This window comes from Mercenaria mercenaria, chromosome 1 (genome assembly GCF_021730395.1).
Source record: "Mercenaria mercenaria strain notata chromosome 1, MADL_Memer_1, whole genome shotgun sequence".
Lineage (NCBI taxonomy): Eukaryota > Metazoa > Mollusca > Bivalvia > Venerida > Veneridae > Mercenaria > Mercenaria mercenaria.
This window is the reverse complement of record NC_069361.1, coordinates 80,756,724-80,820,444: the sequence shown is the minus strand read 5'-3', so window position 1 is coordinate 80,820,444 and position 63,721 is coordinate 80,756,724. Positions and strand designations below refer to the sequence as shown.

Sequence of the window (63,721 nt, the reverse complement as noted above, 5' to 3'; positions counted from 1 at the left end):
ATAATTAAGGAGATGCATCGCAATGATGTGGTAAACACTTGTTTCACATCTGACGGTTATTGGTGCTAAACCTCGAAAAATTATTTCGTTACACCTTGACTATGAAAAGGCATAAAAATCGTGCATTGGTGCCAAGTTGTATTGAATCAGGTATAATAACTGGAACGTTTATTGAACTTGGCCTTGTTTATGAAGTTGTCTGGGAACAAAATATGAAAAACAATTACAAGGTGTTGCCCACATTGTTATTTTGTATATATATATATATTAAATCACGTTTGTCACAGGAATGCTACACTTTGCTGTAATATTCGCTGAACTTGACTGACGCAACGAATTTTGTATTTACATGATTTCAAAATACTGCAGACTGAGGAAATGTACGTAGTGATTTTATTTTCTCTAATATCCAAGAAACGCGCGATTCGCAGAATTTAAATGAACGTGTAACGTGTTCCGAGCGGTATATTATTTGAAAGGTTGCTTTATACAGCTTTACATATAAATGTATATATGAATTTTTCTTATGACTTCCTGCCTATTGATTCTGTACAAATGATTCGTAAATGATTAGGTGTTTCAAAAATAATCAGCTTAAATTATCTGTTATATCATATAAAACAAACACAAAACTATATCAACGGTAGCTTGACTTTTATAACTTAAGCTTTCAGCTTATTTTAACACTATGAACATATAAAAATATCTGATGCATCTACTTTTAACTGCAACCCGATACTTTCCTATAGTCAAATAACTATCCCAATAGCTATGACGCGAGGCGTCAGTTAGACTAATGAGATATGTTATTGGTAGGGATATATAACAAAGTTCCAGCTATTTGTATTTACAATGTCTTCAGCCTTATAATACTTATATCTATTTCAATTCAACTGCGACCTGGTTTTTTAACACTAATATGTTACCATATCTCTGAAAGCTAGCTTTCTAGAGATGATGGAGGTTTATTAATGCCCAGTCAACTTCAAAGTCCCAGTATCTTTCAGTGGTCTGACTCTGTCGAAATTCTGCAACTGATCAAAATATGGCGAATCTCTGTATTTATAGCAGCTGAGCGGATCACTCATGCATGACTTAAATTTCATTGGCTGATCAATTATTTCTGATTCTACTGAACGCTCCTTACTTAAAACATCAATCAAGCGCCCAGTGACCAAACGTACGTGAAACGTATTTCATAACCAAACTTTCATCAAATAATTGACATGGATCAAAATTACATCTCTAAGGTATTAGTTTAATCATATCTCAACTGATTTAGATAAATGGCATACTTACTTTAGGTTTAAGAAGACGATTATCGGCTTTCAAAGATGACGTTAATTTGTTTATTACTGACGTATAAATGGCGTTTGTAAAACAAAGGGGAGTAACTCATACTATTCTGATTCTACCGTTACACTACCCACGCCTCTGTTTACATGCGTCTCGCATGTTTTATAATAAAATAACCAATAAAAGAAACCTGTCAACAACTTTACTTCTCTCTACGTATTTCACAGCACGTTTAATTTGCAAAAATTTGTTCAAGATACTTTTCTTGATGTATTACCTATACATTACTTTGATATGTCATTTGTATTGTTTTACTTATATAATGTCTATACCGTTATCCTGTAGCATTTCATATAATCATATGTCCTCTATATTTATTTGTATGAAATGTTTAACTTTAGATCTTTTCCTTCTATCACGTACTCAATATCTTCTGCTCTAATCATAGTATCAGGTGTCATAAATTCTTTCAACTGAATTGTCATATTACCAACGCTTAAACCTTCTTTTACAACAGATTTTGATGAGATAACGGTATTTCCATCGTTAACTATTTCCACAGATCTATTAAGGGTCTCATTGTCAAAATGAATACCTATCTGAAATGTCTTTGTTTCTGTATCATCCTGACTTGTCTCGTTGTTTACCTGCTTTTCTTCAGCTGTTTCGTCCTGATCTATCTTGTTTGTAATTTTACTACCAAGAGGGGTTTTCTTTACAGGGCCTTTTCCTTTTGGCGCACATAACATCGGCTTTGTTGGTTTCCTGAACATACGCCCTGTTCTTATGTCATTTACATTCCTCTTATCAGTGTTACTTTTGTTATCACTATTGCCAAGGACGTCTGATTCAGATTCCTTGTTTTCTCTGTCATCATTAGTTTTGTCATGATTTTCATCGTTTTGTGTATTACTACATTTACCATCCAATGTATTATTGTTCTCATCTGAATCTTCATTATTTTCACTATGATGCAACTCTTCATCATCTGTCTGTTCTTCAATATGTATATCTGGATCTATATCCCAGTCACTCTCTTCTCCACTATCAGTCTCTTTGGATGTTCCTGGGACAACAACGGTTTCTAGGGGTGTCTTATCCCCAGTTTCACTTACTGTTTCTTTAACACTCTTCTGTGTCCTATTTACTTCGTCAGATTTCTTAAAGGCATGCATTCTTTTACAGTGCAGTCGAACGTAAGCTGCCTTTTTGAATGATTTCCCACAAACACGGCATAGCACCCTTTTATCATTCTCGGACTCTTCTTTCCGCTTCGTGGTCTTTGTTCTTGCCATACTGAAAATAGAAGAAACATAGTCTTGTAAGTATTTAGGTTTTCTTATTTCTCTTTCAAATCTGTTTGTTACTATTTCTTCCTCTGGCGTAGCTTCAGTTTCTGTGTTATCCGAATGTGGATCTGAAATGAAAGTATTTTCATCATTCAAAAATAATGTGTTATCTTCTATATTTGTGTCTTCAAACATAAGTGTCTGTGATTTAGTCTTTCGCAATCTATTTACATGAATCATTTGAGGAGATTCAGATCTACCACAGTTAACTTTGTACAAAACATCAGAAAATTTTTCAATTATTTCATAGGGACCTTTCCAAAATGACGTGAATTTCGAAGAACATCCTACCTTTTTGACTGGAAAATAAACATAAACATTGTCACCAGGTTTAAAGTTTTCAGAAGAAAGTTTTGTATCATGATATCTTTTCTGTCTACGTATCGAATTTCCAGTATATTCTCTAACAACTGAGTGAGCTTCTTCTAATTTTTCTTGTAGTTCCCATACCCATTGTGATTGCGGAATTTTCTTTATACTATTGGGCATTTCAAAAGCAATGTCTAATGGTGTAGAAGTTTCTCTACCAAGCATAAGTAAGTTGGGAGTCATTCCTGTAAGTTCATGTTCGGCTGATCTATATGCCATCATAACATATTGAAGGTATTCATCCCAGTCGCGATGGTGATCTTTTACAAACATGCTAAGCATTGTTGTAAGTGTTTTATTAAATCTTTCAACCATTCCGTCTGACTGTGGATGGTATGGTGTTGTCCTAGTTTTATGAATTTGTAATAGGTCACACATTTCCATGAAAAGTTTACTTTCAAACTGTTTGCCTTGATCTGAATGAATAATGTTCGGTATGCCAAATCTACTTATAACTTCTTCGACTACTATTTTAGCAACTGTTCTTGCCTCCATATTAGGCATTGCAAAACTTTCTGTCCACTTCGTAAAGTAATCTGCAATGACAAGTATGTACTTATTTCTTTTTTCTGTTTGAGGTAATTCTCCTAAAATGTCAATAGCTATCCTTTCCATTGGATATCCTGATCTTACAATTTGCATAGGTGCTTTCTTTGTTTGTAATGGCCCTTTTCTTTTCATACAGGGTTCACAACCGGATACATAATTTCTAACATCATTTTGCAAACCTGGCCAATAATATCTTTGTCTTATTTTGCCTAATGTTTTCTTTATTCCCAGATGTCCTGAGGCTTTTATGTCATGAGAATATTTGAGAACTTGACGCCTAAATTTAATTGGTACTATTGCTTGCCAATTAATTATTTCTGTATTAAGTATATCCCACTTTCTTACCAGCAATCCGTCATGGATTTCAAGTCTTTTCCATTGACTCCACAGTGATTTTAGGTAATAGCTTTCACTACCTATCTCTTTAAAATCTGGTCTTGTATCATTTTCAATCCGAAGCTTTACTTTTTGCACATCACTGTCATTTTCCTGAGCTTCTGCCAATGACTCTGATTCCTCTGATTCATTTTCTGTTACTGGATGTAATCGTGAAATGTAAGGTCTGTTTCTTTCTATTTCGGGATGACCTCTTTTTCCGCATTGTCTGCACGGAATTCTACTGACAGCATCTGCATTTTTATGAAGCCTTCCTGGTCTGTGTTTAATAGTCATATTGTATGATGATAGAATTTCTAACCATCTAGCTATTTGTCCTTCAGGATTTTTAAATTTCATAAGCCATTTCAAAGAGGAATGGTCTGTTCTTACTGTAAAAGGTTTACCATATAAATAATGCCTAAAGTATTTGACAAAATGAACTAAGGCCAACAGTTCTTCAATCACAATCAAGAATAAATGGGTTTGAAAAGTCAGGGTGTGCTAAAATAGGAGCATTAGTAAGTTTTTCTTTTAATATTGAAAAGGCTTTTGAACATACATCTGTCCATTGAAATTGTTTATTTTTTTCTGTAAGTACATGTAAAGGCTTGGCTATCTCCGAAAATCTAAATATGAATTTTCTATAATAACTACAAAGACCTAAAAAGGATCGTATTTCTCGGACATTTTTAGGTTCAGGCCAGTTTTTGATACATTCAGTTTTCTTAGGGTCGGTCGTTACGCCTTCTTCGGATATAATATGTCCTAGAAACTCTACTCTTTTTGAAAATAAATGACATTTCCTGGGTTTTAACTTCAAACTGGCTTCTTCTAATCGATGGAAAACTGTGTCAAGATTTTTTATCATATCTTCGAAAGATTTGCCTGTGACAATTATGTCATCTAAGTAAATTAAGCAAATTTGCCAATGTAGCCCTGCTAGTACAGTTTCTATCAAACGTTCGAAAGTCGCAGGAGCATTACATAGACCGAAAGGCATGACCTGAAACTCGAATAAACCGTTCCTAGTTCCAAAAGCAGTTTTTGGTCTATCTTCTGGCTCAACTTCAACTTGCCAGAAACCTGCGTTAAGATCAAGACAAGAAAACCATGTAGAACCTGCTAGCTGATCAAGGGACTCGTCAATTCTTGGTAACGGATATGCGTCTTTCATCGTTGCCTCATTGACCTTTCTGTAATCTATACAAAATCTGTGTGTACCGTCCTTCTTTTTAACCATAACAAGGCCGCTTGACCATGGGCTAGAAGATGGTTGTATTATACCTTTGTCTAACATATCTTTTACTTGTATTGAAACTTCGTCTGACATGTGTTGTGGTAACCTTCGTAATGGCTGTTTAATAGGTCTGGCATCACCTGTCGGAATTTGATGGCGTATAATGCCTGTCCTACCTATATCTGATTCTGAAAATATGTGAGCATATTTCTTAAGAAGCTTTGCTACTTCTTGTATTTGTGATTTATCCATATCCTCAGTACTACGTTCGTAAAGGTCTTGTATGTGAGAAGGAATATGAAAAGATTGTTTGCTTTTGTTTTTACCTGACTTAACGTTCTGAACAGGACTTAATGTGGATATATTTGTGCCAGGATATATTACTTGTTTCTCAACTAGGGGGTTCAAAATTCTTATAGGTACTTTTTCCTTTACATTGACTAAAGCCCTTGCTATAAAATCTTTATTATTGGACACAAAATTTTCATTTGGTTCCGTAACATATAGGCCTTTATCAGTTATAGGATCTATGATTTTTCCCTGAATGATTACTTCAAACCTTGCCGGAATTTCAACCTTTTCAGCAACTACTACTCGATAGCAACCGATAGGTCCTGAACAGTTTAACTTTATAATTGTTCCATTTACTGATATCTCGTTGTTGACTATGTCTACAACAATATTTCGGGCTTTCATAAAATCTAACCCTAGAATAGCATCTCCCTCTATCTTAGATACTACTACAGACATTGATGAAGTTTCCCCATTAATTTCAATATTTACCTTTGTTTTTCCATTGATTTCTAACGGTGACCCAGAGGCAGTTACAATGTCTTTTTCAAAATTTTCTAAATCAACCGTACAAGAATTATTGTCTAGAAAACTGGACGATATTACAGAAAGGGTAGCTCCCGTATCAATTAAACAATTGGCTTTGAAGCCATTAATTTTTGCTTCAACATATAACCCAGAGCCTACGTTATTTGAAGATTTAATATTGTGCTTTTTCGAAATATTTAAATTTGTTTTAGATTCATTGCCAGGATTTGGGCAGTTATATTTCAAATGCCCACTTTGCCCACATTCATAACAAATAACACCTTGTCTTGTAGTATCTTTCTTAGACCTGTCATTCATGCGATTTTTGAATGTTCTTGAATAAGTTTTATCATTCTGATATGAGTGTGTATCATCTCGTTTCCTTGCAAAGTTATTTTGTGAAGTATTTGAACGTTGTAGCATTGATAGAGTTTTCTTCATTTCTTCAAAGGATTTCTTTAAAGACTGTAACTCGTAATCGTGCTTCTTTGAACTGCTATGTTCATCGGCATTTACTGTCCTCATGTAGCCTTGTGATTCGCTTGTTTTCCGCTCAGCTCGGTTAAATGCCTCAAGCTCAACAGCGTGCCTTACTGCATCATTTAAGCTAGTTGGGCGAGCCTGTTTAATTCTGAGTCTCATATCTGAGCTTACTAGAGAATCTATGAATTGTTCTTTGGCTAAAGTTTCTCTTACATCCGACGGTGCTGACGGATATGCTAGATTTGTCAACCTCCGTATGTCCTGTCCCATTTCTGATAAACATTCTGTTGCTTTTTGTTTACGTTCCCGTAATTGAGCTCTATATAACTCTGTTTGATTGGGTGGCGAAAATCTCTCCTGTAGGGCGGATACCAGCTCCTCATAATTTGGAGTTTTGTTTGTCAAGTTGCCAAAAACGCCTTGTGCTTGGCCTCTAAGCGAAACTGATAAATAAAGTCCTTTTTCTTTTTCTGTCCATTTATTTATCTCTGAACATGCCTCAAAATGTGCTTTATAATCTATCCAAGAGTTAGTTCCATCATATGTACCTGGCTTCATCATCACAGTTCTTTTTGATGTTGAGCCATATTCACCATTTATACTTTCTGTCTCGCATTGATTTTCTGTAGTTACATTTTCCGTTTTAGTCGTATTTTGCCCAGACGGCTGCTTAGGCTTTCGATCTCGGAATGTAACGAATTTGTCTCGGGGACTCATATTTGTATTGAAAATTGATGGTGATGCATATTTAGTATTTCTACCTTCTGATGTTTTGAATACCTTTGTCTTAACATCTTTTAAACCTGTATTTAATACAGGTGTTGGGGGGAGAAACCTACGTCGTCTCTCATCAAGTGGTGTTGCCAATTTTCTCTTCATGATTTTAGGTGTTGAAGATAGAGGTGCTTGGTCATCCTCAAAGGCTTTCAAGTCTGGAGGCTGGTGTTGCAGTGACATCTGCATAGAATCAATCTGTCTTTCTAACAATGATATTTCGTTCTGCAACTTAAGAGCTTCATTCTGTCGCTGCAATTCTCTAAATTGCTCATGCAATAATGATAGCTCATCGTCATAGGTGTAGCTCATACCTTCAGCCATTGTATATCCTAATATAGTGTTGTGAGTCGAAGATAATGGTGATTTTATCTATCTTATCCCACCGCTGCCACCAATTTTGTAACGTGTTCCGAGCGGTATATTATTTGAAAGGTTGCTTTATACAGCTTTACATATAAATGTATATATGAATTTTTCTTATGACTTCCTGCCTATTGATTCTGTACAAATGATTCGTAAATGATTAGGTGTTTCAAAAATAATCAGCTTAAATTATCTGTTATATCATATAAAACAAACACAAAACTATATCAACGGTAGCTTGACTTTTATAACTTAAGCTTTCAGCTTATTTTAACACTATGAACATATAAAAATATCTGATGCATCTACTTTTAACTGCAACCCGATACTTGCCTATAGTCAAATAACTATCCCAATAGCTATGACGCGAGGTGTCAGTTAGACTAATGAGATATGTTATTGGTAGGGATATATAACAAAGTTCCAGCTATTTGTATTTACAATGTCTTCAGCCTTATAATACTTATATCTATTTCAATTCAACTGCGACCTGGATTTTTAACACTAATATGTTACTATATCTCTGAAAGCTAGCTTTCTAGAGATGATGGAGGTTTATTAATGCCCAGTCAACTTCAAAGTCCCAGTATCTTTCAGTGGTCTGACTCTGTCGAAATTCTGCAACGATCTGATCAAAATATGGCGAATCTCTGTATTTATAGCAGCTGAGCGGATCACTCATGCATGACTTAAATTTCATTGGCTGATCAATTATTTCTGATTCTACTGAACGCTCCTTACTTAAAACATCAATCAAGCGCCCAGTGACCAAACGTACGTGAAACGTATTTCATAACCAAACTTTCATCAAATAATTGACATGGATCAAAATTACATCTCTAAGGTATTAGTTTAATCATATCTCAACTGATTTAGATAAATGGCATACTTACTTTAGGTTTAAGAAGACGATTATCAGCTATCAAAGATGACGTTAATTTGTTTATTACTGACGTATAAATGGCGTTTGTAAAACAAAGGGGAGTAACTCATACTATTCTGATTCTACCGTTACAAACGTAAATCAAACCAAACGAAAACTGTAATAGGACAAAATATAATTTGTAGGGAAAATGCACAAACTACAATTTATGGTTTGGGTGGAGATATTTCAGACTTCTAGTTCTTGCATATACATTTAACTTTGTAGGTTGGGACCTCGATGGCCGAGTTGTTAAATCAGTCTTTGAATTACTTGTTCGTCGCTGTCACGTAGGTGCGAATCTAGAATGTTTCATATTAAAAGACTTCTTACGGATGGTCGTTAGTTCTAACCAAGTGCCAGTGTGTACCTGAAATTTTGCCGGTAGGGGCACATTAGGTCAACCATCAAAAGCTATAGAAAGAATTTTCTGTCTGATGAGATTGGGCGTGATCTTAACAATGATTTTTGGCAACGATATACGTTTAGTTTAAACTTTGATGTGACATATGTAAATAAAAAGTCTACTCACGCTTGTCTGTGTGTCCAGCTTATACGCGGACGTTCAATACAGAATTCGTATCTTGTTAAGATATCCGATCCACAAATAAGCAAGTTCTACTGTGGCGGCTGTAAAAAGCCTCCCCGCACTTGGATTCAGCGTTGTTATATTTTCTCGTCCTTTGGGATCATGGAGTCCATTCAACATATGTGTCATAGCCAGTGCTAGTGGGGCGTATTAGGTGTTGCACATTTTATTACCTCTCACGAACAGACTCAGTCAAACAGAGTCTGCTATTATTCTTCTTGGTTGCATTCTTTGCCTCCAAAGGATCTTTTTTACAGATTTTATTAACTATCACAAAAGCAATCTTTAAGTGCCGTGTGGCGGCTGTAAAAAGTCTCCCCCGTACTTGGATTCAGAATTGTTATATTTCTGGTCCTTTGGGATCATGGAGTCCATTCAACATATGTGTAATAGAGTTCCGCTTAAGCCGGTGCTAGGTTGCGTGAGAGGTGTTGCACATCTCATTACCTCTCACGAACAGACTCAGTCAAACCGAGTCTGCTATTATTCTTCTTGGTTGCATTCTTTGCTTCCAAAGGATCTTTTTTACAGATTTTATTGACTATCACAACAGCAATCTTTAAGTGCCGTGTGGCGGCTGTAAAAAGTCTCCCCGTACTTGGATTCAGAATTATTATATTTCTGGTCCTTATGGATCATAAGGTCCATTCAACATATGTGTAATAGAGTTCCGCTTAAGCCGGTGCTAGGGGGCGTGGGAGGTGTTGTGTACATTTCATTACCTCTCACGAACAGACTCAATCAAACCGAGTCTGCTATTGTTCTTCTTTTAGTTACATTCTTTGCTTCCGAAGGATCTTTTTTACAGATTTTATTAACTATCACAACAGCAATCGTTAAGTGCCAAATAAATTGTTAAATACTTGACAAAAATATGTTACAATTTATTTTTTATTATCTTTTTTTACTGTGTAGTCGTTTATGATACCTCAACATAAACCAAGTCATTACACTTTAAAGTTTATCATAGTGCAGTCAAAATATGTGATACCTAAAAACATGGAGTCACTAGGCATCGAAATGTTACCTATTTGTGGATCGGATACCTTCTGGAACATGCAAAGATTCAATGATTTTGATATCATTCGCCCAGATCTGTAAATAAAATCTGAAAAGTAAATCCCTCACAAGCACCGAAAACAAGACAAACAGTGAAAATTGCAGATTCGGTTTAATTGAGTCTGTTCATGAGCAGTAATGGAAAATTCAACACTGCCCACGCCCCCTAGCACCGGCTTAAGCAGTATTTAATCTTCGAATCTAAATGAATTAAAATCAATGATCCCGAAGGACCATAAAAACAGTTCAAGCAAATCTTGTGTGCGATTTTGATTCATTAGCAATTGTCGATTTGGCTTGGGAAAATACGTCGGAGAAGTGTATTGAAGATATATTATGCCCAAATGTCATATTTGAAAATATGAACACTTATTACACCGTATATCCGTGTAAATATAAATTAAGCATCTTTCTGTGTCATACTAATAAATATATACATGTACAATTATAATGCCACTAAAATACCGGAAGTTATTTTTTTTAAAAAAAGAGAATGTTTTAATTTTAACAGAAAATGATATAAGTTGTGACATATACAAAGTTTGTTATATATTAAGCAAAGTAATCAAAGAAAGATGAATAAAGTGCATCTTTGGTATCTAACAAAGATCTCATACGCAGTGGTCGTCATTGTAGAATAAAATGTACCTCCAGTGGAGGAAACCGTTGTGGGTTTTCAAGAACCTTGCTTATTCTCTATACCTGAAGTAAAAGACCCCGCGCATGCCTCCATCAGTATAATAATGTTATACAATATAATTAAAGTTACTCTGATGCGTATGCTATTGATATTAGAGAAAATAAATCAATATCTTAAAACTGAAATGTCATAGTGATATGATGCCTCTCCGTTGAATAAAAAATTATATCTAAATGTTTAAAGAATACGGTACCTGAGGACACTTAATCAAATTTAACAATAATATGCCTTTCTCAATTATAATAAAACTCATTTATGAATAAAGCTAGAATTTCAATTAACCATGGCTAGATAAAACAATTCTTTTATACATTAATTATCTGTGACGCATTTGAGAGACGTCAATTCCCTTGAACTTTTCATAACAATAGTGGTGGTTCTATATACGTAACATATACCTAAAGCATTGAATAGTTGTAAAACGTAGCTAATCGTAGCAGACACCTAGTAAATCCTATCTAAACGTAAGCGTAACACTTAGACGGCGCTCTTTTAACAGGCCCGTGGTAATACATCGTAAACACTTAGTGGAACCCTACTAGACACCTTGGTAAAACCTGATACCCCTAAAACGGGGCAAACATTTGGCACTCCGTTGATGTAGAAAACGTGGTAATACCTTGCCCTAATTATAAAGAACTGACTGTGTGCCTGGGTCTTGAAGGGCAGAAAACTAGGTAATACCTAGTCCTAAAGACCTGACAGTGTGACGGGGGCTTGAAGTGTAGGAAACGTGGTAGTACCTAGCCTAAAGACCTGACAGTGTTACTGGGGCTTGAAGGGTAGAAATGTGGTAATACCTAGCCCTAAAGACCTGACAGTGTGACTGGGACTTTAAGTGTAAGAAACGTGGTAATACCTAGCCCTAAAGACCTGACAGTGTAACTGGGACTTCAAGTGTAAGAAACGTGGTAATACCTAGCCCTAAAGACCTGACAGTGTGACTGGGGCTTTAAGTGTAGGAAACGTGGTAATACCTAGCCCTAAAGACCTCACAGTGTGACTGGGACTTGAAGGGTAGAAAACGGGTAGAAAACGTGGTAATACCTAGCCCTAAAGACCTGACAGTTAGACTGGGGATTGAAGGATATTAAAATGGATGGAATGTTCTACTTAGCATGATGAAGTACGGAACCAATGATCGAGTTTCATTTATCCAAGGTCAATGTCACATATATTCTAGTTTCACTGGTCCAACGTCAGTATCTACATTGTTCCAGTTTCATTGGTCCAGTGTAAAAGTCGCCAATGTTCGAATATTGCTGGTCAAATGTCAAGGTCTCTCGTTTTTAGTTTTGCTGGTCCGAGGCCAATGTCACCATCATTCCCGATTCGCTGGTCCAAGTTTAATGTAACCAGTGTTCTAGTTTCGCTGGCCCAAGGTCAAGGTCACCACTGAATGTTTTGAAATTTGTAGTCGGCCTATATCTTCTATATTTAATAAACTTTGGCTGAATGTTCCGCTCACAAAGAAGACATGCACAACCCATGTCAAATTGCACCAGTACAAAGTCAAGGTCAGGTCATCACACAGAAACTAAACTTTTAGCATGCTTCGTTACTAAAGAATTCATTATTACAGAATTTATTCTAGCTATTAGTACTGCATATTGGTTCTGCAAAGGACGGCACGTATTTTAAATACTTATGTACGTCATTCTGATTTCTGAAACATGCACTTTCGTAGTACCGCAGTTCTCACATTAGGTTTACATGCACTGCTTTAAAGCTTGACAATACTGAACTGATAAATACATATTTGACGGGGGATACCAACCAGACGACTTACCAAAACCAAAATATCTGAATGGGGAATATTCAATATTTGGCAATGTAGAAAGAGTTTAATGAAAAATATAGTGTCAAAAAATTATAAAAATCGTACTAAAGAAAAAATAAATGATACAGAAATTTAATTATTATCAACTGACTTAAACAGCAACCATTATGGGCACAGTGATGTCATCGTTCTTTCATTATATAGGCATTCCAAACATGGTATTTATTGCAAGAATGTGTTAAAAGCAATTGACCATGGAGCTTAAATTCAAGGTACACACATTTGCACATAAACTTAGGTTCATTCTAAAAATATGATTCTGATTTTTAATATTCACTGATTCGCCATATTTGGTAATGCCCATCTAAGAAAAGAATGATAATCTATATGTGTCACTGTGCCCAAAATGGTTGACGTTTCATTACATAGATGGTATTCAAATGGCTATATCTTTTTGTTTGTCGTCCGATTTTGATACATATTTTCGTAAGTGCTATTATTCCACCTACTCTAGTTCTTTTAATGGTGCGATTCATTGATTTTCCGGAAGTCCCAATTTGGTTTATACTCGTAAAAACGCACAAGAAATATCATTTAATTGAAGTCCCAGTTTTGGTTTATACCCATATTTAAACGCACAAAAGTCCTAATTTGGTTTACGTCCATAAACACATTCAAACCCTATTGAATATTATATCTTGTGCGGTGATTGAGTAATTAACCAAACTAGGATTTCAGGCAGGACCAATAATTAAAAAAAGCTTACCCTGTTAAATTGAAATCAGAATATCAGTGTTCAGATAAGGAAGTTAAGGTTGACCAGTGACTATAACTGTAAGGAGTATGCGTGGAACTATAAATTAAGGAGTATGGGCGGATACTTAAGGAGATGCATCACAATGATGTATGTGGTAAAACTCTTGTGTCACATTTGAAGAACATACGAAAACGGCTGTTGCCGCAAAATGCGGACTATTTATGCAGCCTCACGAAATAATTTCGCGACAAAAAATATGAAAAACAATTACAAGGTGTTGCTCACATTGTTATTTTGTATATATATTAATCATATTTGTCACAGGATTGCTGCGCTTAAATGAACGTGAATCAAACCGAATGAAAACTCTTATAGGATAAATCTGGCCATTAGATTGTCAAATATAATCGGTAGGGATTATGCAAAATCTACAGTTTATGGTAAGGGTGTAGATATATCAAAGACGTGTACTACATAGTTTCTCATATACGTTTAACTAAGCAAGTAGGAACCTCAATGACCCGAGTTGTTAGGTCACTGTCTTTGAATTACTTGTCCATCGCCGCTGTCTTGTGGGTGCGAAGACTGTAGAATATTTCATACAGATGATAGTTAGTTTTGCCCAAGTGCCAGTATGTACCTGAAATTTTGCCTGTAGGGACACATTAGGTGTTCATCAAACACGAAAAGCTATAGAAATACATCATGTATGATGGGACTTAAAACACAACAAACGGAAACATGATTTAGGTTGGACAGAATGATCTACTGTAATAATGGTCAATATTTTTCGAAATTCATAGATGGTTGCATATATGTTTGATTTCTCGGATTCGCTAATTCATTTCTAAAATACGACAAGAAAATCCGATTAAATGTTTAGGCATTGAACAGAACCGAACTGTATTGAATAAATAAGAAACATTTTGCAGCAACTAGTTTAACGGCTGTACAATTCATTCCTTCAGCGTAAGTAAATGTTCGTTAGATGAAGTCGTCTGTAAGAATATATATTTCTTCGTACTTAAGGTCCATTACTAAAACCCGAACGAGTATTATATGAAAACCAGAGTTTGTAGCTGAGACTTCCTATTTACTGAAAATATGGCCCACTGCATCGGATCTGACCAAATAGTCATGAATATGTTCAAGAATAACTAACAAATAAACAAAAAAATGTTGCCTATGTCAAACCGTATGTATGTTTTCCGACTGCTTACGAACCCGTCGAGCATCTTCGGATTTTTTCGGAAGAATCCTCCGAAACGAGGCTATAATTTATAAATAGATGCAAACAAATGATAACGTGATTTTTACAAACTTAGCACATGGAATTCAACAATTTTGTAACTCACAAAACCTTCATGAAAATCATTCTTATAATACAGGTAATAATTAACAGCTATACAACAAGTTTGCGGGAGGACAATTCAGACCCTTCCCGAATAAAAGTGTTTTTACAACTTCGTCTGCAAACTTTTTCAGTTAATCTCTTTTCAGTATAGTTTTAAGAATATAAATGAATAACTGTCTTACACTGCCGAAACAAAATGTGATTGAAATTTACCTAAATACACTGATTTATGTACATATGGCTACATTAATTTAATAAGACTTTAGACATTAAACGCATTGTCTTGGCCTAAAATATGTCACTGTCAATTTTAAACATAAATTTTGTACATTTCATATTTTTCGTGCAAGTCGTGTATAATTACCATCATGGAAATACAGTTATTTTGTCGCGCGTCTTTAAACGGATATTCGTTTGAAACAATTTTAAAATCACGTGATCCCGAAGAATTTCCGACCGATTACGGAAAAACGATAAACATGAAAGTAGGACAAAATGACCCCCATGTCAGGCTAAGAAAATACAGAAACAATCATTTGTTTCTCAGTTCTTGTGTTGATTTCAAGGGAATATTGCACGGCTATCATAATGTTTAATACTATATTACAAAATGTGTAGTCTTTTTTTAAGAATTATGTCTGTTCATTTGTCTTTATTTTGCACCTTTAATTTATTAGATACTGTAAATTAACAGGATGAATCAATGCAGAATACACGGGTAGGATTTATAATATAAAAATAGCAACACTTTCTTGGAGCCAAACATTCCATGATACAATGTACATAAAAATCTTCCGTTCTGTTCTGAAATAAATTCATGATATTTTAGTTGGCACACATGGCTATACTATTTTTTCAGAATATTCTGTAGTACAGTAAAGTTAAGCCTGTCCAATTATTATAACATGCCTCGGTTCATGAATTTCACGCACGGACAGTTCACAGGTATTTCATATTTAAAACCGTCGTTACATTTCGTTAGTACCCCAGCAGGAAACTAGATGCTTCGTGAACAAACATACCTGTCCTCCACTCCCTGATTCTGTTTTTAAATAGCTTGTGTCGCTGTATTTTTCAGCATCAACACACTTGGTCAAGTCAAATACTGCCATACCAATATGCGGTGTCGTTTTGGATAAAGGCATTCTAAAGTTTTTAATTATACCCAGGTACCTGCCATGTCTGAAATAATGCTCGGGTTGGGGTCTTCCTTTACATTAACAAGCTGAAAAAGTGGTGTTACGACCAATAATTGTGTCGGTTTGATGCAAAACCTGGAATAGCAGAAAAAGTAAGGTATTAAAACAGAAGTCAACACATTTTTAATGAAACCACCGATAGCGTCTTTAACTACGTCGTTTCTTATTTTTTCACGGTGAATTAACTTTTGATGAAGTAAATTCATAATTAAAGGAAATAATTATTCTCCCTTTTGTTTTATCTCGTCTTATTTTGGCTTTAAACCATAATTGGAAATTGAAACTACGTCAATCCTTTACGTTGCTGTTTTCTCCGGATAGACTTTATTCTTCTTTGGAAACTATTGATTTGCCTTTTATTCTGTATAACTATTAATTATGAAGGTAATTTTTCGACAATCCCGTTTTATGGAGAGTCCAAATAAAGTTAATTATGACAAAAGAAAGGGACAATGCACTTATTTGTCCACAATAATTATTCTTGTGGCGGCAATAAAGATTTACTTCTGCTTCTCGCTTTACGGCGGATCTTAATTATCAAAGAAGGAACGGCTAGATTGTTTCGTGTCACACGGCCCGTGATATATGATAATAACATAAAAAGTGTAAATAGCATGACAGAGCAGTTGTGATACATGTCTGTCCATTTTCTGTCTTGGTGATATCGGGCATGACCGTAACAATGACTTTTGGCAACGATATATATATGCTATACCTAGATTTAAGTTTAAGTGTGATGTGTCATAAGTAAATACAAACTCTAAACTCATGTGTGTTTGTCCGTCTGATCTAGTCAAACCACACGTTCAAAACAAAACAAGTGCTAGGCTCAAACATGCGAATATATATCAAGATCTTGAGTCAATTCACTCAGCTTGATAAGGGGAATTAAACAAAAGTTGATCCCCGTGCAAAGAGAATATTCTGTTATCGACTTGATTTAGGGAAAATACGTCGGATAAATGTATTAAAAATATGGTATGCTCAAATATAATGTTTGAAAATATGAACATTATCCAGGATATCTATGTAAGCATAAAATAAACATTTTGTATGTAGGTTTAAATACTGCATACTTATAAGTATATAGGTAAAATACAGTTTAAAAAATATGCTATGCCACTAAAATACTGGAAGCTATTATTTAAAAAGAAAGAATGCTTTTGTGTTATTAGAAAATGATAAAAGTTTGTTTATATATTTAGCAAAGTTTTCAACCTTAAGCTAATTAGCTTTCTGTCCAATTCTCTTATCACAGTTATTGTATATTATTCAGTGTAATGACTTGAACAAATAAAATATGTTTAAAATTGTTTTTTTAAGAAGCATGAATAGAGTACATCTTTGAAGTTATATCTAGCAAAGATCTCATACGCAGTGGTCCAAGGAAGGAAATCGTTGTGGGTTGTCAAGAACCTTGCTTAAGCTCTATACCTGAAGTAAAAGACCTGGCGCATTCCTCCATTAACATAGTAATATACAATATGATTGAAGTTACTTTGATATGTATGCTATTGGTATTCATAGAAAAGAATTTAACATCTTCAATTGATATGATGCCTCCCCGTTTAATCACAAAATCAAAGTTAAAGTCTTTCAAGAATAGTATTACACTTCTCCTGAGGGCACTTAATTAAATTTAACAGTAATATGCCTTTCTCAAATAATAAAACTCATTAATGAATAACGATAGTATTTTCTGTGAAAATTAATAGGACTTTGTCGAGGATTTATGACAACCAATCTCTCCTTAGATCTGCAATAAACCTAGAATTTCAATTAAGCACGGCTAGATAAAACAATTTCTTTACATATTAATTGTCTGTGACGCATTTGAGAGACGTCATTTCCCTTTAACTCTCGTGCACAAATGATCTCTGCAAATGTCAACATATGGTGTTGTCTTTATTTCTCATCGTGGGATTATGTGTTACTGAAGGTCAAACAATATTTTCTAAAAACCCTAAGAGATATATATGACAATTGGAGTTAATCCTGCACTTGTTAGAATAAAATGCAAAACCCACATTTGAATTGCTTCGGTCAGGCCCAGGTCACAGCGAAATTCTTGTTTACCGTGTACAGATATTAAGGGCCAGGTATTGCTACGATTTTTCAAAACGTGATCAAAAGGCAATTTATGTAGAAAAACGTATTCGATACGGTTATACTATTAAACGTAAAGACAATTTCTACAGACATGCTTGTTTTAGACTCTTCATAGCAATCGTGATGGTTCTATATACCTAAAGCACTGAATCGTAGAAAACATAGCTAATCGCATTTAAACGGGTGGACGGATAGCTCAGTGGTTTGCACACTGGCTTTCCAATCCTGAGGTCGGGGGTTCGATCCCCGGCAGCTACTCGGGAATTTTCAGAAACGCTTTTCAGTGTTTCCCACCCAACTAGAGGTGTACTGGTCAGAAACCCAGGCAATCCTTGCGTGTATCAGTGCTATACACTGGGCACGTTAAAGAACCAGGCTGTCTATTCGCAACGAGCTATGCTAAGTTAGCCGGACAAGCCTGTATCTGATTTCTGATCTCTCTATGTCATGGGGGCTTTGTCTCACTCTGTCCCTCTGGTCAGATCACTCTGTGTCTGTACTAGTAGAGGATGAATTATGCGCCGTGTGTGGCTGCATTTGAACTATGTTAAGCGCCTTTGAACGTGAAATTGATCATGAAAAGGGCGCTATATAAATCTGGTATAATAAATAAATAAATAAATAAATAAATAAACGTAAGCATGACAATGAGGCGGCGATCTTTTAACGGCCCGTGACAATACAGTGTAAAACGTAGTGGAAACTTACTAGACACCTTGCAGTCCGTAGAGGTAGAAAATGTGGTAATACCTATCCCTAATAACCTGACAGTGTGACTGGGGCTTGAAGAATATTACTTAAAATGGATAGAGTGTTGAAGTACGGAACCAATGTTCAAGTTTCATTTATCCAAGGTCAATATCACATATATTCTAGTTTCACTGGTCCAACGTCAATATCTACAATGTTCCAGTTTCATTGATCCAATGTTAAAGTCACCAATGTTAGAATTTTGCTGGTCAAAGGTCAAGGTCTCCAGTTTTTAGTTCTGCTGGTATCCGATGTCAATGTCACCAAATATTCCCGATTCGCTGGTCAAAGTTCAATGTAACCAGTGTTCTAGTTTCGCTGGCCCAAGGTCAAGGTCACCACTGAATGTTTTGAAATTTGTAGTCGGCCTATATCTTCTATATTTATTAAACTTTGGCTGAATGTTCCGCTCACAAAGAAGACATGCACAACCTATGTCAAATTGCACCAGTACCAAGTCAAGGTCAGGTCATTATACAGAAACTAAACTTATAGCATGCTTCGTTACTAAAGAATTACAGAATTTATTCTAGCTATTAATACTGCATATATTGTTTCTGCAAAGGACGGCACGTTTTTCAAATACTTATGTACGTCATTCTGATTTCTGAAACATGAACTTTCGTAGTACCTCAGTTCTTACATTAGGTTTACATGTACTGCTTTAAAGCTTGACAATACGGAACTGATAAATACATATTTGACGGGGGATACCAACCAAACAATTTGTTAAAATGACTGCATTGCTTTATATTGTTAAAACGTTATCTTAGCTTTTCCAGTCTTTTCAAATCATGATGAACAAAGTTTTCGTACAATATGATGCAGAACGTATGTCTTTATTAAAGATCAAGATAGTTGGGTGAAATATTTGATAACCTTCAAACCCCTAGAAGAATACGTGGACAACAGTAAAGTGAGATAAGGTCATGCATGTAGCATTTCACGTCCTTTCAACACCTTTTAAACCATTTAGTAAAGTGAGATAAGGTCATGCATGTAGCATTTCACGTCCTCTCAGCACCTTTTAAACCATTTGAAGGGCTATGAGTATCAGAGAGCATGGTACAAATGTTCTTGACAGTGGAACGATATATAGAATACTACTTTTAGCCGTAAGTGCTTATGGTCAGAAACATATGAAAGGTCAAATATCTATTGCACAGTTTACACAGTGTCATAATTTTTTCTTGTTTAATGTATTCAGAACAACTACATGTTTTTATTTAAATGTATTAAAGAAATTAGATGAACAGCAAAACCAAAATAGCTGAAAGGGGAATATACAATATTTGGCATGTACGATTTAGAAAGAGTTTAATGAAAAATATAAAAAGGGTAAAAAAGTATGAAAATCGTACTAAAGAATAAAAAGAACAAAAACAAAAATATGGAAATTTAAATATCATCAACTTACTTAAACGGCAGCCATTATGGGCACAGTGATGTCATCGTTCTTTCCTTTTATAGGCATTACCAAATATGGTATTTATTGCAAGACTGTGTTAAAAACAATTGACCAGATAGTATACACATTTGCACACAAACTTCGGTTCATTTTCAAAATATGAAAGCATTTGATGAGGAGTTGGACCTGATGATGGAGACTGTTCTGGTAGGGAAAGCCGACAATAAACTGCACATGATGTCTGAGATCATCTACACATTCGGAAAGGAACGGTTTGGGTTACAAAAGGCAAATAAAAAGAAGCAAGGAGTCAGCGGAAACAGAAGATTGCAGAAAATTTTCAAGCTCAGGGGATATCGCAGACGTTTGAAAGCCAGCTACACGTGTATAGAGGAAAGTAAAATGCAAGCTCTGGTTCAACTGAGAAATGACATACGTAAGGAGATACAGAATCTCCGGAGAGCCGAGAATCTGCGCAAAAAGAGGCACGAGAGACAGAGAAAGAGAGCCCAGTTCACCAAGAGTCCCTTTCAATTTGTGAAGCGCTTGCTAGGTGAAAAGAAGACAGGCAAGCTCCAGTGCACAAAGGAAGAGGCTGACAAATACATCAAAGACATGTACAGTGACAGCAATCGCCACGAGGAATTGGGCAGATGAGAGAAGTTGCTCACATCGGAGGAACCAGCGGGAAGCGTACGATTGTGCAGAACCGAGGTTGCAAAAAATCAGGGACATTGTGAAGAAAGCCAGAGCGTCTTCAGCACCATGGCTAAATGGAGTTCTGTACAGAGTGAGCAGGAACTGTCTCAAGATCTTGCTCCGGTTGTGGAAGCTGATAAAGACCATGTGGAGGAAAGGAGAATTTTGCAGAGAATGGTTGAAGGCGGAGGGTTGCGTTATTCCCAAAGAAGAGAATTCTTCAAGCCTTGGCCAATTCAGGACCATATCTTTACTCAACGTTGAAGGTAAGATTCTCCTTGCAGTCCTTGCTAGAAGAATGACTTCTTATCTGCTGAAGAACAAGTATATAGATACAGCTGTACAGAAGGGAAGAGTACCAGGTGTGTCAGGGTGCGTCGAGCACACCAGTGTCATCACCCAGATTATCAAGGAGGCACGAGTGAACAAGGGAGACATTGCTGTAATCTGGCTCGACCTAGCCAAATGCATATGGATCAGTTCCGCACCAGCTGATACAAAAGACTCTGCAGCTGTACCACATACCTGTGAGGTTTCAACAAATGCTACAGCATTACTTTGATGGCTTCACACTGTGATTCTCTACAAGAGACATGAACACTGATTGGCAGAGAATGGAAGTAGGCATCGCAACTGGGTGGACAATATCAGTGGTATTGTTAGCCGCGGCCATGAACCTGATTGTGAAGTCAGCAGAGAAGACCTCCAGAGGACCAAAGATGGTTTCAGGGACTATTCAGCCACCAACAAGGACATTTATGGACGATATGACCGTAACTGCAAAGTCCTATGTCGAAGGAAAGTGGATGCTGCAGGACATTTGAGAAATCATCCAGTGGGCCAGGATGCAGTTCAAACCTGAGAAATCGAGGAGCTTGGTCTTGAGGAAAGGGCAGATGCAGGAGAGCGCCAGATATAGAATCAAGGGTCAGCTCATACCTACTGTCAAGGAGCGTGCAGTAAAGTCTCTAGGAAAATGGTTCCGGGAGTCGCTTAATGATAAGCAGAGCATACAAGACCGCATGACTCAGATGGAAGACTGGCTGAAGCAAGTTGACAATTATTGATTGCCAGGAAAATTCAAAGCCTGGATCTACAAGCACGGCATCCTATCACGCTTACTGTGGTCACTTTTGGTCTACATTGTACCATCATCAACAGCGGAAGCAATGGAGAGGACCATAAATTCCATTCCTTTCTCAGAAGATGGATGGGCGTGCCCAAGAGCTTTACCAGTCTAGGACTGTATTGTACGGGGAGCAAGTTGCAGGTGCCATTAAAGTCCTTAACAGAGGAGTACAAGGCCACAAAGGCCCGCCAAGTTATTATGCTCCGGGACAGTGGGGATGAGACGGTTCAAGAGGCAGGTGTCCAGGTCAACACTGGAAGAAAATAAAAAGCTGACAAGGCAGTGAGTGAAGCGGAGGCCCGTCTTGGCACAGTGACATCGTTGGAAGTGTCGCACAAGGAAGACTGGGGTTTGGGTACATCACACGCTCACGTTGGAGCAAAGCCAGTGAAAAGGAACGACGTACCCTAGTGCAGGATGAAGTCCGCCGAATGGAACAAGAGGCCAGGCTCAACAAAGCTGTAACCCTGAAGAAGCAAGAGAAATGGATGAACTGGGAGGGAATACAGCAAAGGAAACTGACATGGAGTGACATCTGGACCCTGGAAGGCGACAGGCTTAGTTTTCTTCTTAAGTCTGTCTACGATGTGCTCTCTATCCCGGCAAACCTAAAGACTTGGGGCCTATCCGAGATTCCAGACTGTAATCTCTGTGGCAGACCAGCGAACCTGGAACACGTACTGAGTTCGTGTAGGACAGCCCTGTCAGATGGCAGATACAGAAGGCGCCACGACAAGGTTTTGTCATCCATAGCAGAGCACTTGGACCAGGTAAGGTGTGCACAGAAAACGGTTAATTAAGGCCCATCATTCATTTCCTTCGTCAGAGCTGGACAAGAGGGCAGAGGAGCCAACAGTGCTAGTGGGATCCTAGGAACTGCAAGTGACTGGAAACTGGAAGCAGACCTAAAGAAACAGCTCAAGTTCCCACAGGAGATCACCGTAACTCACCTGAGACCTGACGTGGTACTATGGTCAGCTTCAACGAAGCAAGTCGTCATGGTGGAACTGACAGTACCATGGGAAGAAAGGATTGAGGGGAGCTTTGAAAGAAAGCTCATAAAGTATCAGGCCCCACAGACAGCTGCATGGAGAGAGGTTGGAGGTCATGGTGTTTTCCTGTGGAGGTGGGCTGCCGAGGATTTCCGGCATAATCACTGTGGCGCACATTCAGTAGACTAGGGATAACCGGACAGTCACGAAAGAGAGCGCTATCGGCTATCGCCCGAGAGACTGAAGCTGCCTCTTTGTGGATCTGGCGGAAGAGGGAGGAACTGTGGATTGGTGGCCAAGCATAGACAAGAGACAGTCAGCCACCGAAACTTGGCAGATGAGACAGGGGTAGCAGAAGCTTACTATCTCCAGGCTGAAAACTGATCACTTCCGGTCGGCGCAACATAGGAGGACGTTGTGGGTAAGCGCCGAAACGTCCGATTAAAATGGAACCCACCTGATGATGGAGATGGTAGCAGCCATCAGTGCTGTATCTTATAATTCGTTTTTAATATTCACTGATACACCATATTTGGTAATGCCCATATAAGGAAACAATGATAAGCATTGTGTCACTGTGCCCAAAATGGATGACGTTTCATTACAAAGATGGTATTCAAATGGCTGTATCTTTTTGCTTGTCGTCCGATTTTGATACACTTTTTCGTAAGTGCTATCATTTCACCTACTCTAGAAATGTTACCAAATGTTGCATATTCCGCTTTAAATCTTGTATGAACTAAATAAACTTATTAACTAAAACGCACCGAATATTTTACGTATAACTCGCACGCTTAAGTCTTGCTCATCATGTTAAAAAAAAACATAAAGAGGTGTCATTCGAAAAGAGATTTATAGGTTTCAACTGCATGTCGAAAATTTTGGCATGGAGACATAATTATAAAAAGGAAGATGTGTTTAGTAATGACTTACATTTTTTGGCTAAATATCGCACAGGGAATATTAGGCTATCATATTATGAAACAGGTCGCTGTAGAAATATACCCCTCATTTAAAACAAGATGCTTATTCTGCGTGAATGATATTGGGGATGAATTTCAGTTTGTCACAAATTTTAGACATTTTTGTAATAACATGCAGCCGTATTTGAAACCTACGTGTTTTAGGCCACCTATCAATCTCTGCTATTATCTTGTCATCCAGCTGAACTAAAAAGTTCTGTTTATCTGTCGAAAAACGCTCAAATTTACAAAAAGCAGTTATTAGATTTTATTATAACTGTATTCTACACGAAATTCCCTAATATTAATGACGTTTGTCCTCGATTAAATGATGAAATAATTCAGATATTCAGTTTTGCTTGTTAATCCTGCCACGGTGTATGGTCATTCCTAAATCGGAGGAAAGTTCAAGAATTTAAACGTCAAATATTGGAAATATTTGGTAAAAAATATAGATTTAGAAGGAAAGATTGAACATGTGAAGATAAAAACACCAGAAAATTAATTAAATTGTATTGTCCACGGAGTGTCAGAGTGGTATAAGATTACGCTAACTGTGTTATTCAGTCATAAATCAGCGGTTATACGTCGATCGTAATAATTTCAAGAGAGTATAGCCTGTGTGAATTATTTAGGTACGACGTATAACCGCCCATCGTGTATAAATAGTGTCAAAACACGGTTTTGCTATAAATTATTTCGATTCTAATACGTATTTTATTGTGAAATTTATATCAAATATTATAGAACTGTTTCTTCGCGGATGTTTGGCGCCAAATGGTAGGTCGTCACGCTCCTTTGTTTATACACGCCTGGACCGGAAATGGTAATACGACTTGCGGAACAGTTCAATTAGAGCGCAAATGATGGCGAATTATTCTGCACAACCTACCATTTGGCGCCATACATCAGCGAAGAAACAGTTCTACCACATTTGATCTAAATTGTACTATAAAACACGCATTAGAACCGAAATGATTTATAGCAAAACCGTGTTTTAACACTATTTATACACTTAGGCGGTTATACGTCGTTAAATATTTGATCAAGTTTGGAAGCGCTGTTTCTCGATGCGTACATGGCGCTAAATATCACTTCAAAAAAACATCAAACATAATATTTCATGATTATTAAAGCATTGCCTATTGCTAGTCATATTAGAATATAAGATTCTTTCACTGGCTGTAGGTGTAGATGGGAATATCCGGCCTGGAGGGTAACTGTTCAAGGCGGTAACGAGGCTCCCGACGAGTTACCGCGTAAACAGTTACCCGAGAGCCGGATATTCCCATCTGCATCTACAACCAGTGATAGAATCTTTTTCTTGCATACCATATTCAAGAAATAATTTCAAAAATAAAACCAAACAATGACATTCTTTTTAGAACTATTTACTTACAGCACCGTATTTAAACAAAGCGCGGGAAATCAACGTAGCTAAACAGGAAAGACGTCATTACGTTTCAAAAACAAAATAACAATTTTGTTTTGTCACTTACAGCGTAACGTTATGTAGTTTTAACAAGTTATTGGATTTTTATTCCGTTTTATGAAATAAACTCTTAAATTACTAGATATCTACACAAATCATCTACATATATGTAGTTTGCAATACGTCATTTACATTACGAGCCCGGGGTGTAAGATGGAGTTTTTTAGCACCGGTGAAAATACCGGAAATCCCCGTCTGGTATGCAAGAATATTTACATTCGCCCTATTCTTTTCAATGGCAAAGAATGACGTTCATTTGTTTGAACAGCAAAAGGAAAGGCGCGAAAGTTACGTCAACGCTGCTTAGTGATAACGGGCCGCTGTTTTGACGACGTCCGCGTATAGTCAGTGAGAACGTTCCTTAGATGATGTCGAAGTTGTTCCGTCTGGTGAACAGAATGGTCAGGAAGCTGATTTTAATGTTAAATGCAACAAAATGTGTGCAACATAAAATCAAATCTTGTTTACAAATGGAAAGGAAATACAATGTAAATATAAGAAATGAAACTTTTTTTTCGGTGTTCATGTGAAATGAACGACAGAATAGGATCGGCAAATTAAGCGCGACTCATGGATTTGCCGATCCTATTCTGTCGTTCATTTCGCATGAACACCGAAAACAATATTTCATTTCTTAAATATCGCATACTTGTATGTTTGTTTGAAGTGTTTTTGAAAGTTTTATAATTGACAATAAATTTTGATTTTTTTTATACCACATATTTCTATTTTTTCTTAAAACTCAGCTTTTTTCCTTTAAAAAGTGTAAATATCACGTCTCCACTTGCAGCGTATCTATCTAATTTTCAGCTTGCACTGTGCTACGTATAGTACCGTTTTGAAAGGCACACAGATTTGTTCATACATAGGACAAAGGAGGTATCCCATTCGTTTTTTTTTTATGTAAATCGGTATTAGACAACGTTTTCCTCGTTTTAGGAATGCTTTATTGCACCATAAAGGATTATTAGAATACAAACAAAGTTGCTCAATTTCCTGTTAGATATTGATTCAGCGCAGATGTTTATTTATGTCATTAGTTTGCCTTTCGCAAATACACTTTCCTCTGTCTTGAACACTCCGCTAGCCTGATTTATCCTTATTGCTTGTGCCATTTTATTATTCTCTTGCTACTAAGGACTGACTAATCTCTGAAAATACTGCCAACTCTGTAAGGCAAGATACGCCTTACATAGAATGTTGTTTACCAATATCCAGTCTAGTTGCAATTAACAAGTTGTATTGTTGGAGAACTGGTAATTATAATACGCACGTGTCTCGTATGCACTTGTCTGTTTTAGGATGAAAACGAAAAGTGAATTAGATACCATTTTCGAAGAATTTGCTATGCTGAAAAGAAAATTTTTGATAGCTCTATCATTTTATCTAACTATAAGACGCTGCTCTTCCTATGTCCATATTCACACATGAAGCTACAATTATACTGTTCTCCTAAAATAAAATGTGCCGGTGACTATCGTGAATAAACGGGAAAAACGTATACTAATTGGAAGCTAAAAGCTTTGAACAAAGCGCAGCCAAAGAAACATCACGATAGCTTCGGACGCATTTACTTTGCAAAAGAAATATATGTGTGATACTAGCCTGGGAAGCTGGTGATAATTCGTGCCTTGTTAGAGGAAATCATACCTAATATCTATGCAATAAAGATCCAACTAAATTTGCGCTAATTAGTGTTAACTGGCATTCACTGAGTTCCTGCTATTGTCAATTTGCAGAAAGAAAAGGAAAAAGAAAAATTGTCAGACTGGATTCTCGTGTTGATACCGTAATAAGTCCTTTACAAGTTTCGTAAAATAAAAAAAGTACACAGGAATTGATCAAATTCGAAGTTTTTCGACAATGTTAATGTATAAAAATCTTTTTCGAAAACAACAAACCAAGTGACGTACTTTTTCCGTTACCTTCCGTCTGACTTTGGACGTATCTATACGACTTGCCTCAGACTGATATACTGCAGTGTGTACGTATCAAATGAAAGACAGCATGTTTAAAGGGACAACTTGCTGACCGCTCTTTTTCGAAACTTTTTATAAATAAAATTATGCGTGACTCATTTATATCATACTTTGTATAATTTATTACTTTGACAGCTTAAAAAGTAAATTAATTCGTAAATATTTTAACAAGGAGCTGCGTTTTCAAAAACGCAAAATCATGCCCTGGGTGAATGACCAAATATGTTGCTCTCTGAGGTTAAAGATCATATGAAGGTCACTGTCATCTATATATAGGTCAGCTTGTAGGACTTGCCACAAGGTTTGTTGAGCGTGAGTATGAACTAAATTGGATCTGGACTGTAGGATCAGAAATGTTGTTTATTAAGATTTTAAGTTTGTAGGTGAAGGTCATGTGCCTGGGGCATTAAAATGAACCTTATTAGCGGGACGAATGCTATCTTTTACGAGAGTCGTAACTTAAGTCTGTTACAATTTTTAATAAAACCTGGATGTAACGGCATTTTTAGTTAGCATATCTGGTTAATTATTTTCAGCGGCAGGTTTCTTTGACTGCATTGTGTTGTTTCAAAAAAACAAATCTATCCAAATAAAGATACAGTTATTTTATTCGAAACAGGTAGATATGGATGGTTAAGTTTCCGTTGGGAACAAATGTGAAGGTTTGAGCAAAGTACAAAAAATGTACATGTTTATGACAAAGGTATAAAATTGTGAATACTATCAATAACATTTATAACACAGTTTAGGTTTCTACATTTTCGCTCATCTGGTGTAACGACTTTCCCACTCTTAACCATACAACAGACCCTGTACATAGCGAAAAACAACTGGAAAAATACAGGTTGCCGCTAGACTAATACCTCAAAGTAGTCTTCAAATGTAATGTAACTGTACAAGCTTATAATGGCGAGCGTAGAGAATGGAGAAACAACGGCGGTGCTTACGTAGTATAGTTTGAACACAACGGGGTAGTTTCCGGTCCTTTAACTTGTCTTTGAAGTTAACGACTTAGCTATGTTAACAGTTCCTTTAATCTGAAAGGTTCTCCTCAAAAAGATCAATTTCATTTACTCGCTTGCTTAAGTCAATATCTTGGAATCCAAATGAGTCTATCGAAGGGGAATTTACAATGTCTTTTTCTACATCTGCTGGCCAGTGAAATACTTTCGGCTTTTCACTGCTAGTGTTTGGCGCCACTAAATAAATAGTTTCTGTTGGGCTGGATAATCCGCTTGGAAAAGATGGTTCATCGAGTGATTTTGAACGTTCAAACAGTAAGTGCTCCCCTGCTTCCGGTACATTAGGCTCTGGTGTCATTCTGTGAAACATATCCCCTAATGCAGAGTCGTTGCTGACGTTTGAATATATTGAAAACGCTGGTGTATTTAATGAATTGCGGCTATGGGCGAGTGACACAGCCTCACTCGTCATAGATTGGCGGCTGTGGGCGAGTGACATAGCCTCACTCATTATAGACTGACGGCTATGGGAGAGTGACGTTGCACCACTCTTCAAATTTGATCCATTTCTGTTAATAGATGAGACGATTCGCTCAATGCACTTGGTGTGATAAAGGTCATGGTAAACCAAAGCTGTGCCGTATTCTATTTCTATGATTTTATTTATGTCCACTTCTCGTCTGCCACAGGTGTCATGAGCTTCACCTACTGAATGTATGTGTCCGAAAGAGTTCACGTGTAGAGCAGGTGCTTCTTCTCTTGTTTCAGTGCTAACGACTGTGGAATTCAATAGCAGCTTGACCGGACTTTTTCCCAATATATTTGGATGTAAAAGGTTATTTGAATTCGATTCAGAATTCAGATGTTCTACATTGTTTTCTGTCTCTAAGTTTCCATGTGATACGGGTTTCCCGTTTTCTCCTTTCGTCAGTTCGAATCCTAAATCACGAACGTAAACAATATTTAAGTCTAACATAATTGCCAGTCGAAGTTGGTCTTTATACGGTGAAGCTCGCGCAGAGATTTCATCAATTAAAAAAACGAAAACATCTGTTTTTGGTAGCCATCGATTGCATTCTGGGTAATCCGAGGGCGAAGTACATCGGACCGAAAATTCTCTGCACAAATCAACAAGCATGCGATGCCACAATCCGTTATCCACGTGCCCGCAGACGAAAACATGTATGGGTTTATTCCATTGAATACAGTCTTCATCATTTTCGACATGTGAAATCAAAATTTCAGGGACAAAGACTAAATTGTCATCTATATCTGTGTCAGTAGAATGCGTTTTGTCGACTTCGTCATCGTCCTGACAAATGTCTGTTTTGGGTTTCAAATTGTTAACATCCCTTTTCATACCACTGCTGTCTTTAAATGACAGTCTAGAATCAATGTCATGAATTCTTTCACGCGACCTCCGCTTCAAAGGTTTTGAGTTTTGTTTATTAAGCTCGGTTGTTCTGTTAGTCGTCTGCTGACGTTCAGACATCCGTTCGCCGGCGTCGCGGTATATTGTCAGGGGCGATCTCTGAGGTTTGAAAATATGCGGTACCGTTGGTAATCTCCGATGTTGGGGCGTCAAACGGTCTGTTCGCTTTTCCATCATATTGCTGACATTATCGTCTGAAATAAAAACAAATATGTTTACAGCATTTGGTCTGAAAATAACCAGCACTATTTTGTTTCTATGGGTAAACATGATTACTGTCCTGACTTTAACTAGAAAAACATTTATATCACGCAGCCAAACGATACAAATATCATGTCTGAAGTTGTTAACTTTCATATTTTCGAAGAAAATATAGTATTGATTTAGCAAAACGAGGACGAAATTTATTTTAGAAAAACTTCATAATAATCTTGATTTGTAAGAAATCTAAAATTCTAAAAACATGATTATCTGAGAGCAAACTGAGAAGAACGACGATACTATATTTTTACACCTTACTATCGTATAGACCAGGCAATTATCCTTACCGAAAGATAGGAGAGTTCAGATTTAATTCTTGATATGTGTGTAATTTTATTCTTTATCACATGCCTTTGTACATTTAGCGTCATAATTGCTCAAGTTCACACAAAAAATATTTCCGTACGTGTTAAAATATACTTGTAAAACCTAGACCTGAATATCGAATACATTTTAGCAGGCTTTTTACCATTTTCAGTGATTCACTATCATTTTAATGACGGCCGAAAAACTTATGCATTAAATAAGCTGTTGTCGTAAGCACTAGACTATGCGATAAATGCGGACTGGCATTAGTACATTTGTAAAAACATAAACAAAAAAAAAGTGCAAACATTTCTACGTTTACATGTATTCTGAACTGGTATATCACATAAATATTCAATTAAAGCCAGCCAAACCAAATAACTTGCTCTTTTATGAATGAAATCAAATTTTACCTTCGGCAGTTTTCCTATCCCTTTTGTAACTAAACAGGTTTTGAATTTTCTTCCTCCAGTTTTTCATATTAGAGGATAAATATTCCAGTCCGCAAAATATTTATGTTATGCCTATTCATCAGAAAAACATTAAGTTTCCATCATCTAAATTATCCCAGAATAATGTATTAAAACATCCTTGCCCGTTATGTGAGACTTGTAATTTAGAAGTACTATTTATCCCTGCATTGCAGTGATATCGTTTTTCCCTGTTATTAGACTTGTGGCAATTGCCAGGAAACGGCTTAATGAGGTTTTATATCTCTTTTCATGCGCGTATTAGAATTCGCAGAAACCTAATCACGTCTGCCGACTGACGTCATCTTCACAGCATGCCATTAGGTGACCAGATTAAAAAAGAGCTGTTGTTGTTTTGCAGGACTTTGACGTTATTTGATTTGTCTTGTGAAATTTACATCAACTGTTTTCTGACTTAAGACGGCGACAGCTAAGACTAATTACATCCTGTGTCGTTACATTTTTTAAAAATTATTTACTGCTCTTGATCTGACGAAGCCGTATATGAATGGTATGACAGGAACCACTGCCTGAAGGTGCGGATCGAAATATCTTGCTCGAGGGTAACTGTTCAAGCGGCAACGAGGCTCTGTCGAGTTACCACAGAATCAGTTACCCTCGCCCGCCAGATATTTCTATCCACACACTCTACCAGTGATATATTTTTCTTCTTGCACACCATATTCTTCATATAATAGAAGAAATAAATTAAAAGGAAATGCTCATATTTTAAGCACTATATCTTATTATAGTAGCGTATGATTTTTTGCACACATTCAGTATAAATTAGAGCATTACATCATGTGAATCATCTTGAACCCCGGTCTGTAAGACGAGCTTTTCTAGCATCGGCAAACACGGGAATACCGGTAACCCGACTGGCATGTGCAAGAATATGTGCATATTAGCAATGGTCGTAGACTTCACAGACTCGGTGGTTGCAACGCCGCGTCAGTGTATGATTCGTCGCAGAAAAGATGGACAATTATGGCTTGATGGCGGTATTTCCGCCTTTTTATTTTATTTCTTTCATTTCCGAGTTTTACCTAATTTATTGCTTTTAACTTGAAACTGCAAGAGACAGAAACATTTGTTCTATGTACTATCTTCCAGCTGCAAGCAATCATATACAGTTTGACAAGGGAATGTCATTTTTTTGTAGAATTCCGAATACGAATGGTAGAAGTTTGTACAAGACGACCCCAGATTGTATTTGAATCATAGCGTAAGTATGACATATCCAAACAGCAACAATTTCTTCGTATTGCATGCATAAGAAAATGATTCCAGCGCAGAGAACTTCGGATACAATTACAAAGCGTTACGGTGTATCCGTTTTGAGCTTCTAGCTTAACTGAATATTGTTGTTTTTTTACTCGGGTTTCGACCATTTCATCACTTTAACATCAGACTCATCATACATAGTATCTTACAGCTTAATCTAATATATTTGATTACACAAACGAGTGTGCTAAATATCCCTGTTAACCGGACATTTAATAATAATTCTAACATGCTTGTCTTTATTAAAACACTCTTACGCTAGAATGACGTCACGTTAACGTGCTGTGACGTCAAAGTTTATGTTGCGACCAAGAAAGAGCGCTTCTATATTTTATCTACTGTTTTAGATTAAGGGCATATTAGAATCGAAATAATTTATAGCAAAAGAGTGTTTTAACACTATAAATTATACACTCGGGCGGTAATACGTCGAACAAATAATTTCACTCGGGCTGCGCCCTCGTGCAATTATTACGCCCGACGTATAACCGCCCATCGTGCATAAATAGTGTTAAAACACTCTTTTGCTATAAATTATTTCTTAATTAGTACAGTTTTTAAACAACGATAATAATAAAATAAAGTTTTAAAACGGGCGCTACTGCACTAATCTAAAAGGATGTAAATTGTTTAAACTTTGCTGATCAGAATAGATCATAACTATATAGAAGAGAATAAAGTAATAACAAATATCAAATCTCTGAGTATAGTATTGTAAAAGTAGACTGATATATCTAAAATGACTGAACGAATTGTAATATCTCGATAATTTGATTTTGTTGAAACAATAACCGCCAAAATCATAGAAATATGTGAAAGTGGTCAACTTTATGTTTAATCCTTACCCTGCCGCTTTTCTGTAATGAACGAGTCCATCTTTTAATTTGGACAGTACCATTGACTGTTTAAAGGGGTGCTTATCAAAAAGATACTGACTGAATGGCGAACTGATCGCAAAGACAGAATCAATCGGGTTCAGCATGATAAGGGTTAAATACATTAATATATTAATTTTATATAGGTACATCCGCTGATATTGGTGCATCAACTGATATTGGTGCATCCACTGATATAGGTGCACCAACTGATATTGCAAGATAACAATGGGATAACATCAGGTTATTGTGATTCTTTTATAATACCTCTTAGAACATCAGTATACGATAATATAAGTCATTTCAAGTTGTAATGAACAGGTTATGGTATAAAAATCACTGTTATAGTATCATGATTTTAATAAACGGCTTTTCTTCAGCGAGTGTTTATAAGGTAAAAACACTCATTTATTTATGCAGCAAATTAATGGTTAATTATACAATGCTAAACACGATATTATGTTAATTTTACGTAGCATGTGAAACAGATTGAGCCAATACTAAATTTAACTATGCCAATATTAGAAAATCAAGACCGAGAAAAGAGGTCCATTACGGGATTCAAGTATTTTGATTGGATAAATTGAGGAGCCTATGTAAAGTTAAAACACAGTATTATCATTAATCAAGAGATTTCGTATTGGCCTTATAAGTTGTCCTCTGGCAGTCTCACCCTTTGGCCTTGGGCCAATACAGCCATCCTCAGACACACAATAAAACCAATATAATCATTTCTAGTCTTCTAAAACCACTCAGAAGGTTTTGCAGAAGGTTTTGACAGTAACATGAACTATAATTGTTTATGTTGTAATTCTCGTGATATTGAAGACGAGTTTCATTTTATTTTTATCTGTCCTTGTTTTGCTGATCGTAGAAAAAAGTATATTAAGAAATATTATTACCATATACCATCTATGTTTAAGTTTATAGAATTAATGGAAAGTACAAATAAGACTATATTAAGAAATCTAGCAAGGTATCTTAACTACGCATCAGCTGTTAAATGTTGAAACATAATATGTTCTTCCTATGCATTTGATATTACTTGATATCATGTATAAATAATGTTACATGTATAATTTGTCATGTAACACGTGATTTGATTTTTACGTTATATTATCATTGTATACACTATCTGTATTTGATATGCATTATGTACAAGTCAAATAAAATATATGTTCTGTTCCGTTCTGTCCTGATCATTACAACTGACGTAACTGATATCATTAGTTTTCGTAGTGAATACATCTCTTTAGTCGTGATAGCAAAAGATGTATTCAGTTTTTAACTGACATTTATAAATTACATAAAAGGCAATCATTAAGAATTTCTTCTAGAATGTTTTCGTACCTTTCAGTTTATAATCTAAGGGAAACAACCAAACATCGGATACTATTTGACAGGTAAAGGTAATTTGAAATATCCGTAAACATGTTTGAACAATCTGTAGGTACGTAACCTGTCTCTTCCTCGAACAGAAGGGCCAGCTTCATTCTGGCTCCTATACATTAATAAAAACATTCATATTTTCTTAGATAATGTACTTGTACAAAAGTTGCAACATATTTATATTGGCTATAATTATTACTTGTAAGTTAAAATTGCCGATTCTTACATATAACAACAAAGCCTAAAATTCTTTCCATTATTTAAAAGGTCATCGATGCCACAGATGGACTACAAACATCCCTTGTGTCACATGATTGGGCTTCCAAGCAAACTTGCCATTAAGGACACCGTTTGCGCGTATATTTACCGTCGCAAAGAAAGAAACGCATTGCTTGCGACTGATTAGCATATATACACAAAATGGCTTTGTTCCCCAAATGACGTACAGTAAGCACCATCATTGATTCTAGGCCTATGCGTACTGCCATGAACATTTAATTTGCCCAGGTTCGATGTATTGTAGATGATAATACATGTACATTTATATTTGAATACCCAACTCAGCCACATTTAAGTTCTTCACCATATGATAAGTACATGTAAAAAAGTTCCAGCTAATTTCTTATGTACACATGCTATTGTTCGATCACTTTATTATACATAAACCTTAAAAACATTTCAAACTGGTCGTACACAACCCGTATACTATGGGGATTACAGTACTCACTGCGGAAAATTAAACAAAATTTTATAGAACTTGATTAAGATAGAATATACTGCAAAGATCAAAAAGCATAATGAATGTCTGATGACCGACCCATCTACAGTAAGTCGCTTTGATCGTGCTGTGACCACTCTAGAATGGGACTCCGTACAACCTACAAAGATGACGAAGCCCACGGTGAGTGGAGTTTTGCCTTATAGCTTGCATAGACGTGTCCTTAAAAATGAAACTCTTGTTGCTTTGATTCCAGACAAGTTATTGAGTACATGATGTTCTGATACCTCGGACTGACCCTATTTATAAATTATTCCAAGTGGCGTATAAGCTTTACACAATCTAGTATTTTGTCTCTTATGTTAGAGCTTTTCTAAGCGGGGACTTCTTTTATTTACATCGACTCGTCCAACTAGTTGCAAATAGGTTAAGTGTGAGGTTGGCATGTCCCGAATGCGTTTAAATCTTCCAGTTACATATGTTCCTGATCGTTCAAAGGCGGTGCCCCTTGTTGTCCGTTTCGTTTTACATGATTGTTATGTATATTGTTTTACAACGTGGCGGTGTAATTCCATTTACCCACCCTTTTATACTCCCCCTTTTTTAAACCCCTTTTACTCACCCGCCCCGCCCCCTCCCAACCTTTACCCCGTCCCCATTTTATGTATTCTTCAAAATTTACTTTTTGATTAGTATTTGAAACAACCCGTTTGATATAATTTATCATTCAACTACACTACTTGCAGGGAGAGAGTTTTTAAAAAAGCTTATAGCTTTCTACTCAATCCTATATGTTTGTACATTTAACAATTTACTGTAACAGATGTAATTATGTCAATAAAATACTGTTTAAACCAATTTCTACTTGCAGTTGACCTGCTTTGCTATATTTGCCTCAGTGCTTCAAGGGAGTTACTCTTATCATTGCTATTTTTTCCGGAAATATTAGACAATTACAGTGCGCTAAACGAAGCCAGCAGAGTTTGGTCGGACAAGGAACCGGTTTCATTGACAAGTGTTTTGAGTCTGCACAACTGCAGCATGTATGTTTTACAGCTATCTTAAAGCCCTAGGTCTTGGCAGTTAGCCAATGGGATTTCTGTCCCCAACTGTGCTACTGTCCTTAAAGTATAGTTCCAGTAAAGAATTAATGGCACGACACAACGCACCAGATATGAAATTCAGGCGTCATTGTATTGAAAAATATTGACGTTTCCGGTACCATTGTAACTTAACGGTAAATAGAAACGAGTATGTAGTAAACTATAATACTAATAAAAGTTCGGGTTCGGTTCCTGACTTTTGTTTATTTCACGTTTGTAAAAATTAGTTTAGAACAAAAATCTGCGTTCTAAAGGTCATAACGCGACAAAACTTCAATTATAAAGAAATATCATTTTGGCCAAAGTCTGGCAAACACCTATTTTTATTATACTGCTTTCTGAATACTATATTATACGAATCGTAAAGAAAACTTAAGATTGAAAACATCATGCACATTTTCACATTGTGATAAAATAACGCATGACAATGGTACAATTTATGCAACTTACCATAACAAAAAATCAATATAAATTAAACAGAATCATTTGATTTCATCCTTACACCCTTCATCTCTTACAATTCTAAAAACAAGTATTGCTTTATGATAAAATCATTTTACCATTTTTGTAAAAACTATTGTATATTGTTATAACTTTAACTGGCATTACCTTTTTCATTATTATGATATTGGCAGAGTTTTCGCTATACCTGTGATTTATTTTGATTCTTATAATAATAATAATAATAATAATAATAATAATAATAATAATAATGGCGGTGATGATGATGATTCTTATTATTATTGTTGCCATTGCTATTATTATTTTACTTTCAATAAAAGAAAATTATTTTGCTTACATAGTAGTAATTCTAGGCATTTGATAGTTTGTTCACTCTACCCTAATGTCAGCCTAGCCGGGAATCGAAATGGAGTCCCCTCATACCGTAGCATGTAACATAAATCTGGCTGACATGGCAAACGACAACATCTTCTGACTTTTAACCCCTGTGTGTTGGCTTTGTGTACTGATATTTGATTCGGGTCATTTGTAAACCTTTCGAGCATGTTCAAATTATTTGTGCAGCAAGATTTAGGCGGTCAAACAGCCGGATACGGACGAACGGAGGGACGAAATCTAACAACAACCAGTCCCTCTATAATGACATACATAATTATGAATACAGTATCTAATTTTTGAAAGAATCATCAATGATCAAATTTTATCTCATTTTGAGGGTATTTTCAATGACTTTCTCGTTGCATTCAGACCTAAATACGGATTTCAGACAACCCTACTGAACTTAATTGAGGATTGGAAGCAGGCGTTAGACGAAGGAGACCATATGTGGCGGCTGTTCTCATGGATTTGCCGAAGGCTTTTGACTGCCTGTCACATGATCTCATAGTCCTCAAATTGAGAGCATATGGGCTGTCTGAAAATGCCTGTTTATTTGTCCTGCAGGAAACAGCAGGTTAAACTAGGCCAAACCCACAGTTCATGGATGGATACTATCAAAGGTGTGCTTCAAGGCTCAATCATTGGTCCTCTTAGTCTTTATAAATGATACATTTTATCTCATAGAAGAATCACAATTATATAATTATGCAGATGACAATACTTCACCATTTAGAAACAAAAAGGTCACTCAGCTTAAACACACAATTGAAAAAGAATGTAATATCTTTATTGAATTGTTTAATTTCAACCAAATGCAGGCCAATCCTGATAAGTTTTAAGCCATCTCTGTGGGAAAGAAGTAAACAAATACAGAAAAGCTGGAAAATCTACAGCATCGGGCACGATTTCGCCTCGAGTTGATTTGCTAATATTATATTTATCCAGAATTAGAGGAATTGCAATTGAAACTTTTAAAATTATTCACAAATCATCACCACCATATTTGCATGACCTTGTACAAACTAAAAACTAAAAACACCCTTTCAGATACCAAAACATTCTACATGTACCAACAGTCCGAACTACAACATATGGTAAGCGTTCTTTCAGGGTTAAGGCCACTCGGGTATGGAACAGCCTCCCAAATGACCTCAGGGTGAATTTTAGGGAGTTTGTAAGGCTGGTGCGTACTTGGAGTGGCCCAACCTGTAACTGTTCTATATGCAAAAGCCTGTAGTTATAGTCTCATCCCGGTAATCTGTCTTGCTTTCATCTTCCATTGCATGGATATAAATGTGCATTTTGATTTAGTTTTGTTCTAGTTTCTGGCTATTTTTATTTTCATTTATTGTTTGCTTTTTCTTTGCTGTAGTTTTGCTCTGCTGACAAAACTCTTAACTTGCATGAGATTTTACCACCTGTTTTAGTCCATAACATGTAACTGCTTTTATGATTGTGTTCATATTTTATATTTTAATAAATGTGCCTCATGTGTTTTGTTGCTTGCTTGTAATTTCTTTGCGGTTATACTGTAATTTAGGCATGTTTTAATTATAAATATGTACTAGTACTCTATAGTGAATAGATTGTGATATCAGATTTAATATGTATTCAAAATTTTAATAATTATGGAACCATATCTTTTTACGGGTGTTTGTTTGTTTTGTTTCAGAACTTGTTTTTGTCGGCAAATAGCTTTATAGCTATTGTTGTACTGTTATACCGTATCCGAGATAAAGTAAAGCTTCTTGCATCTTGTATCTTGAATAGGTGAGACATTTCTCACACATGATGATTATACGTAAAATTCACGCTAAAGTTATAACCCAGCCACACCCCTTTCCCTCCTCCATCCCCATAAGGAAATGTCAGGCACAAGTGGTCCTATCCTACTGCAGAACGACTTATCTTGATCGATAAGTGATACAAGGTCATCAGCAACCTTATAACCTCTGTTCTGTTGTTATGGTATGCAATACAAAACATGTCGCTTTAATTAATTTGTGAATATAAACTGAAAAGGATGACGTCATTTGTCAGACCATCAATGCTTCGTGACTAACCTCTTATGGGAGCACGTATATATAGATGGACATTTTACCAGATATGATTAGCACTTTAAAGGCTGCTATAATACTTTGCTCAGCATGTAGTAACTGGACAACAAATACTGGCATTAGAGGTCCTTTGTAAATGTGTGTCAGACTCATTTATCAATACATGGATAACATTATCAATCTACTTGCGAATGACATATGTTCATCCTTAGAAATGTATGAAAGGATTTGAGAACTTATTTTCAAGTGAGGGAGTTTTTAAAAAATGACTATCATATTTTCATAGAATTCTGTAACAACTGAAATTTACGTTATAAATATTTGATAAGTGGTACAATAAATGTCTAATGGGATATCTTAGCTGTAAGTCGATTAACACTTCAGTTAAGTTCTATTACCGCAAAACCTAATTTCATTAAATTGTCAATAAATGCATATTTGAATATATTGGCGCTTCAATAATCAGCCCGCCCACTAAGTTCAATTCTTCGAATCACAGGGTCGTGAGTTTGATCTCCGTGCTACGCGTATGAGACATTGTGTGGAGAATGCGCAGTTTGTATTGATACAAAAATCCAGGCAACAAACTGAAATAGCCTACTGTTGATCTAAAACGGAGTCAAACCAAAAACAAACAAATTATTGAAGGTCGATTAATGCATGAGTGCATGCCACTATGTATTTAATATTGTTTCACTTCTACGTATATTTTATGATAAAATACGTTTGGTATATTGGTATATATTTTATGATAAAATACGTTTGGTATATATTTTATGATAAAATACGTATGATAAAATACGTTTGGTATATATTTTATGATGAAATACGTTTGGTATATTAGGAAATTAAAGCAAGAGGAGAGAACACGTGCAAGGAACTTTTGTACTGTTTTAAAAAATTGTATGTAGTATATTAATAAGAATTTCAATTATATTTTTATGTAAGCTCAAATATTTCTCTTGAAGTTTCTACTAAACGCGTGGAAAGTATAATCATTTTCGAGACAGAAAAGTATCGCATGGTATTATGGTATTTATAAAAAACATTAATTCGAAATGTAGACGAGGATGGTTGCGCATTTTATCGACACAGCATGTCATTAAAATACTACCGTTGTCGAATGGCTTCTTGGTCAGAAGGCAAAACCATTACCCGAAGTCTGAAAGACCGAAGACTGATAGGTATGACTACTGACCGGCGAGCCATTCAACAAATGTTTAATATCATGTCATCAGAAATTAATTTTTGCAGATTCATTTTTAAATTTTGCCCTTATTAACCCAAAGTACATGTGTTTAACATATACCAGTCACATAGTACAAACTATGAACTGGCGATTTGTAATATAAAGAGGCATGTAACAAACATAATCTTACCACATTCGCAGTTATTCCCAGGCATCTTCGCCTACCAATAAAATAAACTACATGTACCTTCACAATATAAAACATGCTGAATGTCGGTCATAATTTGATTTTAATTGTTCACGTAAAATCTCAATTCTTTCCTTTCATCAAATGGAGAGAATCTGCTACATAGCATGTATGATGTACATCAGCTCTGGTTTCTATGGTAACATGAACACAGATATGACACGTAATATGAAACACATCGGTTGTTGCAGTGGTCGTCATACGAAATTTGAACTGTATGTTTGCGACTAATGAAAAATATCGTATTTCTAACTAAATGTCAATTTTCTTATATAAATGAGCCCTCGCAGATTTCTGCAGATCTCGACTTATTCTCTTGAAGCATGTAGGTTAATTATTAATTTGATAGAGTTTCAAATCATCAAAAAATGTTCGACAGTGGTTTTGTGTCATTATTTCAATATATGTAAAAGACTGTTCGACCGGAAGGTGACTGGGCAACGGACGCAACTGGATACTGGATAAGCGTGAACTGACTACAATCTCAATACAGTGATCGTTTTAATCCCGACAATCTCTACAAGTACGCAACATTGCGTGGCATTTTTTTTTCAACAGCTGTTAGTTGATATTCTCAATGCCCGGGCATTGAATTCAGATTGTATAAATTTACAAGAGAAATCGTTCATAAGGCAAGAAAATAACTTAATACAAAGCTGTAAATCTTTAACGATTTTAGGATTACCATTTGTGAATCGGGTTCGTTACTTGTCAGGCGAAACAAGATTAATGAAACACGCAAATGAACCGCATTATGTCTCCGGTTCGAAGACATTTAGCTCTTCATTTCTTCTCAGATAAAAAATTGTTACTATATGGCTGAACTGAGTAAACTTTGGGTGAGTCTGACGTAAATATTTTCGAATTTTAGCCAGTCTTTAAGTCATTTTGAATTCGGCATTTGGTATTTAATTAATGGTTATAAGTTAACTTCGTAACGTAGACGTATAAGGGGTTTAATATTCTACATGGCTAACTTATTATACAGTTAAATTTCAGTTATTTACTGTTTCTAATAGCGCGACCTTCGGAAATGAAATTATCTACAAAAATGGCCATGAGGGTATTAACTTAATTTGAAAGCTTTTACCCAGGATTATTATAATTACTTTGATAGGGACGATTTTTATGAACCACAGGCGAATTATTTTCATTTGGAAAAATCTGTAATAAGCTGTATAGTATTACTATAATCCGTATAGATGTCGTTAAATACTTTGAGAAACGTATACCGATATTTGCCAACCTTCATGTTGCTTTTTTTTCCTTCATAGACTGGATTACGACCCAAGTCAAACAACTGGTCATTTTCGAAAACTAAGAATTGGAAAATTTTAATTTGTTAAATTGATTTTCAGTATGGCCTCTATAACTGCTTTCGCATCATGACAAAAATACCAAGATTTTAAGAATATACACTTCAACGAATTTTAATTAGCCACCCTATAAAATATGATATTATGCGACATATTTAATCAATAAATCTAAAGTGTGGTTATTTTTGTATTGTGCACATTAATCTATCGATTCACAGAAAGAAAAGACGTATTCATGTACAAAATCATCCATGCAGAACGGTAGGTACGAAAATAGTTCTTGTGCTCGCGGTCCTCGTGCACGGCATGGTAGGTTGTCGTATTTGGTACGAATGTATTCTTCGTGGATTGCCTTTTATGAAAAACATTAAATATGGCGAGAATGAGGAATGTAGAACGCGCTCAAGCCGTCGGAATGATTCGTGCCGGCACCCCCTTCAGACAAGTATGTTATGCGTCGTTATAAAAGTTGCAACATATTTTATTATTCGTTATTTAGTGCAAAATACTGACACATGATAACGCATCATGTCACGCGGCTAGAGGCACACAAGTAATGCTTGCAACAAGCAGCGTGCGAACACACCAATAGCCTGCAAAAAGTCCAGATTTAAATCTGATCTAGCACGGTGGGGATGGAGGGGGGGGGGGGGAGTGGCTGTTGAAATGCAAGGTGCGCGCCCAGCCGCTGCAACCGATCTCAGGGAGCTCACGCGTGTTATTCATCGGATGTGGGCGGCCATTCCACAGTTCCACAACAATATCTTCAAAGATACACTATATCAATGAGAACAAGGTGCCGTGCTGTATAATTGCCGCAGCAGGTGGACATACAAAGTATTGAAACAAAATCAAATACGACGTGATTTGATTTTGCAGTTTTTGTGTTTTTTTAGGGTGCCCATGTTAACCCTCTGATAAGTTTCTTTCCGTTATCGAATTTCAATGATTTTTGTTTTACATATTAGGAATAAATTGTTTTAAACTTATATTTGGTTATTTGTATTTTTCATAAAATATGATAAAAACTAGGTGGCCAATTAGAAATTCGTCGAAGTGTACATGCTTTCAAACAATGATTGCGGATGAATTCATTAAGCATTTTCGTCAAGAATTCAGATGTCACGAAAAGAGTTTTATCCTTATCCGACAAAACTCGTAGTAACTTATATTAAGAGCCAATAAATGCTGTAATTTAGATTCAACAGTTTTAAAAACACAGACATTTAATTTTCAGCGGCATCTAGTGTTTTTCCAAACATGAAATTTTGTCGACATTATATTGTTGTTTTTTTTTTACTTTTTTATTACATTTTGCAATATTATCTTTTAGATTATTTCTTAAATTATTTGCTGAATTTTGTCTAGTTTATGCGTTTTTTCTATGTTATTGTACACATTATATAGACGATTTTTTTTGTACTCTGGAGTTCCCGAATGAAAGAAATAACACAAAAAATATTTTCTTAATTTTTCAATGCTTTCCAATGGTTTTAACCAAATTTCATATTTTTTGTTTTTCAGTTCCTCTTAAGTGCATTTTAAGATTTTTCACTGTGAAATTATCAGATTCTCTTCACTCAAATATTTTAATGATACACTAAAATGTAAGACACGAATTACCATATATGTAGTTTACATTTCGTCCTTTAAAACGGTACACTTCTCCACAAAACCTGTGTAGTATCAGTAGTTAAACCAATCGATCTGATTTAATATATGCAATTCTAAATATTTGGAGAACATATAATATGTTGGATGTTTAAAGTTAGAGGCGAACTCAAAATATTTGGAATGTTATAAAATCTGCAAAATGAAAAGGTGAAATTTATGGAAAACTATAAATACAGCGGCACTTAAAAAGGTGAACTAGTTTACATGTTTTCTTTTATGATATTTTATGTTATATACAATTGCCCGATGAAACAAACTAACATTTTTTAAATTCTTAAAAATATAATTTCTCAGGTAACAGTGTAAAAGCAGAATATTTTCTTCCTCGATGTTTTATTTATATCTATAAATCATACTGATTTACGCAAGTTACAAATAGATACTTCAGTTCACATAAAATGATTTATATACATATTTAGAATTTGAACTTACAATACTTAACCATAAGCGCATTTCTAAAAAGTATATATTATATAAACAGATTCTTTTACAAAGACAGAGTTGCAAATATCTCTGCAACTTGTTATAGGATTAAATCATTGCAGTTTTTTTTTTTTGCGAACGTATAATGGCATCATTAAAGTATCTTATATCACAATATATGTGTCATATATATACCACCGCTGTATGTTCTGTTTGCTACATGTAATAATATATCATATGCACCACTGATGTAAGTTCTGTTTGTAAATACATGTATCATATACACCGTTGTTGCATGCTCTATTTGCTAAGAATGTACCATATACACCTTTGTTGTAAGTTCTATTTGTAAAATACACTACACTACGCCATTGCTGCATGCTCTATTACAAAAACATTTGATCAAAATGACAACTATATGTCCCCACAAAGCTTCCGTATAAAAGTACTTTCACGAAATATTAAACTTACCGTTATACTGTTATATAAAAACAATGTATTTGGAGTCGTGAAACTTACTTTTGATTCGGTTGTAAATTTGTATCAAATATTTACTTTTGCTTTATAAATATGTCGCAAAGTACTTCAGATGAAAATAATAAATCTTGTTTTTCTAATAAACCGCTTCCTTTTACAGCTTTTATAAGCTACATAATGCCATTCTCTCTAACAGGGTATATGATAGTGTCGGTGAAATATTTTGAATGAAATAACATGAGTTGGAGTTTAGACAAATATCACAAGCTACCGTCACTAGTTTTTCTATGTATTGATTTGTTTCTTATGCGGTTGTAAGTATTTAAAGTTTACTTTAAGACTGAGTTTTGTTCACCTTTTTTCAGTATGGACGATTATGAAGCAGGAATTTTACGAGGAAGTACTTCACAGTTTCCGAGAATAGACACTGGATATGTCACTCCCGGAAGTGATTACATGTCTTCTTTTCGAGGATATCCGAAAATTGGGTCTGTTGAAACGGGATCACATACCGGAAGTACAATGACTCAAAAGCGTCTCCGATACTCTGCATCAAGTGACGGATCACATAAACTGGAAACAAAACAAAGGAAACACGACAACCGCCCAGAAAAGCATTATTCTATCTCAAGTAGAGTTCAACGAAATTCTGAAAAGGGTTTTGAAAATTTCGGAAATTCGAAGCAAAGATTCGTGCGCGATCATACTGTTCCTGTCGTTAATAACACGAAAAATAGTTCTACTGTCGCAAAAGCGCATACAGACCTTTCTTATGAGAAAATAAGTCCTTTGAAACTTTCAAATAGTGCTACGTATAGAAGATTATCTACAAGAGGTTCTTTTGAACGAACTAAAGCATGGTGCCCGCCCCTTGTTAGCAGTGAAAGATATAACGAATCCAAAGACAAATTGTTAAGCGGTGGAAAATTTAAACAACAAATACGGAAGTATTTTAATGAAGAAACACCTTGGTGGGAGGAAATTTCCGAAAGCGACGACGATGGTTATGACACGGATTTGGATAAGCAGATAGGTATGTACAAATGGATTCGAATCTTTTTGCTGACAAACATTAAACAGTTTACTTTGTTTGTTTTTCAGAATTTACAGGATGAGAAAAAAGCGGGGTTTTTACAAGCCATAATGTTAGCAGTATCTCTGGATACGCATTTAGGTTTTTTTTAAGTTACTAGTATGTTTCTCTGCAGTCTCTGTGTTTAAAATATGCAGTAACAGTTGGTTGCATTTTGATTTTCTGTCTACCTGATGATAAGACTTCATCAGCTTGCTGTGTCATTAATAATTTAAACACTTTTTAAGGCCATTATAAGTTACAGAATTTAATAATGAAATAGGTTCTGCATGCCTTCATTAAAAATTCTATCTAGACGGATTGTTTCTCTGTCCGTCTTATACCTATAACATTAAACTTGAAGGATTTTCTCTCTTTTATTACACAGTAATTGTAAACACAACGTGATTTTTGCAGGTTTCGATCTGATAGCAGACGAAAGATCTCGAGAGGTCTTGAAAGATGGTGCGTTTCCGGAATATAAACAGGAATGCCGTAAATTTAGAAGTAATCCGAATTCATACTTCCTGCGTCATTGTCTGGATGACGAAATGTATATGAAGCATAGGTACCTAAGCAAAGGAGATTCAATCACATTATCCAATTTTATTAAGGTAATATTTCTTGTGGTTAAGTCGTGTATGTCCGTTTTGTAAAAAGGTCAATAGAGCAACAGCAATTAAATTGATCAATACGGATCCTTGTAGCAAAAGAAATATTAAATGGAAATTACGTTCTTTTCTTTTTCAAAAAAAAAAAAAATGTAATCTAGCCTTTGTTTTTATCGTCTGTACAAGGAGATCTGTGTTCCAGAATTTTCAAGATGACAAAATGTGACGTTGTTTGAAAAAAATTGACAATTTGTCACATATTTTCGCGACCTCGCATAAAGTCATATAACGATATAAGCAGAACCAAGTTAAGTCTGACGAAGCGTACTAAATTGATCGAGTAATGTATCAGCGTAAATAAATCATGAAAAGTATACCAATGGATATCACTTTTAAAGCAAAAGTTCTTTATTTTAGCTTGTTTCGTTCAATGACAGAGAACATTTAGAAAGATTATGTTGGTTTTTTTTCAGAAATAAAACATTATATTGTATTGTGCGAATAAAATCATAACACACCGTTTGTTTTTACAGAATGATCTAACATTTAGTACGCTTGACATAGAAGACAATGCTATAGGGCCTAAAGGGATGAAATACTTCAAAGAAGTTTTGCATGAGAATAAACATCTCACAGAAATGGTAAGCTTTCTCCATGGTATCATTTTTTTCTGTAATAAAAAGCAGAGTAAGTAATGATTATCAGAACAAAAGGGTGCCAGTTTCATTTTTTTTTCAGTCCAGAGACAATTTAGATTACTGTACATGTTTCTCTATAATTATTTTGTGTATCCTTCATGAAATAAACTATGGGATAATGAATAAAAGTATTGGATTGAAAAAATCCCGGCGTAGTTAAATAAATAAAACGAGATAAAGATTTTCGGAAGAATTAAAAATAAGAAATGCATCGCAAAGTCGGTCCGCAACCGAAAATAGAAAAAAACAATACGGGCAGAATGACTTAAACTGGTTTTGGATTAGATGACAGTTTGATATAACCAAGTTAATTCGAATAAGCGGAATTTGTATACATGGTAAAAGTAGGACTTACTTTTAAAGCATAGAAACTGGACGCGGCAAATTTCATTTGAAAATACTCGTTGCGTCCAAAAAAATGTGTTTTTTTTTTCAGTATCTTGCCTGTAACAATCTTGGTCCACAGGGAGCTAAATATCTACGGTCATCATTATCTGGCAACTGCTTTCTTCTCAAGTTAGATATTTCAGGTAACATTTGTAAAAATATATCGTTAGATATAATGTTGGTTAATTTATAAAATTAAAATATGTTTATATCCTAACGTAAATGGATTTTTCTGAGATTTAAACAGTCAGTCGCGTGATGAAGATATATCATTCGAAGCACAGCGAAAAGATTTTAAATCATTTTTATTTCAGAGAATAACTTAGGTGATAAAGGTGCAAAATACATCGCTGGAATCATTGAGGTACGGTTTATTATTCATCCCATTCCGCCTGTTAAGCCATCTTATAATTGTTAAAACACGTTCATTGACAAATCTTTGTTCAGAAATCAGTTAATCAAAATACCGGTATATGCGTCACTACGTTTTCATTCGTGTCTAACACAATGATGGTTGATGCAATTTACGTCATAGTCTTATCAGGTTCGTGATTTTGTGAAAATCTCAATCATAGAATTTGCGTAAGAGATTATAGGCGAAGAGAAAGTTCGAAAGCATGTCGTTGTAATTATGGTATTATTCCAGGACAATGTCACAATGAAGGAGCTAATTCTAGCTGGTAATGACATTGGTGATGCAGGCGCTACTTTGATCAGCAAAAGTCTGGGTATGAATTTGTTTTTCGTCTGTTTTTCATACTGCATTTCTTTGTGTTTCTGTTTTTTTTTCACGTCTCTCTATCTTCGTTAAAAGTCTTGCATTGTTCATACACTCCTGAATTAAAATGTGAACGTGCTTGAGGCAACATGTGCTTTCATGATGACAGTAAAATAAACCCAGTCAGGGAATCTATGCCTTTAGACATATAAAAATAAAGGACCGATTTTGAAAATATATCCCATTTCAGACCTAAGAATCTGAATTGTTCCACGTATGTTTAAGTTTAATATCTACCTTTGTATTTGATACTGTAAGAAATATCGCTTAATTAGATATATCATATTTTTGTACATTTTCTATTGTTTACATGTGTCTGACCTTTTGTTTCAGGAAACAATATCTCTCTGAAATTGTTAGACCTTGGCTGGAATAACATCCGACAAATTGGTGCTTTAAGTCTGTGCTCTGCTTTAAAGGTAACACTTTAACCACACACGAAACTATGTCAAACTTCAACAAATGAAATTTTAATTTGGATGACGTGTTTTCTTGTTCTTCAGATAGTTCTCTTATTTTTTTTTTTTTCAAATTAAATTGTATTTATAGAATGCACAAACACGTTAATTTGACACTTGGTGAGGCTATTTTTGAAGAGGCTATTTGGAATGTCGGATTTTTTTGGCGAGTCAAATTGAACGCCTTTGATACATCTACATTTACACATTTACACATATACAGTAACAGAAACGTTTATGGTTACAAAGATTTTTTCCGGCCATTTATTTTCAGAAAATATTTGTTTTCATGTGGAATTCTTTATAATAGATCAAACCTTAAGATTAATATAAAGAATACACTTTTTGTCACGGCATTTGAAGGTTGAAACCTATGTTTTTGGCAATTTCATCTAAAAAAAAACCAACAGAAGTCAGTTTTTCCTTCAGTGGAGCACCCAGCATTTATACATTTTAAAAGATGTTCTGGATCAAGGAAGTTATTTTGAGCAAAATTTACCCATACATTTCTTTCAAAAATATTTTACATGTTAAATTGGAAGTTAATTATTTCAGTTGATTGTTTTAACATTTTAACGTTGCTTCAATCTGACTAAAGTACATCTCCTATATTACGCTACGCATAGGATCTGAAAACGACCTATTCATTGCCTCGTTCTGACGGCTCTTTCGCTAGCCAATCAGAGCCTAGCTTACAACATCTTGCAAATCTACATGTAGCATTGACTTTTGATGTTTACAATTCTTATATTGTAATGTATCAGATGGCCGGTTAGCTCAGTCGGTAAGCCACTTGCTTTGTAAGCGAGGGGTCCCGGGTTCGTGTCCTGGAATAACCGCATATTTTTCTTATCCTTTGACAATCGAACACGTCGTCTGATTGGATAACATAAAAATAGCAATAATGGAAATCCAAAATATACAGAAGACGAATGTGAATGGGTCGTTCTCAGATCTTCGTTTAGAAGATCAAGTACTTTAGTCAGATTGACGTTGCTTATTCCTATAAGATCTATTTTAGTATTGAGATTAATTCTTTTAACAACTTATAGACAGTAAGGACTAAATTTTTAAAAAGTTTTATTTAGAAAATGTATGTGCATTGTTTTTGCATAATTATTATATTGTTTATTAGGTAGAATACACAGTAAACTGAAAACTGGAACGCCGTGACCTACGATTGTTATTAGTTACTTTAGACTAGTTCGTCAAAGTCAACAAATAAAAACATCTGAAAAATCTGTCTGTCAAAGGTCAGATATTCCTATAATGAGGAATATTTTTGTACGGAAACGTCTTAAAATTTTGCATTCGACTCTGAAGAACTAGGAAGCTGTGCGCCTTGTTTTTTTTAATACAAATAACTTTTTTACTCATTCTCGACATATAAATATATGTATACACGTTTCGTTATCATACACAGAAAAATACAGAGCTCGAGATATTCCTGGTTTCCATGAACGGGTTTGGCGAAGAGGGAGGGAAAGCTTTGGTAACAGCTTTACAGCAGAACAGTACAGTGAAAGAAGTTGATCTCTCCGCAAACCGAATTACAGACATCGTGCTCAAGTACCTGACACGTTCGCTGGACGAAATACCGAACCTGGCTGTTTTAAATGTAGGCCGCTTTTTAGCTCACCTGTCACAAAGTGACAAGGTGAGCTTTTGTGATCGCGCGGCGTCCGTCGTCCGTCCGTCTGTCCGTCCGTCCGTCCATAAACTTTTGCTTGTGACCACTCTAGAGGTCACATTTTTCATGGTATCTTTATGAAAATTGGTCAGAATGTTCATCTTAATGATATCTAGGTCAAGTTTGAAACTGGGTCACGTGCCGATAAAAACTAGGTCAGTAGGTCTAAAAATAGAAAAACCTTATGATCTCTCTAGAGGCCATATATTTCATAAGATCTTCATGAAAATTAGTCAGAATGTTTACCTTGATGATATCTAGGTCAAGTTCAAAACTGGGTTACGTGCTGTCAAAACCTAGGTCAGTAGGTCTTAAAATAGAAAAACCTTGTGACCTCTCTAGAGGCCATATATTTCACAAGATCTTCATGAAAATTGGTCAGAACGTTCACCTTGATGATATCTAGGTCAAGTTTGAAACTGGGTCACGTGCCGTCAAAAACTAGGTCAGTATATCAAATAATAGAAAAACATTGTGACCTCTCTAAAGGTCATATTTTTCATGGGATCTGTATGAATGTTGGTCTGAATGTTCATCTTGATGATATCTATGTCAAGTTCGAAATAGGGTCATGTGCGGTTAAAAACTAGGTCAGTAGGTCTAAAAATAGAAAAACCTTGTGACCTCTCTAGAGGCCATACTTATGAATGGATCTCCATAAAATTTGGTCAGAATGTTCATCTTGATGATATCTAGGTTAAGTTTGGAAGTGGGTCACGTGCCATCAAAAAGTAGGTCAGTAGGTCAAATAATGAAAAAACGTTGTGACCTCTCTAGAAGCCATATTTTTCATGGGATCTGTATGAAAGTTGGTCTGAATGTTTATCTTGATGATATGTAGGTCAAGTTTGAAACTGGGTCAACTGCAATCAAAAACTAGGTCAGTAGGTCTTGAAATAGAAAAACCTTGTGACCTCTCTAGAGGCCATACCCTTAAATGGATCTTCATGAAAATTGGTCAGAATGTTTACCTTGATGATATCTAGGTCAACTTTGAAACTGAGTTACGTGCCTTAAAAAACTAGGTCAGTAGGTCAAATAATAAAAAAACCTTGTGACCTCTCTAGAGGCCATACTTTTCATGGGATCTGTATGAAAGTTGGTCTGAATGTTCATCTTGATGATATCTAGGTCAAGTTTGAAACTGGGTCAACTGCGGTCAAAATCTAGGTCAGTAGGTCTAAAATTAGAAAAATCTTTTGACCTCTCTAGAGGCCATATTTTTCGATGGATCTTCATGAAAATTGATCTGAATGTTCATCTTGAAGATATCTATGTCAAGTTCGAAATAGGGTCATGTGCGGTTAAAAACTAGGCCAGTAGGTATAAAAATAGAAAAACCTTGTGACCTCTCTAGAGGCCATATTTTTCATGAGATCTTCATGAAACTTAGTGAGAATGTTCACCTTGATGATATCTAGGTAAAATTCAAAACAGGGTCACGTACCTTTGAAAACTAGGTCAATAGGTCAAATAATAGAAAAACCTTGTGACCTCTCTAGAGACCATAATTTTCAATGGATCTTCATGAAAATTGATCAGAATTTTTATCTTGATAATATCTAGGTCAAGTACAAAACTGGGTCACATGAGCTCAAAAACTAGGTCACTATGTCAAATAATAGAAAAAACGACGTCATACTCAAAACTGGGTCATGTGGGAAGAGGTGAGCGATTCAGGACCATCATGGTCCTCTTGTTTTAAGTGTACTGTTAAATCTTTAAACATTTTTCGCATACATCGTTGAATGTATCTTCTTATAATTATTCAAACTGAGCATAGAAACTATAAAATTGATAAAAGCTACCAGTATGATTGTTTTCATTTCTGGATGTGATTCAGCGATCTGTTTATCTTCGAATACTATTTATCTCACCTTCTGCGTAGTTCTTACAAAGATTTCAAGATGTACGTCTTAGTAAGAAAATGAGACTAAAAAATAGATAGAATTATTAAATGTTTAGTACAGTTACAAAATCAGGTTTCATCACAACTTGTTGTACCTACTTGCATGTATTATGCCACACTGTCGTCTTGAAAGATGAAAACTGTATCGGACAGCAGGTTATGCACTAGGGAAAAAAGTATGGTAATTAGCAACTGTATGAACTTGTCTTTAGACTAAAGGGTTTGTATGACGAGTTAGTCACAAAGATTTTCTATACAAGCTCGGACAGGGATATCTCAGCGGCTAGAGAACAGACTCTTTTTTTTTTAAACATTACTAATTTAGGGTCAATCCGTCTGTTCTGCAAGAATCTTAAACCATATATGATATATAATTTTGAAAAACATCCGCATAATGATTTTATTCTAGTTATCTTGAAGGAACTATTGGACACAGTATCAGTAGAAGTGTATCGACGTACATGTATAGTCTTTCTTAAATATTTCTTTGTAGACTGCTACTGTATTTTCAATGGAACCCCAGTATCGCTATCAGATTTAGGAACTGCGATATTCATTTAACTGTATTTTTTATCTACAGTGCAAACTTCTATATAAGAAATATTGGATAGGCTTACTATATTTATTAAAGAAACATGAAGTCCTTTTCTCCTTCGGCCAATACTGGCAACACGTCAGGTTGACAGTTTTTACTGTCAAATAATCAAGAGCTTTGCACATTTGCAAGCTTTTTGCATAAATACAATGTAACAAGTTGATTTTTAACAGTTTCTCAGTTAAACTTTTCTGTCTTTTTTTTTTCGGTATGATATAGAGCAATAGAGCAATGCTTTCTTTCTGGGACAGTAATATTATATAGTGTTAATATTCTCCTCATGTCACCCGAATTATTAAACTGTCCAACTTGATGCAATGCTATGTATTTATATTATGAAAAACGACTGATGCATGTCTAAGAATTTTACTATGTTTACAGTTGGCCAACAACAACTTGACGTCAAAGCCAGCGGCAGACTTTCTCACAACGGTAATGGCCAATCCTAACGCATTTACGGAAATAAATTTTGAGGTAATTTCACGCCATATCAAATGATAAAGTATTTAATAATATAAATTAAATATCACTGGTGTGACGTCAGTGTTTGATTTTTATAAGCAATGCAGGTAGCTTTGTTATGTGTGGAAAGACGGTGTGAGAGGTGACAAAACATGATCTGTTCTAACACCTTACTGACTACCTCAACTACAAACGTCATCATATGTTTTTCATTATTTTTTTTCATCGTTCTTTTTACCTTCTTTATATCTAACATTAGGACAACAGCGTAGTCGACAATATAAAATGTATGTATCGAAAGATTTAGCTTGCATATATTGCAAGGAGTACGTCAAGTGCATGACTTTGAAAGAAAGAGCTCCCTATGAAAATCAAAGGATTGAGAATCCAAAAAAGTGCACGCTAAATTTGCACGATATTTGACTGTGCTCTTAACTGTCCATAAAAAGACCTTTGACCATAGAAAACCATTGTATGCTCCAAAAATGCCGTAAAGTTATTCCTAGCCCCAATTTGTGACTCAAGTTACCTCCCCTGACGGTCCGTCCACAGACTGAAATGAAAATGAAAGTGATAATTACGTCACGAGTTGGACTAAGTTATTCCCAATTTTGAACAAAATGAGCTATAAATATTCGAAAAAAAAAGCCCAAAACGGTAACACTTGAAACTTTTCAACTCCTCCTTCTGTTACTTGTTTGCAAGAAATAATTTATAATTTTATATTCACATGATCTCTAGGTGGTAAAGGAATGAAATCGTTTGGAGCTGGGTTTTTTTTTTTGGGTCATTTTTAGATGATTTATTTGATGCTTTTCGTGAGAAAGCTGATTTTATTACGTTTTAACAGTTGAAGATTTAAAATTTTAAACTAATAATTCATTATTACTTTTTTTGGGAGTAGTCATTTTCTCAGATATCTGGGTTTGATCTTGGTCAAAGTCACAATGCTCTCTTTTACGGTTCTGGTGCCATGACACTTGACAGATTCCTACATAATATAAGGTTTTATTTTGTCACTTAGTCTAAATGAGCCATATGAATGAAAAAAAACCTTGGCAAAAAAGTCTTAAATACTTACCGAATAGAAAGAAAATATAACGAAGTTATAGGCGAACAGTTTTTATGTATATTTTATTTGTGCGAATTATGAGTACAGGCAGCGTAAATATAATTAATCTTATTACATGACATTTTATATAAATCGCCGGTCCATTGTGCAATTGAACCGTCTATCACTAAATTGTGTTGGGCTATTGTAAAAAACTGAAGAAAATAAATACGACAGTTTATTTTTGTGTTATAAAATTTAAAAACTATTGGGTCTCGACTATTCAGGCCTCATGCAATAAATTTTACTATTGACCGCCATTCCGTAAGTGTATGAATATATTATAATTTTCATAAGCTTTCTCGAAAGCTTGTTTCAGATCCTGCACTTTTTACAATAAACTTGATTGCATTTATGTGATTTATGTACATGATAAACAACAATAAATACTCTTTAAATTAAATATTATTCAATGAAATATTAGAGTTTACATATAGATTTTACATATAAAAAGCTTAGAAACCGCAAATTATTTTGTAAATCAGGGTATAGATATCGCTGAAGATTTCAAGGGATTGTCGAACGCTCTACATGTAGTCCACAACATCAAAGTATCATACAGTCTGCCGCCATCAAAACGCGATGTCACATCAGATATTCTCACCAGGAACCTTAAACGCCTATGTGAGTTCATGGAAGGTGCGTAGATTAAAATTAATCAACAATTTGTCAACCATTCTTGGTACGGTTGCATTTAATTGTCTCGGTTTTGCGCATTTCACGCTTCCCACACTGAATTAACTTTATCGTCTGCAGTAGCACTCCTGTGCACTTTTATAACATTATTAGTTTTGGATAAAGTTCTATTGAAGTTCGTGACTAAACTTGTAAATGTCCACATAACTTTCTGATATTTAGACCATCAGATGGCTTCAATGTAGAATCTTCTCTAAATATGAACACACAGCATTTTGTATTCTTAGTAAAAATAGATAAAAGCGTCTTTTGTAATGTTTGCCTGCTAAAATATGTACACTGAAGTTCAAGACACTTATGTTGTAAATTGCATGTCAGTGCAAGTTTTAACAGTTACTGATCCCCACCCCTACTCTCCCTCGCCCAGCCCACCTTTTTCTGCGCGTTCTTATGTTTGTTAAATAATGTGAAGAAAATAACAAAAATAGGATTCAGATTCAGGGAGTTTTGGGAAGTAAATTAAAAAAAAAACCTTTATTTGTAAAAGGTATTTAAAAGCTCGTTACCCATTGAACCAAGGAAAAACAAGGACAAAAATAGTAACATATTCCTTGACGTAACTAGATGTTACACGTGTTTTACAGAGGAGGAGATCGAGGTGTACGACTTGTTTCCTGATTACGACGAAGACGATGACGATGATCCTGTATTGATTACCATCAAAGAAGCACTTTGTGCCTTAGAGGTAATTTTCTCGCAACTCCCTCTTGGTGTTATGTTATCTTTCGTAAATGTAGCTTTAATGACAGTTACTTATCCCATAAAAACCTAGAACCAGGTGAATGTATACATTGAACCAGTCGAAATATTTCATTTAGAAATGAAACGGTCATAGGATCTACTAAAATGTAGTTTACGCTTTGAAGAGTTAAAAGTTTGATGAACAGAAACATTGCCTATGGAAAAATCTGAAAAATGACCATCCATGTATTTCAAAGAAAATATATTTTGTCGGTGTTCGAAAGATACAAACACAGTGGTAAATTATCATATGATTCAGTTTCTCGTTTGTATACGTAATTTTCTTTATATCTGATTTTTTTTAATAAATAAAGAAAGAAACGAGCATGGAACAACTTTCCACTGCCCGTGTGGCTACATCTAATTCAGACAATAACAGAAACTTTGTCTCAGGCTATCCAGTGGTTAAACACATTCATCAAGCATAAAGTAATATCTTCTCTTACAATTTTGACAAACGGCACTCCTTATGTCTTTCCTTGCCGTGAACAATCTGCCTCAGAAGAACCCTGTTCCGTTAACTTTAATACCGATTCTGAAACACGGCTAAACACGCATTTCATTCAACAAAACAAATTACTGCTTTTGTCACATTTTCGTGGTTATACGTATCAGTATTCATCAGTCATTAAATTACGTTCTGACATTAATAAAGACAGTCACCAGCTTTCTACCCGAATTATTTTTATATTGATGATATGATATATTACACGTAGTTTGATAACCAAATAAAATGCTCTTTTTCAGTTTTGCGGAAAAATCACGAATGTAGAAAAACTCCAAAGACTGAGGGGACAACTCCGGTATGGAAGACGAAGGAAGTTCCTGTTAAGGTAAGAATTTATTCTGGGCGCAATAATATGGTCATATGTTCGATCTAGTGCAGCCTGATAAGTGGGTGTGTATCACATTGATTAAACTTTAGTTTTCATCAAAATTTAGATTTAAGAAATAATTTATAGCAAAACCGTGTTTTAATCGTAACTATTTATACACGACTGGCGGTTATACCTCGGACGTAATAATTTCACGAGGGAGCAGCCCAAGTGCAATTATTTCGTTCGATATATAACAGCCAGTGTATAGTGTTCAAACAAGGTTTTGCTATAAATTATTTCGATTCTAATATGAGCGAATAACCAACTCAGTATTTGTGTAAATTAATCAAGACTTATGGGCAATGAGACATTTCGTTTTAAACATGCTTTTAAGTAAAATATTTGATCAAATTTGAAAGCTCTATTTTTAGATGCATATCTGGCACGTGACGTCAACATAATATCATTGTGGTGATTTAAGCATTGTTAGTCATATTAGAAAATATAATCATGGTCAGTTGTAAGGGTAGAAAACGAATGCGCTTCTGAAGTAATGTCTTTTGTCCAATCATTATTGAGAATACGGCCCTACAACGGGATAGAACGTTTGACTAGTAGCTTTCTACTTGATTGGTAGATTTTGCTATTGAGCTGATCGGGCTGTGTCACGTACGAATGAGAATTGAAATTATGATACATAAATGCTTTGCTCCATGTTTTTACGGCAAGACAGTGCTATGTCTACAATCTAAAAGTGTATTTCCGGTCAATCTTGTTTTACAGTGAACTTTGTTCGGTGTATGATTTAGTCATTTGTGGCAAAGACCCTCTCCAAGAACAACCACTGCGGACACACCTAAGACGTTCTATCAAACAAGAGAGGCTAGAACAGGAGAGAAAGGCCAACGCCGCGAAGAACAGAAGACGTTCCATATTTACTACTAACACGTAAACTCCTGGCACAAGCGCTTAATAGACTGGTTGAAACATTTTGACTGGTTTTCCGGAAGTGTTTGACGAGTTGGTGGTCAATACTCATCGAATGGTTCCAACAGGATAACTTCTTCAGTGTTTCAACGAAGACTGTTAAGTTTGTCAACTGCTTTTCAAACATACTGACCTGAACAGAGTTCTACATGCATAGTAAAAAAGCAGGTTATAACCGTAGAGCTGACAGATATAATAAAAGAAGCATTAAAGCAAGACGTATGGGTATTGCTCTTTCAGAACAATGGTATTTCTTTCGGTTTATAAAACTTTATATCATTGAATACAACTGTTGTGAAACAAACGTTTATTAATATTGGAGAAACTCACAGTTCTTTTATCAATATTTATACAGAAAATAGTTCAGATGAAGCATTAGATTTCATACATGAAGTTCATGAATCGTCAGTCAATGTTGAAAATATTGTTTCCAGCGCATGATTATAATAACCCTGCGTTTCAACTATATCAGATTGGTAAATTCTGTTAGTCAGACACTGACTTACTGGCATGTGTTCTTTTTAGACATCTCTGTAGAACAATTAAAATTAACCAGGCTATCGCGTATAAAAATCTTGAAATTTGTAAAGGGACACCAAAATGCTCTAAAATAACATCATTGAATTTGAAATGCAATAGCTTCCGATTATCATAATACAAGGTATTGTATATCTAATTAAAGCAGAAAAATAGGTCAAAGCACAACGTAATAATGAAACAAATCTTTAAAAAATGACGTCAATTCAACCCGATACAACCGTTTAAACTAGGCGTATAGTCTACATCATAAAACATTCTTAGTCTAAACTAATGGTGGTCTTCATTTTCTATATGCTCGTTTTATTATAAAGAACTGTAAGGTTGCACCTCAGACTACCAGATCTAACAATATACCAAGTTTCAGTTTGTGCAAGATATAGCCAACAGGAATAAATCTTTTAAAATGCCAAATATGAGGCAAATCAAATGAGCAGAAAAACGCATTTATAGTATGTCATATGTTATACTCTTGTATCCTGTGAAAGCATATATATATTTACAAATGTCAGTCAAATTTGTGTAACATGATGAACTTCTCTGGCTTTGCGCTTTGAATGTCATATTTTGAACACATGTCCCTTCAACTCTGTCTGCTACACCTGCGTGTTTACTCTAGCTACAAAGCAAAGCAGGATACGAGGGAAAAGGTATTGTCATGGACGAAATCCTGTAAAGATAAAAGAAAACTGTAATAAATAAGGAAAAGTATCAAGATTATATCTTTAACTGTAAAACATCTGAGGAAAATATCTATTTATCCATTTTATGTATCATTACTATAACTGTCAGCTAACATAATCGCATTACTTAAGATTAGGTGTAAAGTTTAAGTGTTAAAGTATTACCATCATATGCGACCAATGGTGTTCAAATAACTTGTCTGTTTTCTGCCTCCTAACATGTGTAGAGTTACTGGCCTTGTCTTGTGGTATTCTAAACATTTTCTCAGCTCCTGTAAACAGCATTGACTTCGTTCATTAACACAGATTTTGAAAAACCAATATTATAATAGTTAAAACGTGTTGATTTTTACAGACAACTTGTAATGGAAAATGAGAACTTTTATAGCCAAGTCCATATTCATTTTTACAATAATTTACTTATTTGTTTTGTTGGGTTTAACGTCGCAATGACACAATCATATGGCGAGTTTTGATGGTGGAGGAAGACCCCAGGTGCCCCTCAGTGTATTTATTTCATCACGAGCTGGACCTGGGTAGAACCACCTACCTTCCGTACGCCAACTGGATGGCTTCCTCACATGAAGAATTGTACGCCCCGAGTGAGGCTCGAACCCACATCGATGACGGGCAAGTGATTTGAAGTCAGCGACTTTAACCACTCGGCCACGGAGACACCTCTTTCGATAGTACATTGCATGGAAACTTATTAGGTGGTTCTGAAAATGAATACCGAGTAAGAAAATATCTTTAGTAAATATTTTGAGTGTCGAAAATGACAGAACTTTACGTACAATATTTTTTATTGTAATTTCAAATTTGAGATATTTCAAAGCGTCCTTAAGACAAATATATGTACATGTATCGTTCATTCATACCCACTGGCTGTTATGCTGCGCTGTTGACGTAAATGTTGTTGCTGTTGCTGATGCTGTTATATAGTAGTAGCTTTGCCTGTCAATATACTTATATACATTATGTTATTTTCTTAATGAAATATTTGACAACCTTACATTAAAAAATTGAAATATGCATATGAAATATAACCATTCGAATTTGATAGATGTTCTTATTATAAACCTATGAATTTTCTGTCTCAAATATAGCATGTATTATACTAACGAATACAAAACCCTGTATTCATCAACTCCTATCGGTTCTGGATTTTTTTAAATCGGAAATGACGTAATGATGGCGTCTCGACGTTCCATGTTTCAAACGAGTTTTCGGTCTTATCAATCTAAAATTATCAGTTTCGGCTCAGATAACACTAGAAATAGGTATATGTGTATAACAAAAGGGTCATTAAACAGTAGCTTAGTTTGCAGTGATGCATTCCGCTCTCGTGGATTTCACCAGGCCGGATCTCAGTAGGCAAAAGCGCCTGGAGGTAAAATCAACGAGAGCCGAATACAACATTGCAGATCAAGGTACTGTTATGATAACCCTACCTGAGTTCCATCACCGATAAACAAATTCATTAGTTCATAAAACGATTTTAGCACTGCTCTGCATCACCCCGTGCCACTGTTTCGAAACAACACATTAATGCCTCTACACAATATAAAGGTTGAATATAAGTTGCATGACTTACCTTGTCACCGTTCATTTCCAAGGTGGTTTATTAGCTAGAAAAGTGTGTGTGTCGTCCTTGTGTAATGATTTAAAAGGCACATCAGTGACAATCCACCAGTCGTTCTCAGGAAAAGTGACCACTTACCGTTCGACTCGAGTTACTTATCCTGCAATATCTGAATTTGGGTTTTAGCAAACAGTATTAAAAATGTTTGTTATAAAACCTTTCAATGTCAAAAATAATCGAATGTCGTAGATTTGCCAAACTGGCAGATTTCTTTTGACATTATAATATAGTTTTTATGTCTTAGACTGATTAAAGTACGGAAGAAACTTGGTTGAAAATTTCGATTTATAACATGAAACTATATTCACTTTAGGTCTTTGTAAGTGTCAAAACTGCTTTTCAACAGTAAAAACAACAGCATCTGCACTTAGTAAATCTTCTGATAATTTCCTATAAATGATCATTTGCCATTCTTTTTATACAACTGTAAAACTGGACATATGACAGGGAGGATGGACGACGGCTTGAACTGTTTTATTATATGGGTTCAGGTTTATGAATAAGTACCAAATATTTGTTGTTTGAAAGTAATAATAACTGTGTAAAAACCTATTAAAGTTCAAATGAAGACACTAAAAATTCCTGGAATCATTGTGTATGCAGTTTCTTATCGCTGAAATATATTGCAGTTGATTGTAACCGGAGCATTTTGACCAGTTATCATTGGCAGGAGTAACACCATTCTTCCATTCTATTTTTAGAAAGATATGTTTAATTGGGAAACCCATCAACCATTAAACATTATATATATATTGTAAGATGATGAGCGATTTCGGCCAATGAAATTTAAGCTATTTTTAGAACATATAATAATGCGTATTGGTATAATATGTCCGCCAGTTTCGTTAACTACAAAAATATCATGAATGGCTGTGGAGTTACAGTCCTTAAATTACTAAAAATTGCGAAAATTGACAGTGTCCGTTCTCTGATTTTAAAAAAAGTTTTTACCTAGTGTTCACCAATCTTAGTCATAATGAGTATGGGTATAACTACACTGCATATAACAACTCGAACAATTTCGAAAACCAGTCGGATAGTCTCAATCTCCCTTGAGATATAATTCATGAATTACTTAAACTTGCGAAATTGACAATGTCCGCTCTCGCTGTGAGTAGTTCCTATCCAATGTGCAACAAGTTGGCTAAGTTCGATAAACAGCCGAATAGTTAAGTTGTCTGGGGTCATGGCCCTTGAATTAGTCAAAGAAGAAATTCGTTCAAGTCAAAACCTTGCCTCTGCTGTTTTACATATGAAGACACATACTCCTTAACTTGCGAACTACATGACATTTAGTCTAGATAGTAAGGGTAATGAAATAAACAACTGAGGAAAATGAAACGCATTTATTTAAAAAAGTAATATGAGCCATGCCATGGGAAAACCAACATAGTGGGTGTGCGACCAGCATGGATCCAGACCAGCCTGCGCATCCGCGCAGTCTGGTCAGGATCCATGCTGTTCGCTAACAGTTTCTCCAATTCCAATAGGCTTTAAAAGCGAACAGCATGGAGCCTGACCAGACTGCGCGGATGCGCAGGCTGGTCTGGATCCATGCTGGTCGCACACCCACTATGTTGGTTTTCCCATGGCACGGCTCATATATTATTTAAAAAAAATACATTTAGAAAATAAAGTATACAAATATAAGCAGTGGCAAACTCAATGTGTGCATGACAATTGAAAAACATTTCAATGCTTTGCACACGAGAAAAGCAATCATATACAAATATACTACACAGACTTATTTGAATGAAACATCATTCAATTTGGACAGTACCACTTATTCTTCGAAGGGGTGCTCAATAAAAAATTATTGACTGAATAGCGAACAGTACATACTCAAATTATTTTTCGCGGCGTTAAAGCCCCTTAAATGCCGTTTTATAATCTTTTGTCTAACTTCTATACTATTCATGTAATTTGACTGAAACTTCACAGGAACGATCAGTAACATATTTTACGAGGATTTTTTTCAAGAGTTATCGTTCTTTGATCTGTATATAAATTCTGCATTGCCCTGTTCATAAGTTTCAGTATATGCTTCTCTGTACATCATGTCCGCAATTATTTTCACATCCTATTCCTAAAACTCATGCCTTACCAAGATTAAATGCATGGGGATACGTGTGCCTTTCCTTTCCAAAAATCACATTCTTTTAATTTGTTACAGACAAAGGAACAGTTTTGAAGCTATTTCCTACTTCCATTCTGATTTTTCTGACTTTATTTATCACATATTTTATTTTAGAGTCTAGCAATACTTATAGGAACATATCCACCGTTTCAATATGTGTTCAAAATAATTATTTACCAAATGTCGAGTGGACCATGTAAAATACCCATAATTTTGACTTAAAAAGAACGAAAGAATAGCTAAGATCAATCCCCATACATGTACTTTATGATAGCCGAGAAAAGTGATAACAGTCCAGTAAAATGTTTGAAAATGTTGCTAAATTGCAATTTCATTGTCATGAATTTTAAAGGTAAAAAGTAACTGGAGGAAAGCAACGACAGGTATGAGTAGGATCAATGCGGTATCATCTGGTATTTTCACAGACCTATTTTTCACTAGTTAAAAACTATAAAAACAAGGAAGAATATCCAGCAGGGAAAGCCACGTTCTAAAAACGCAGCCTCCCCAAACGCAAACCCAGCATAAATATAGTCAGAACACGAAATAAAAAGGAAATTTGTTTTTCAAGTAAGATCTAAATATCTTTCACTCATAAACATCATATCTCACATTTTCACTCGTGGCTATGCTAGCATCTGGTGGTCACTCGTGAAAGTTATTTCAATCTTACATTAAAATAAACAAATATCCTCTAACTATCTCATCTGACATAAACAAGGTCCTAGACTAATTATTAACAGACTTTAAAATAATAATTATGTACATAAACGTATTATTTTACGAATACAAATATGCAAATATGAAGCTATTCAACCTGCTTGAATTTGTGTGTATACATAATTATAATTATATAAACGTGTACAGGTTGAAATCTACACATTATATTTTCTTTGCAAAATTCAAACCAGCTTAAAGTCACAGGTAATGAATTGCTGTTTACTTGTGTGGAAACTGACACAAAGTTTCTCAAGAGGAACATGTCTATACAATGTATATACAAAAATGGATATTGAAATGAAAAATGAAAATAACAGGTAACAAGGTACAGACTTTTTAATATAACATTTGTCTAAACGTCATTTTATGAATAAATAATTCCTAATGTTGCTTATTTACGTTTGTTTACAATTCAAAAAACTAAAAACAATAAAAAATACAATATGAAACAAAGAGAGCCAACATG

The 63,721-nt window shown here is 35.3% G+C and overlaps 3 protein-coding genes and 1 long non-coding RNA gene across 6 annotated transcripts; 2 read left to right on the top strand and 2 right to left on the bottom strand.

Annotated features, from left to right (window-relative positions):
* The first annotated feature begins 21,791 nt into the window (after positions 1 to 21,791).
* LOC128547531 (uncharacterized) lies at positions 21,792 to 23,256 on the top strand. The gene is made up of 2 exons (XM_053520518.1): positions 21,792 to 21,994; positions 22,902 to 23,256. The coding sequence occupies exons 1-2, from the start codon at positions 21,792 to 21,794 to the stop codon at positions 23,254 to 23,256; spliced, it is 558 nt and encodes a 185-aa protein (XP_053376493.1).
* A 4,834-nt stretch (positions 23,257 to 28,090) lies between these two features.
* Positions 28,091 to 40,706, bottom strand: LOC128555287 (uncharacterized). 2 transcript variants are annotated; one of them, XM_053537305.1, is made up of 2 exons: positions 40,577 to 40,706; positions 28,091 to 30,088 (listed from the first exon to the last, which is right to left on the bottom strand). In XM_053537305.1, the coding sequence occupies exons 1-2, from the start codon at positions 40,599 to 40,601 to the stop codon at positions 28,533 to 28,535; spliced, it is 1,581 nt and encodes a 526-aa protein (XP_053393280.1). In that variant the 5' UTR covers positions 40,602 to 40,706; the 3' UTR covers positions 28,091 to 28,532. The 2 variants fall into 2 exon arrangements, with proteins under 2 accessions (XP_053393280.1, XP_053393278.1); XM_053537303.1 differs by lacking the exon at positions 40,577 to 40,706 and adding an exon at positions 30,875 to 31,133.
* A 2,926-nt stretch (positions 40,707 to 43,632) lies between these two features.
* LOC123564848 (leucine-rich repeat-containing protein 74A-like) lies at positions 43,633 to 57,894 on the top strand. The gene is made up of 14 exons (XM_053552304.1): positions 43,633 to 43,813; positions 44,889 to 45,556; positions 46,013 to 46,209; positions 46,740 to 46,847; positions 47,341 to 47,434; positions 47,606 to 47,655; positions 47,938 to 48,019; positions 48,403 to 48,488; positions 49,951 to 50,145; positions 53,103 to 53,195; positions 54,780 to 54,933; positions 55,575 to 55,675; positions 56,479 to 56,564; positions 57,333 to 57,894. The coding sequence occupies exons 2-14, from the start codon at positions 44,890 to 44,892 to the stop codon at positions 57,499 to 57,501; spliced, it is 2,082 nt and encodes a 693-aa protein (XP_053408279.1). The 5' UTR covers positions 43,633 to 43,813; position 44,889; the 3' UTR covers positions 57,502 to 57,894.
* Positions 57,895 to 58,604: 710 nt separating this feature from the next.
* Positions 58,605 to 61,844, bottom strand: LOC128559780 (uncharacterized). 2 transcript variants are annotated; one of them, XR_008372635.1, is made up of 3 exons: positions 59,307 to 61,844; positions 58,922 to 59,028; positions 58,605 to 58,743 (listed from the first exon to the last, which is right to left on the bottom strand). It is a non-coding gene; the product is annotated as an uncharacterized LOC128559780 (long non-coding RNA). The 2 variants fall into 2 exon arrangements; XR_008372636.1 differs by having other exon boundaries at positions 59,635 to 61,843.
* Positions 61,845 to 63,721: the final 1,877 nt, after the last annotated feature.

Bases quoted from the DNA above. Each gene is read 5' to 3' on its own strand.
- LOC128547531 (XM_053520518.1), top strand. From the start codon at position 21,792: ATGCAGTTCAAACCTGAGAAATCGAGGAGCTTGGTCTTGAGGAAAGGG. The intron at 21,995-22,901 runs GCAAGTTGACAA...TTCCTTCGTCAG, and splicing joins CAGATGGAAGACTGGCTGAA to AGCTGGACAAGAGGGCAGAG.
- LOC128555287 (XM_053537303.1), bottom strand. From the start codon at position 30,941: ATGAAAAACTGGAGGAAGAAAATTCAAAACCTGTTTAGTTACAAAAGG. The intron at 30,089-30,874 runs GTAAAATTTGAT...TTTTTATTTCAG, and splicing joins GGATAGGAAAACTGCCGAAG to ACGATAATGTCAGCAATATG.
- LOC123564848 (XM_053552304.1), top strand. From the start codon at position 44,890: ATGGACGATTATGAAGCAGGAATTTTACGAGGAAGTACTTCACAGTTT. The intron at 47,435-47,605 runs GTAACATTTGTA...TTTTTATTTCAG, and splicing joins TCTCAAGTTAGATATTTCAG to AGAATAACTTAGGTGATAAA. The intron at 47,656-47,937 runs GTACGGTTTATT...GTATTATTCCAG, and splicing joins ACATCGCTGGAATCATTGAG to GACAATGTCACAATGAAGGA.